Genomic DNA, 72089 nt, shown 5'->3' on the forward strand with positions numbered 1-72089 from the left:
CTTTGTGCTGATATTCTCTTATCAAGGAGATAATAAAAACACTTATCCTCCAACAAACTCCTCCAGCAAACTTCCCTTTACATCTTATTGCCTCTCAATTTGTCCCATGACAGTTCCTAGACCAGCAGCTGAAGCTACCTTTCCTGAGAACTAAAATCCTTGCCTGATTTCTGAACAAATGGGGGCTCCACTTGAAAGAGTGGATAGGGGAATGGTTTTTGTGACGGCAAGGAATAGAGCCAGTCACAGCGGGCTAACAACCACACTCATGAGATTTCATGGAGGAGATCATGCTTATGTTGAATTCAACAGAAGCTGACAGGTAATAAAGTTGAGAAAGGTTGAAAAGGCAGAGAGAGAGAGCTGCTTCTGCAAGTGTATTGAACAATCAAAGGCAAATAATTTGTTACAGCTGGGCATTCTGTACATGTAGATTAGTGAGAGATGACTGCAGAGGTCAGCAGACCGCATGCCATAAAGACAACGTGGAAGCAGGGAGTCAAGTTCTCATAACTTTGGGCATTCATTCTGAAATTGCTAAAGGAACAAATAAATATCTGTCTGGGCTTTCCCGCCATACATGACTGAGAATATCCAGACATTTCTATATATTAAAGAAAAAGGAGAGAGCAGTCATTACTTAGAATGTCTTTTTGTGCTTGCGCGCACATGCTCTCTCTCTCTCTCCCCCTAGCTAAACCTTGGCTGGGGAGTTTTCTGCATTTTGCTAAGCTAGATTGTACTCAATGGGTTATAGAGCCCCATAAGATTTTTCAGCTACACTTCGCCCACTAAAACCTTTGGAGAAAAGAGGGTGAATGCTTGCAATGAAACTAGTCCTGCTACCCTAATCATTGTTGATCAGGCCAAGAAACCAGTACCTGAACCCAAATTTGTCCCAGTAAGAACTCACCATATTGGGTAATGACATACCAACACAATTAGATCTCCTCACCTTGAGAAGGGAAACTGAATGAGAGATGGATTCTAGAAATGTCAGTAGCAGAAGCAAGGTGCAGAGGAGGGAGGAGAGAGGGCAGAGGGAAAGAGCTAGAGAGAAAAAGAAAAACGGGAAAGTGAACAACAGCTGGGCTCTGGAAATTAACATAATAAGTCTCTGGCTATTGGAAACTGAGGAGGAAAAAACACAGAAAGTGTCAATCAACTCTCAGACAATTCTTTAGTGACATGGACCACATTATCATGATTATCATCAGCTCATAGGAATCATTAAATCTATTCCCAAAATGCAATCTAATATTCCCCCAAGGAATATAATATATTCAAATAAAATTATTGACAAAGGTTACAATCGTAAATTATTTATCAGGTTGAATTACTCCCCACCTTCCAGGGAAGTCTCAGGTTGAGGTCTTTGGAAATAGTCATGCCACTGTTTCCTCTTTGAGTTTATGGTTAATGGCTCAGAGAGAAGTCTTTTCTTCCCTGGGTAGTTCTGAATAAGAAAACAATAGTCAAACTTGAATGTAATCACTGAGGAAACAAGAGAAAAAGTAATGTTTAGTTAACAGAACTGCAGACCGGAAGAGACAGGATTCATGGATCTGACAAGGTGAGGAATACAGCCTGAAATGCAAACAGAAGCAGATTGGAGAACAGGAAAGAAACTTCTGGAGAAAGCAGGCAAAGGGACCTGTTCCAGTGGAAGCACACTTTATGTCTCCCAGAATAGTAGTTCCCCATCCTGGCTTCCTGTCAGAATTACCTGCAGTTCGTTTCAAAAAACACATTTCCAGAACTTGCTCAATTCCTGCTGAATCAAAATATGACTTTTTATGCAGCTGGCCTGGCACCTACACATGATGAACTTTTTCCTGGCCAGAGGAAAATATCCATGATGATGGCAAAAGTCCTTTCTTGAGAGCCGTCTTTTATTCTTGGACTAAGGTCATCTTAGTTTTTTATTATAATATTCTTCCTTTTATGAAATTGTTATAACAAAACATGATGAGGTTTTTTTTTAATGTTCTTACTTAGCAAAATAAAAATTAGCAAAACTGTTGCTAGGTCTATGACCTTGGATGGTTCACCAACATCACCGTCACTAGTTCCTGATTTTAAAATAAGAGTAGTAAAACCTGGCTGGGCACAGTGGCTTACACCTGTAATCCAAGCACTTTGGGAAGCCAAGGCAGGTGGATCGCCTAAGGTCAGGAGTTGGAGACTAGCCTGGCCTAACATGGTGAAACACTGTCTCTACTAAAAATATAAAAAGTAGCCTGGCGTGGTGGCGAGCACCTGTAATCCCAGCTACTCTGGAGGCTGAGGCAGGAGAATCACTTGAACCCGGGAGGCAGAGGTTGCAGTGAGCCGAGATCGCGCCATTGCACTCCAGCCTGGGTAACAAGACCGAAACTCCGTCTCAACAAAAAAAAAAAAAAAAAAAAAGGAGTAGTAAAACCTAACAGCATTGTTTTGTGTAGATTATAGGAAATAACATGTATAATATGGCTGGTACATAAGAAACACCCAATATGTTCTCTGTTATCAGGTAAAATACTTTGGTTTGACTCTTGTTACTCAAATGACAGGATGATTTATTGTTTCAGGTAAGTGAAACGTCTTGACATTGTGATTGGCGTCCAGTCTCGTTCAAACAGGACTCTGCTTTTTCTATGATTCTTTCTGTTGTACCCTCCACTATGTTTTGTATTTGCCTCTGGTCTAGCTTCTCAAGGTAGCCTCCAGGATGCACAGGGTGAGAGAGGATGCTTTTCCCTAAACCAAGAACAGAATTCCAGCCCTAAGGAGATTGGACCACTCCCGACCAATGAGTTTGGCCAGGGAGGTCATGCACTGATTGGCTCAGCCCTGGATCAGTCTACTTCTCAACCAATCAAGGTGCTAAAGGAAATAGGATTACCCTGAACAATTTAACATACCGGGACTCATTCCTGAACCTGGAGATGCTGTAAACACCATCAAAACTGTAAGGCTTAAAAGAATTAAAGTTGTAGGAATTGCCGCAATTCCCTTCCTAGACTTAATCCCAAATATACTTACTATGGACTACCTGCATACAGCAGCCCCTTCACATATTTTTACTGCCTGTCATAAAGTAGTTTGGGTTCCATTTAAAGAAGCTGCCAGCACTTAATGCATAGAAGTACTAAAAATTTGTTACTGATGTTTGAAAAATATAGAAAATTAGAAGCGGAATGGCTGAGTGTAGTGGCTTACACCTGCAGTCCCTACACGTTAGGAGGCCAAGGCAGGAAGACTGCTTGAGGCCAGGAGTTTGAGACTTGGGCAAAATAGCAAGGCTTTGTCTCTACGAAAAACTGAATAAATGGATAAATAATAAAAGAAAAGGAAAGAATAAAGAAAATTAGAAGGGGAAGAAGCCTCTTATCCCACCAGAGAGGGTAAATGATTATTGAAATTTAATGTATTCTTGTCTTCTTTGCATTGTGTGCATGTATATTATGTTACATATAAAATTGCATATGTTTATATTTTATTTTATTTATTTCTTTATTTATTATACTTTAAGTTTTAGGGTACATGTGCACAACGTGCAGGTTTGTTACATATGTATACATGTGCCATGTTGGTGTGGTGCACTCATTAACTCGTCGTTTACATTAGGCGTTTCTCCTAATGCTATCCCTCCTCCCTCCCCCAACCCCATGACAGGCCCTGGAGTGTGATGTTCCCCACCCTGTGTCCCAGTGTTCTCATTGTTCAATTTCCACCAATGAGTGAGAACATGTGGTGTTTGGTTTTCTGTCCTTGCGATAGTTTACTCAGAATGATGGTTTCCAGCTTCATCCATGTCTTTACAAAGGACATGAACTCATCCTTTTTTTATGGCTGCATAGTATTCTATGGTGTATATGTGCCACATTGTTTTAATCCACTCTAACATTGATGGACATTAGGGTTGGTTCCAAGTCTTTGCTATTGTGAATAGTGCCACAATAAACATACGTGTGCATGTGTCTTTATAGCAGCATGATTTATAGTCCTTTGGGTATATACCAGTAATGGGATGGCTGGGTCAAATGGTATTTCTAGTTCTAGATCCCTGAGGAATCGCCACACTGACTTCCACAATGGTTGAACTAGTTTACAGTCCCACCAACAGTGTAAAAGTGTTCCTATTTCTCCACATCCTCTCCAGCACCTGTTGTTTCCTGACTTCTTAATGATTGCCATTCTAACTGGTGTGAGATGGTATCTCATTGTGGTTTTGATTTGCATTTCTCTGATGGCCAGTGATGATGAGCATTTTTTCATGTGTCTTTTGGCTGCATAAATGTCTTCTTTTGAGAAGTGTCTGTTCATATCCTTCACCCACTTTTTGATGGGGTTGTTTGATTTTTTCTTGTAAATTTGTTTAAGTTCTTTGTAGATTCTGGATATTAGCCCTTTGTCAGATGCGTAAATTGTAAAAATTTTCTCCCATTTTGTAGGTTGCCTGTTCACTCTGATAGTAGTTTCCTTTTGCTGTGCAGAAGCTCTTCTGTTTAATTAGATCCCATTTGTCAATTTTGGCTTTTGTTGCCATTGCTTTTGGTGTTTTAGTCATGAAGTCCTTGCCCGTGCCTATGTCCTCAATGATATTGCCTAGGTTTTCTTCTAGGGTTTTTATGGTTTTAGGTCTAACATTTAAGTCTTTAATCCATCTTGAATTAATTTTTGTATAAGATGTAAGGAAGGGATCCAGTTTCAGCTTTCTACATATGGCTAGCCAGTTTTCCCAGCACCATTTATTAAATAGGGAATTGTTTCCCCATTTCTTGTTTTTGTCAGGTTTGTCAAAGATCAGATGGTTGTAGATGTGTGGTATTATTTCTGAGGGCTCTGTTCTGTTCCATTGGTCTATGTCTCTGTTTTGATACCAGTACCATGCTGTTTTGGTTACTGTAGTCTTGTAGTATAGTTTGAGGTCAGGTAACGTGATGCCTCCAGCTTTGTTCTTTTGGCGTAGGATTGTCTTGGCAATGCGGGCTCTTTTTTGGTTCTGTATGAACTTTAAAGTAGTTTTTTCCAATTCTGCAAAGAAAGTCATTGGTAGCTTGACGGGGATGACATTGAATCTACAAATTACCTTGGGCAGTATGGCCATTTTCACGATGTTGGTTCTTCCTATCCATGAGTATGGAATATTCTTTCATTAGTTTGTGTTCTCTTTTATTTCGTTGAGCAGTGGTTTGTAGTTCTCCTTGAAGAGGTCCTTCACATCCTTTGTAAGTTGGATTCCTAGGTATTTTATTCTCTTTGAAGCAATTGTGAATGGGAGTTCACTCCTGATTTGGCTCTCTGTTTGTCTGTTCTTGGTGTGTAGGAATGCTTGTGTTTTTTGCACATTGATTTTGTATCCTGAGACATTGCTGAAGTTGCTTATCAGCTTAAGGAGATTTTGGGCTGAGATGCTGGGGTTTTCTAAATATACAATCATGTCATCTGCAAACAGGGACAATTTGACTTCCTCTTTTCCTAATTGAATACCCTTTATTTCTTTCTCTTGCCTGATTGCCCTGGCCAGAACTTCCAACACTATGTTGAATAGGAGTGGTGAGAGGGCATCCCTGTCTTGTGCCAGTTTTCAAAGAGAATGCTTCCAATTTTTGCTCATTCAGTATGATATTGGCTGTGGGTTTGTCATAAATAGCTCTTATTATTTTGAGGTACGTCCCATCAATACCTAGTTTATTGAGAGTTTTTAGCAAAAAGGGCTGTTGAATTTTCTTGAAGGCCTTTTTGGCATCTTTTGAGATAATCATGTGGCTTTTGTCTTTGGTTCTGTTTATATGTTGGATTACGTTTATTGATTTGCATATGTTGAACCAGCCTTGCATCCCAGGGATTAAGCCAAGTTGATCATGGTGGATAAGCTTTTTGATGTGGATGTGCTGCTGGATTCGGTTTGCTAGTATTTTATTGAGGATTTTTGCATCAATGTTCATCAGGGATATTGGTCTAAAATTCTCCTTTTTTTTTTTTTTGTCTCTGCCATGCTTTGGTATCAGGATGATGCTGGCCTCATAAAATGAGTTAGGGAGGATTCCCTCTTTTTCTGTTGATTGGAATAGTTTCAGAAGGAATGGTACCAGCTCCTCTTTGTACCTCTGGTAGAATTTGGCTGTGAATCTGTCTGATCCTGGATTTTTATTGCCTCAGTTTCAGAGCCTGTTATTGGTCTATTCAGGGATTCAACTTCTTCCTGGTTTAGTGTTAGGAAGGTGTATGTGTCCAGGAATTTATCCGTTTCTTCTAGATTTTCTGGTTTATTTACATAGAAGTGTCCATAGTATTCTCTGATGGTAGTTTGTATTTCTGTAGGATCGGTGGTGATATCCCCTTTATCATTTTTTATTGCATCTATATGATTCTTCTCTCTTTTCTTCTTATTAGTCTTGCTAGCAGTCTATCAATTTTGTTGATCTTTTCAAAAAACCAGCTCCTGGATGCATTGATTTTTTGAAGGGTTTTTTTGTGTCTCTGTCTCCTTCAGTTCTGCTGGGATCTTAGTTATTTCTTGCCTTCTGCTAGTTTTTGAATGTGTCTGCTCTTGCTTCTCTAGTTCTTTTAATTGTGTTGTTAGGGTGTCAATTTTAGATCTTTCCTGCTTTCTCTTGTGGGCACTTAGTGCTATAAATTTCCCTCTACATACTGCTTTAAATGTGTCCCAGAGATTCTGGTATGTTGTGTCTTTGTTCTCATTGGTTTCAAAGAACATCTTTATTTCTGCCTTCGTTTCATTATGTACCCAGTAGTCGTTCAGGAGCAGGTTGTTCAGTTTCCATGTAATTGACCGGTTTTGAGTGAGTTTCTTAATTCTGAATTCTAGTTTGATTGCACTGTGGTCTGAGAGACAGTTTGTTATAATTTCTGTTCTTTTACATTTGGTGAGGTGTGCTTTACTTCCAACTATGTGGTCAATTTTGGAATAAGTGTGATGTGGTGCTGAGAAGAATGTATATTCTGTTGATTTGGGGTGGAAAGTTCTGTAGGTGTCTATTAGGTCCACGTGGTGCAGAGCTGAGTTCAATCTCTGGATATCCTTGTTAACTTTCTGTCTCGTTGATATGTGTAATGTTGACAGTGGGGTGTTAATGTTTCCCATTATTATTGTGTAGTAGTCTAAGTCTCTTTGTATGTCTCTAAGGACTTGCTTTATGAATCTGGGTGCTTCTGTATTGGGTGTATAGATATTTAGGATAATTAGCTCTTCTTGTTGAATTGATCCCTTTACCATTATGTAATGGCCTTCTTTGTCTCTTCTGATCTTTGTTGGTTTAAAGTTTGTTTTAGCAGAGACTAGGATTGCAACCCCTACTTTTTTTTTGTTTTCCATTTGCTTCGTAGATCTTCTTCCATCCCTTTATTTTGAGCCTGTGTGTGTCTCTGCACGTGAGATGGGTCTCCCGAATACAGCACACTGACGGTTCTTGACTCTTTATCCAATTTGCCAGTCTGTGTCTTTTAATTGGAGCATTTAGCCCATTTACATTTAAGGTTAATATTGTTATGTGCGAGTTTGATTCCGTCATTATGATCTTAGCTGGTTATTTTGCTCGTTAGTTGATGCAGCTTCTTCCTAGTATCAATGGTCTTTACAATTTGGCATGTTTTTGCAGTGGCTGGTACCGGTTGTTCCTTTCCATGTTTAGTGCTTCCTTCAGGAGCTCTTGTAAGGTAGGCCTGGTGGTGAGAAAATCTCTCAGCATTTGCTTGTCTGTAAAGGATTTTATTTCTCCTTCACTTATGACGCCTAGTTTGGCTGGATATGAAATTCTGGGTTGAAAATTCTTTTCTTTAAGAATGTTGAATATTGGCCCCCACTCTCTTCTGGCTTGTAGAGTTTCTGCCGAGTGATCTGCTGTTAGTCTGATGGGCTTCCCTTTTTGGGTAACCCACCTTTCTCTCTGGCTGCCCTTAACATTTTTTCTTTCATTTCACCTTTGGTGAATCTGACAATTATGTGTCTTGGAGTTGCTCTTCTTGTGGAGTATTTTTGTGGTGTTCTCTGTATTTCCTGAATTTGAATGTTGGCTTGCCTTGCTAAGTTGGGGAAGTTCTCCTGGATAATATCCTGCAGAGTGTTTTCCAACTTGGTTCCATTCTCCCCATTACTTTCAGATACACCAATCAGACGTAGATTTGGTCTTTTCACATGGTCCCATATTTCTTGGAGGCTTTGTTCGTTTCTTTTTATTCTTTTTTCTCTAAACTTCTATTCTCGCTTCATTTCATTCATTTGATCTTCAATCACTGATACCCTTTCTTCCACTTGATCGAATCGGCTACTGAAGCTTGTGCATGCATCACATAGTTCTCGTGCCATGGTTTTCAGCTCCATCAGGTCATTTAAGGTCTTCTCTACGCTGTTTATTCTAGTTAGCCATTCGTCTAATCTTTTTTCAAGGTTTTTAGCTTCTTTGCGATGGGTTTGAACATCCTCCTTTAGCTTGGAGAAGTTTGTTGTTACCGATCGTCTGAAGCCTTCTTCTCTCAACTCATCAAAGTCATTCTCCATCCAGCTTTGTTCCATTGCTGGCAAGGAGCTGCATTCCTTTGGAGGAGAAGAGGCAGTCTGATTTTTAGAATTTTCAGCTTTTCTGCTCTGGTTTCTCCCCATCTTTGTGATTTTATCTACCTTTGGTCTTTGATGATGGTGACGTACAGATGGGGTTTTGGTGTGGATGTCCTTTCTGTTTGTTAGTTTTCCTTCTAACAGTCAGGACCGTCTGCTGCATGTCTGTTGGAGTTTGCTGAAGGTCCACTCCAGACCCTGTTTGCCTGGGCTATCACCAGCAGAGGCTACAGAATAGCAAATATTGCAGAACGGCAAATGTTGCTGCCTGATCCTTCCTCTGGAAGCTTCGTCTCAGAGGGGCACCTGGCTGTATGAGGTGTCAGTTGTCCCCTACTGGGAGATGTCTACCAGTTAGGCTACTTGGGGGTCAGGGATCCACTTGAGGAGCAGTCTGTCCATTCTCAGATCTCAAACTCCGTGCTGGGAGAACCACTACTCTCTTCAAAGCCGTCAGACAGGAACATTTAAGTCTGCAGAAGTTTCTGCTGCCTTTTGTTCAGCTATGCCCTGCCCCCAGAGGTGGAGTCTACAGAGGCAGGTAGGCCTCCTTGAGGTGCATTGGACTCCACCCAGTTCGAGCTTCCCGGCGGCTTTGTTTACCTACTCAAGCCTCAGCAATGGCAGATGCCCCTCCCCCAGCCTCGCTGCTGCCTTGCAGTTCGATCTCAGACTGCTGTGCTAGCAGTGAGTGAGGTTCCGTGGGCGTGGGACCCTCTGAGCTAGGCATGGGATATAATCTTTTGGTGTGCCGTTTGCTAAAACCATTGGAAAAGCTCAGTATTAGGGTAGGAGTGTCCCAATTTTCCAGGTACTGTCTGTCACAGCTTCCCTTGGCTAGGAAAGGGAATTCCCTGACCCCTTGTGCTTCTTGGGTGAGGCAATGCCCCGCCATGCTTCGGCTCACACTCCATGGGCTGCACCCACTGTCCAACAAGCCCCAGTGAGATGAACCCGGTACCTCAGTTGGAAATGCAGAAATCACCCATCTTCTGCATCGCTCATGCTGGGAGCTGTAGACTGGAGCTGCTCCTATTTGGCCGTCTTGGAACCACTCCCTCCTATATTTTATTTTAAATTGAGTTTTAAACTAATAGATGTTTCTTTATTATAAGGGAAATATCCATTCAAGTTTTAAAAATAGGAAAATTTAGACATGTGAAACAAAAATAAAGGAAGTGAGAAAGGGAAAGAGGGAGGGAGGAAGAAAAGAAGAGGGAGGGAGGGAAGGAAAACAGAAATCTTACTGAGATATCATCTCTGTTTTTCAGTATGCATCAAATATTTGTTTTATGTAGTTGGGGTAAAGTTATTTATACTTGTGTTTTAAGCATAATTAACAAACATTCATTTGTCTTAGATGACAGATAATATCTACCACTGGATGGTTTATTAGTCTTTCCCAATTAAAAAAATGACTAAGTTAATCAATATGAACTTTAAAGATGTGGGAACTTATAATTCAAGTTTCTTAGCAATAAAAGTGATCACTATATTGCTGTATGTAGATCTATTTTCTAGAATGGAAGAAAGAGACTATAATAATTCTTTGAGTGTGGCTCACAAATTTGTAAATAGTTTAGCCTTTATTTTAGAATTTTATCAAAGTAGTACATGCATATGTTATGCCCTAAATGTTTGTGTCCTCTAAATTTATATGGTGAAATCCTACCCCACAAGGTGATAATATTAGGGAGTGGAGGCTTTGGAAGGGATTGGGTCATGAGAGTGGAGGTCTCATGGATGATATTAGTCTCCTTATAAAAGAGGCCCTTGGGAGCTCATTGCCCCTTCCACCTGTGAGGATACAACTGGTGGTGCTGGTCTGTGAACCAGGAAGCAGGCCCTCGCCAGACACTGAATCTGCTGCGGCCTTGATCTTGGACTTCTCAGCCTCCAGAACTATGAGAAATACATTTCTGTCATTTATAAGCCATCCAGTTTATGGTACTCTGTTATAGCAGCCCAAGTATACTAAGAGATGATACAATTTTAAAAAACAAATCCAAACACAGAAGTCCTCCATTCTACCTCTCCTAGTAGTTCTTAGTTCATTTCCCCAGAGATAAACACTTTCCATTCTTTTAGCTATCTCTTTTAGACTCTACTGTCTTAGGTGGGTGTGATGGCCCATGCCTGTAGTCTCAACTACTCAGGAGGCTGAGGTGGAAGGATCACTTGTGCCTGGGAGGTGGAGGCTGCAGTGAGCTGTGAATCATGCCACTGTACTTTAGCCTGGGCAAAAGAGTGAGACCCTCTCTCAAAAAAGAAAAAAGACTACTGTCATAGCTCTTGACCATTTTAATGCCATTTATAGAGGTACTGATTTGAGACTTTACCTTTCGCATCCTAAATCTAAAAGATAAAGATCTAGCATTCTTCTACCCCAAATTTTTGGTTAAATGAATACAAATTTGTTTATATTGCTACAACTTACCACATAAATATTATTTATAAATGAGTATGTAATTTATTATGATTTACATTTCTTCTATGACTTTGATTTCCTGAGCTAATTATTGTGTATTCTTGTTATTATAGTTATGCTTGCTTTACTTTCTTTATATCTAATATTATTCACCCTCCAAAAATCTTTTTTCAAAATAATTTCAACTTTTAGTTTAGATTCACGGGGTACATGTGCAAGTTTGCTATCTGGGTATATTGTGTGACATTGAGGTTTGGGGTGTGAATGATCCCATCACCCAGGTACTGAGCATAGTACCCAATAGTTTTTCAACTCTTGCCCCCTTGCCTCCCTCCCTGCTCCAATAGTCCCCCCGTAGCCATTTTTATGTTCATGAGTATCCAGTGTTTAGCTCCCACTTACAGGTGACAACATGCAGTATTTGGTTTTCTGTTCCTGCGTTAATTCACCTATGATAATCACCTCCAGGGGCATCTATGTTGCTGCAAAGGACATGAATTCATTCTTGTTTATGGCTGTGTAGTATTCCATGGTATATATGTACCCACTTTTTTTTATTCAATCCACTGTCAATGAGCACCTAGGTTGATTCCATGTCTTTGCTTTTGTGAATAGTGCTTCCATGACCATACAAGTGCATATGTCTTTTTGGTAGAACAATTTATTTTCTTTTGGATATATACACAGTAATGGGATTGCTAAGTCAAATGGTAGTTCTCAGTTCTTTGGGAAATCTCCAAACTGCTTTCCACAGTGGCTGAACTAATTCACATTCCCACCAACAGTGTATAAGCATTCCCTTTTATTCACAACCTCAACAGCATCTGCTGTTTCTTTGACATTTTAATAACAGCCATTCTGACTGGTGTGAGATGATATCTTACTGTGGGTTTGATTTGCGTTTCTCTAATGATTAGGCATGTTGAGCGTTTTTTCAAATGTGTGTTGGCCATTTGTATGTCTTCTTTTGATAAGTGTCTGTTCATATTCTTTGCCCATTATTTAGTGGGGTTATTTGTTTTTTGTTTGTTCAGTTAAGTTGCCTATAGATTCTGGATATTAGACCTTTACTGGATGCATAGTTTCTGAATAGTTTCTTCCATTCTGTAGATTGTCTGTTTACTCTGTTGATAGTTTTTTCCTTTTTTTCTTGCTGTGCAGAAGCTCTTTAATTTAGTTAGGTCCCACTTGTCAATTTTTGTTTCATTGCAATTGCTTTTGAGGACTTAGTCATAAATTAGTTCCCAAGGCTGATGTTCAGAATTCCTCCAAAAATCTTTACATTGATAGTTTAAAATCAACTACCCCACTGACAAGAGAAATGTATCAATAGAGACAAATATATCAAGTTCCTATTTCTTTTTGATTTGGTTGATTTTTTTTTTTTTTTTTTTTTTTTTTTTAGTGATATCTCTTCAACCGCATCATTGCAGTATCAAAGACCAACTACTTTCTAGACCTTCTGTATAGCTGTTGTCTTGGGAATTCCCCTTGCAACACTCTATGTTGACTATTTTCTAGACCTAAGACTTCTCCTTTTTTGGTGTACTCCTTCACTTTTGTAAAACAAATCATACATTGGAGGGCTTTTTTTTTCTTGAGAAGTTCCTTGTCTGATCAATTTTTCAATTTTTACTTACACTCAATTGATAGTGTGGGTGGGTAAATAATTCAAGGCTAAACATTATTTTCTCTTGGATCATTAAAAACATTTTTTCACTCTTCTGGCATCCTGAGTTTGGATATATTCTTTGAATATGATGTCTGCTTCCGCTTACCTTTATCACAGGTGTTCTAAAATGTTATCATGTGCTTTGATGTCGGTCTCTTTTTATCCATTGTACCAAGAACTCGTGAGAATGTGTTCTTTGGTAACAATGTTTTCTTATATTATTTCTTGCATCATTTTTCCTATCCATTTTTTCTTCCTCTACTCTAGAAGTCTTATTGATCTGATTTTTAACCTCTTTTGTTAGCATAATTGATTATCTTATTTTTCCTCTCCTGTGGCTGGCCTTTTTGCCTTTGCTAGTATTTTTTCTGGGTGATTTCCCCAGCTTCATATTCCAAACATTCTATTAATTTTTAAAATTTCTGCTGACATATTTTTTAATTTCTAGAAACTTATTTTTTTTCCCTTTTCCTCTCCACTTCTTTTTCTTTAATAGCATATTGTTCTTGATTTACAGATATCTCTCTTAGATTTCTGATTATATTAATTATAGGTTTTCTAAAACAAAATTTTCTTTTAAACTAAATTTAACTTAAATTTAACTCCCCCTACCCTGCCATTTTTGTTTCTTCTGCATTCAATCTTATCTCTTTTTAAATCTTTTTTTTCTAGTTTCTATTTTGGAGGTTTCACTCACATTCCTGGGCTATTTGGCAGTCTGTTCACATTCAAGATAGAAGCTCTGGATGCTGATTAGAGGCTATGTGTGCATGAGCACACTCATGGAAAGGGGAGGCGGGGGAGGGAGTTTGAAGTGAGAGGGAGGTTTGCTGACTTGAGGCTTTACTACTGTAGGGTGAAAGGAAAGGCACCTGGTTGTGCAGTCTCAGTATTTACTGGCCTTTTATTTCAGTCAGTCTTTTTGTACTAGTTTTCTATAACAAATTACCACAAAGTTAGTGGTTTAAACCAACACAAATGCATCTAACAGTTGCATAGTTCAAGTCCAACAATGGGTCTCACTGGGCTAAAATGAAAGTGTGGGCATGACTCTGTTTCCTTTGTAGAGAGTCTACAGGAGAATCTGTTTTCTTGCTTTTCTAGTGGTCAGAGGCTGACCACATTCTTTCACTCATGGATCCCTCCAGTTTCAAAGCCAGCAATGGCTGTGGAGTCTTTCTCACATCTCATTCCTCTGACACTAACATTTCTGCCTCCTTCTTCCACATTTAAGAGTCTCTATGACTACATTGAGTCACTTAGATAATCCAGGATAATCATCTTATTTTTACATCAGCTGATTAGCAAACTTAATTTCTTCTACAACCCTGACTCCCCCTTGCCATGTAACATAACGCATTCACAGGTTTGGGGGATTAGGATGTGGACGTCTTTAAGGGGTTACCCTTCTGCCTAACACACAGTAAAATCTCCTGTCTGATGTTCTCTTCTAGGAGCAGAGCAGGGTATAGAGCTGAGATGTTTCAATATTTTGTGGGAATTTCACACATTCCCTGTTTTCTGTGGGGGCTCAATTCCATTTCTCTGATGTGTGTTGTTTCCCCAAGTGTGGATTCTCTATGGTTTAATTTATCTAGAAAATGAATTTGGCTCTTTCCAGAGATAAAAAGAAATCCAACCAGAAGCTTGAAATCTGCTTTAGAAGGTGATTTGATAGTTCCCAAGGGTTGGCATGAGGGGTACTCATGCTGTATGGGTAGCTGCTGGGCTGGGTAGTGTGGGATAAGAGGATGCTGGAGGCTAACAGCTCCCTTTTCAGACATTTAGACATTTGGATAATCCTTCCATTTTCAATTCCAGGCAACACTCCCACCTTTTTAGATTCCTGGTGAGCCTGAACCTTCTAGGATTCATCCATCTGTTTTCCATCTTTCCACAAATTAGACTCCTCCTATAATTTATTCTCACATTATTTTTCCCCTTAGTGGTTTTATACTTTATTTCATTCCTTTATTTTTATTTTACTGGTATTTCTGGATCAGAGATAAACTAATGTGATCATTAACCAGAAGTTGTTTATCATTTTTTAACAGTGATAAAACCAGAGAACAACAGATATTATTTTCGGTTGTCACTAAACCCAGAGAGAGCTTCCATATAAATTGAGAGGTACAGATTTGCAAACAAACATATATGTTTAGCTAATTGCAAAAGTAAACAAGTAAAGTAAAAAATAAAAAAGAAGAGGCTAGGCGCAGTGGCTCATGCCTGTAATCCCAGCGTTTTGGGAGGTCGAGGCAGGTGGATCACAAGGTCAAGAGATCAAGACCATCGACTGTCCTGGCCAACATGGTGAAACCCCGTCTGTACTAAAAATACAAAAAATTAGCTGGGCGTGGTGGCACACGCCTGTAGTCCCAGTTACTCGGGAGGCTGAGGCAGGAGAATTGCTTGAACCCGGGAGGTGGAGGTTGCAGTGAGCCGAGATCGTGCCACTGCACTCCAGCCTGGTGACAGAGCAAGACTCCATCTCAAAAAAAAAGAAGAAGAAGAAGAAAGAACAGATTAGGGAAGCATTGCAGATTAAGAATTTTTCAAAGCTGCAGAATTCATCTATCACGTTTTCAACTTGATTAACAAGGGGGTTCAGACTAAATGAGAAATGCTATGCAAGTTCATTCATATCACTACTTCTGCATTTTTGAATTCTAATTTTTAATCACCTCTGAGTTATCCAGATTATAACTCCAGGATGTACTATTTTCTCAGACAATGCTTATCTAAGAGTGTTTTCTTTTTGCCCTTCTACCTGAAAGAAAGACTGTTTGTCCAACTATACATTTTTTAAAGTTTTTTTCTCGAGGTCTTTAGATGTTTCTCCATTGTCTTGGGAAGGTATTGTGTAGAACTGTGAGGCCAGTTTGATTTTTGTTCCTAACAGCCTGTTTTGTATGTTTCTGAGACCTTTTTTCTTTTATCTTGTAGGTCTTGAAATCATAAATGTAGACAAGTTGAGCTCGATGCTATTAATAGTCTAAAAATAACAGCAAAATTGCTCTAACAGATATATGTATTGACACATTTCTGAGATTAGGGTAACGTAAGGAATAATGTTACAATCAAGAGCTCTTGGAATCAAATATAGTCCTGCTTAATTATCTGTCCTAATTAAAAGCTGTCTTAAGTTTTAAATCAGATTTTCTGTGGATCCACAACTGGGATTATAAATTAAAAGTCTGTAATAAGCAGGAAAACTTAACTGTCTGGAAATTTCTTACTTTAAAATCTATGTAAATCTATATAACTACTTTCACCTTCCTATTTCAGAATATCAAAGCCATAAAGGCTAGTGTTTACCCTCTTTGTAGGAGCTGACATATATGTAGAGCCTTAGCTTTTATTACAGAGTGTACATTGTTATAGTCTGACTTGGTCATTTTGGAGGCAAAAAAAAAAAAAAACTTTCGTAGATTTAATTACCATTTTAATTTTTCACTTTACTTTTTCACTTTAGAGAAATTCTCTATTCAAATTACAAGCATCGTTTTGTGTATTTCTAACCCCATTGTCTCAGGGTGTCATTTTTGTAGGGCCAGATATTATTCATTTCTATATTTGAAAAGCCAAGCCCAACAATAAACTTGCAAGGAGCTGAGTGGGGGCAAAATGTGGGTGGTGTGTATTTATAACAAACCTGTATTTAAGAAAGGAGTCACAGCAATCCAACCCCCATCACTCTATGCTCCTCTGGGCCTCCTGTATCAGGCAGTTTAACCTCTGGCTCTAATTATGAACTTCCCAGCTGGAGGCAATGAGTTGGAATTGAACATACACAGGATATTTGCCTTTGGGAGACCTGTTGGCCACAGCACCCATGCAAATTAATTGAGGAATGGTACTGTCAACAGCATTATTTGATAAAATCTTGAGAGTTTGAGGTCAGGGAGAGGATCCCTGTTGTGAAGCTGTAGTGCAGTTGAATCAACAGTGAACACAGTGAAAATGTTGCAGGAGATGAGAAAGGAATGCAAGTCCTGAAACCTGCCCAGGAAGAGATTCACCTAGATGGCAGGACTAGAGAATAACATAACACAGCAAACAATTCATTGCTAAATTTTTGCACAGGACATAAGGAATTTGGTCTCATATATAGCCCAAGGGAGTCTCAGTACTGACTGAAATAGGCTCTGAAATTTTTAGGGACATCACTATTATCTCCATAGCCTCAGATATATATATACATACATATATCTGTATAGTAAATTGCACTATAGTTTACTCCCATTTAAATTAAATCTCTTTAATCTTCATTCTTCAATGGAGAAATTTTAAATTATGCTCCTGACCATTCCTTTAATGAGCAGGTGAAGTCCTGTCAGTAAGTTAAATATTTCAACAACTGTCAAGTGCAATCATAAGCAGAAGCTTCTCTTGTTATTATTGCTGGGTCATGGCCAGTAGAATGGAACTTCTTTACCTCATCACAACAAGGTAAATCAAGAATTCATTGTCTTGAGTTTCACTCTGGATGTATGTTTCAGCTTCTGGCCCTGCTACTTGTCTGTGACAGATTTGGTTAGAGTTGATGAATGGTCTTAATGGTGACTAGAAGCAATACTCTTGCTCTCTCTCACATTGTTCACTGGCAAACTATTCCAGTATTTTCTGGTAGATTTTTCTGATAGAATTCCCGGATCATGATGGCTCAGATTAGTCAAAATCATTCAGAAAAGTTTTCATTCAAATCCCAAAACCATCATGACATGGATATCAAAACTATATATCATCACAAATATCAGCCACAGAAGAACCTTTAAATACCTCCTACTGTAGAATTATTTCTTTATGATGCAAATTGAAATTCAAGGCAAGAAGTAAAATTCTTCAAGCCAACAAATAAAATAAATAAAACAATAAAATATAGTAAAAATTCAAGGCAATAAGTAAAAAAAAATAAGGCACTTATCTCAAATTTCTTCAAAATTATCCTACCTATATATCCTGGGGATCTCATGTATGTAAGCTTCTAAGCTCTATGATATCTATATATTCCTGGTAACTGATCTATATAGTCTGTTTAATGCAGTTTAGAAATAGCTAATATTTATTATTTCTATGTATCAGGCACTATTATTCTAAGTGATTTGTATATATTTACTACTCAATCTCCATTTACCTTTTGTTATTTCTATTTAAAAACTGAAGCACAAAGAAAAAAATAACTTTCTCAAGGTTGCACAGGTAGGAAGTAGCATAACCAAGATCCAATCCCAGGCAGTCTGATTCCAGCATCGAAGTGCTTAATTACATACAGTAATGTAGCAAATTAAGAATTTTAATTTGCTACACACATTTATCAAATCCTATGATTTTAAATAGAGTTTCCTGACTGGGAGGGGGAAGCAAAGGAGAACTGCTAAAAAAATGCAAGAATCAAATGTTATACTGCTGTGTTCATTTTTAAAAAAATCTTTTACTGTCCTCATGAGTACAAAGAAATGTGTCACCACCCAGATACACACTAAATCGGATGTTCCAGAAATGGATTTGAATTCAAAATCTTTGATAATTATAGATAAGAGACATGGGAGAACCTAATCTAAACAAAATCATTTGAGCTAAACACAAAGCTCAAATTAATTGTACAACCTAGAAATGCTCTCTGAAAGGCTAAATCTTTGGATTTTCATACTATTTGGAAAAGGAGTAGGTTCTGTTAATAGGACAGACTTCGTGCAACATATGTTAAGAAAAAAAATTGGAAGCACTTAAAAAATACAAGCTTGGAAGCTCAATCTTGCAAAAATGGAAAAAAATTCCTTAAAATATTTTGGAGCTTTTAGGAGAAAGTCAATATTAAAATTAGTACGGAACATAGAGAAAGGGCTTTATGAGTCGAGTGACTGTTGTTTTTCTAAATGTCAGCATGGAAACCCAAACAGAAAGAGGTGAGTTGGGTCCCTGGAAAGACTGACTGGGAAAGCTGAGTGTTAAGTTTGTGACGTGGTTGATGGCAACCAAAAATTGTCAAGTGCTTGATGACAAAGTATTTCCTGGAACTAGGGGCTGCTTCAAGACATATAAACAAGGGTAATGTTGTGGGGGCATGTGCTTTAAACCAACATAGGATCTATATGTGGTGATATTACCAGCAGTTTGAACAATGTCAGACAGAGCTCTCTGGAATTTGGAAACCATTAACAGATAGTTTGAGCTGTATACTGAATTGACAATCTTTTTATACAGCAGGGAAAAATAACCAACTTTAAAACATAACTTATACTGTACTTTTATTTTTGCATCATGGAAAAGAACCAGTTTTAAAATATAAGTTGCACTCTGCTTTCATTTAATGTTATGGTCTTGAAAATATAATCCCTATCTATTAACAAAGGAGTAACTTTGTTGTAGCTTTAGTGTCTCTCCCTGAAAATCATATTTAATTCAGTACTTAATTTTAATCAAAGGTAACTTTGTCTAAAGGTGTGACCACGTACTCTAAGTCAGGCAGGAAAGTGTGTTCTATTTTAAGGTTACCAAACCTCTCTGGGCCTTAGTTTTCTCTTCTGTAGAAAGGAAGGATTGGTCTAAACTGTCTATAAGAGTTTATGGAGCTTTTTTTTAACCCTCCCTTGTAATCAAACTCAGATGGTGATATTTTCTAGATTGGCTATTAGTTCCAGTAGAAGAGGAGCCTAGAGGTGTGTGTGTGTGTGTGTGTGTGTGTATCAGACACAACCACAATACTAATATATATACTTATAGAAATTATACTCACAAATGAATACAGTGCTTGAGAAATTTACCACACTGTAAACAAAATAAGAAACCCTCTCTTTGAAAACTAGAAAAGGGCTGTGTATAGTGGCTCACTCCTGTAATCCCACCACTTTGAGAGGAGCACTTGAGCCCAGGAGTACAAGACCAGCCTGGGCAGCATGGTGAAACCTCGTCACTATAAAATAAAAAACTAGAAAAGAAACTTGTCTGGTTTTCCCAACATGCTCTCTCTAAAACATTTTTCTCCCCATGAAAGTAAGAAAAGCACTTTGTAAAATATCTAAAACATCAACCTAAATAGTTGTGACTCTTTCTAAAGCTTTGGCTGTTTCTGGCTCACATCTTACCATTTATGGGGAAAAAAGTAAGTGTTTTTGTTTAAAAGTGTTCCCCCTCTAATTAAACAGAGGTGGAACTTGAGTCAACAATGGATTTCCGGAAGCTGACAAACTAAAATGTCAATAAGCTGTCAAAAGACATGCTCTGTCCAAAGCTATTATGAAATTGCATTGATCCTGAATTCTTAAGAAGAAAAAAAGACCTTTAGATTAAAAAATAGGCCTTAGAAGGAGCAAAGGAACATTAGCCTAATCCTGATTCTTTCCTTTTACAAACTCTTTCTGATCCATCGGCTGGCAAGAGAAGGGTAAGGCTTGCCAGATTTTTAGGGAGGAAGAAAATCTCACACTCTTCTGGCCATGTGGCACTTATATTCTCTCTACAGTACTTCCTAACCCTTTTGTAAAATGAAGAAAATTTGTTTAGAAAAAGGCCACCAGTGCTTAGGAAACAGACGAGCTGCATGGCTTGCAAGATTTTGTCTTCTATCTACATTTATACTTGGGGTTGAGGTAGGAAATTCTTTATGCAGTGATCAGAGAGCAACCTCAGCCTCCATAAAACTTTTACTAAACCAGTAGGTTTCAAATGTTATGGTGATGGTTGCACAACTTTGTGGGTATACTAAAAACCACTGAATTTTATACTTTAAATGGGTGAATTGCATAGTATGTGAATTCTATCTCAACAACGTTGTTATAAAAATTTTTTAGTGTGTGTAGTCAACTAGGATGCTTGTTTAAAATACAGGTTCTTGAGTCTCAGGTCAAAGGACAGAATCTCTAGTCACTGGGTACAGGCAACTATATTTTAAACAAATATCTCTGGTGATTCTAATGAGATTATCCACACTTTTAAGGAAATAAAAAAGAGATGATTTATTTTGGTATGTCCCCTAAAGCAACTAAAGAAACTCCACAAAAGTGTAGAATAATCAATTTTTTAAAAATCGTTCAGAAATCATAATTTGCTCTAATTCTCATTTTTTTCCATTATGAATGTGAATATTACCAGGATAATAGGAACCATGATGAAAAAAATTTTCACTAGCGCCAGGTCAGGAGTCTCCTCAGATAATAATTAATATGAGCACTTAACAGACTGCAAATAAATTTTGTGAACATTTTCTTACTGAATCTTCACAAAGACCTTGTAGAGTTGTAAGAGCTGTAAAAACCACCCATCTTCTACAGATGGGAAGATGGATTCACCAAGGTTAACTGTTTTGCCTCAAAACACCCAAGTGATAATTGAACAATTGTTTTGGAAACCAGTTCTTCTGACACATAGTTCAGCACTCTTCACTATAAAAATCTGCCTTTAAAAATGCTTTTTCAGCATGTACCAGCATGGCCTGCCCCTAACCTTTAGAAGCTATTGTTTGAGCACATTTGTAAAGTTCTATTGTTAATGGTGCTAACAAATTGCACATCTTTTTTTTTTTCTATCTGCAACACAAAAAGAAAAGGCACAATTTGACACATTTACCCCAAATTCTCTGTGACATGCTTGTGTAAAAAACTGGATTCTTGTATGTCAGTAGGGAAGAGCATATGTGAGTATATGTGTGTGTATATATTGAAAAACAGAGAGAGACATATTGTATCTCTATGTGTATGTGAACTGTTAAATAAAACTAACATTTACTGGATAACTACTGTGCTGTAAATCTAGTTTCCTCCTGTCACCAACCTCTTCCCCAATTTCTTGAAGATATAGGCATCTGGCTCACTGCCTGCTGCACTCAGATCTCTCCATTCTCGTGAGGTGAATTAAATGTCTTTCTCAATGTCGCAGGCCTCTCAATTCCTTGATCTCATCTTTATTAACCTTCACCTCCATTCCACTTTAGGTATCCACTCTGGACCACGTCATTGCCCTGAGCTTCCCCATCTTTGAAATATTTATTCTAAATATCCCACTGGCCACAGCTCTCTAATATGACTTCAAAGAATTCTCCAAGCATCTGGCCAACCCATTTTTCAAGAAACTCTTAGATTCTATGTTCTTCGCTTAGTTAATACTCTTGTCAGTTCCCAAACTTCCTGGCACCATTGTCCTTTTTCCACAAACACCTAAAAGAATCTCTGCCCAGGCAACCTGGTGATCTCCTTCCTCTGTGCCTACTTCCAGGGCTGGTGGTTCTCCACAGTCCTCCCTCGAGCCTCATGGAGTCTCAATGCTGCCTGGAAACCCTTACAGTCTTTAGAGTTTTTCCACTTTCTTGAGGTCTTTCAACACAATAAGCTGACCTTAAGGCCAGTAAGCATTTTTTTTTTTTTTGAAATGGAGTCTCGCTCTGTTGCCCAGGCTGGAGTGCAGTGGCACAATCTCAGCTCCCAGCAACATCCGCCTCCTGGGTTTAAGCAATTCTCCTGCCTCAGCCTCCCAAGTAGCTGAGACTACAGACATGCACCACCACACTTGAGTAACTTTTGTATTTTTAGTAGGGACAGGGTTTCACAATGTTGGCCAGGCTGGTCTCAAACTCCTGACCTCAGGTGATCCACCCGCCTCAGCCTCCCAAAGTGTTGGGATTAAAGGCGTGAGCTACTGTGCTCAGCCAGAAGCCTTTTTTGGGGGGGAAAGTTTCAATTTACTATTTATAAATCTGTAAAATTAACTGTATACCAGAACCTATCTGCTCCTGCTTTTCTTCTTCTACATTGAGATAGGTGTGTCTCCCTCCTGCTTAAGGGAGACAAAGTACTTTTCACATATCTTTATTGTCTTCCTCTCTCTGATTCCTTCATATTTTCTTTTAAACATACTGAATCCTCTTCTGGCTTAAAATAAAAAGAAAACAGTAAAAAAACCTTTCTTTCTTCAAGCTTTCCAGAATCTATTATCCTTTTATTTAGTTGCTCAAGTTAGCAGCTTAGGAATCATTATTTATTCTTCCCTCTTTTTTATCCTTTATATGCAACTGATAAACAAGTTCTATCAAATCCATCGCCTCAGTATCTCTTTATTCATGCATTTTTCTCTATTTTCTAATGCAAAGGCTCTAAATCTGTGCTGTCCAATAAAAATATAATGTGAGGGCCAGGCACAGTGGCTCATGCCTGTAATCCCAGCACTTTGGGAAGCCGAGGTGGGTGGATCACTTGAGGTCAGGAGTTCGAGACCAGCCTGGCCAATGTGGTGAAACTCCATCTGTACTAAAAATACAAAAATTATCTGGGCATGGTGGCGTGTGCCTGTAATCCTAGCTACTTAGGAGGCTGAGTCAGAAGAATCACTCGAACCCAGACGGCAGAGGTTCCAGTGAGCTGAGATCACGTCACTGCACTCCAGCCTGGATGATGGAGCAAGACTCTGTCTCAAAAAAATAAAAATTATATATATATAGTGAATCACATATGTAAATTGTTTTCTTTTTTAATGGAAAATACCAGAAATACATTTATGTAAAATCTTTTAATTTTTTAGGAGCCACAAAAAGTAAAAAGAAACACTAAGATTAATTTTAACAATATATTTTATTTAATCCAATATGTCAAACATATTGTCATTTTACATGCTACAATATGGATGAAATTTGAGGGCATTATGCTAAACGAAATACGCTAGTCATGAAAAGACAAATACTGTTGATTCCACTTATATGAGGTACCTAGAGTAATCAAATGCATAGACACAGAAAGTAGAATGGTAGTCGTCAGGGGCTGAAGGAAGGGGAAAATTGGGAATTATTGTTTAATGGGTATAGATTTTCAGTTTTACAAGATGAGAAGAGTTCTGAGTTCTGGAGATGGATGGTGGTGATGGTTGCACAACAATATGAATATACTTAATATCACTGAACTGCACACTTAAAAATATTTAAGATGATAAATTTTACATTATGTATATTTTACCACAATAAAAATATTTTTAAAATATTGTCATTTTAGGCCAGGCACGGTGGCACATACCTGTAATCCCAGCACTGCAAGAGGCTGAGGTGGGCGGATCACCTGAGGTCAGGAGTTTGAGACTAGCCTGGCCAACATGTTGAAACCCCGTCTCTACTAAAAATAGAAAAATGAGCTGGATATGATGGTGCATGCCCGTAATCCCAATTACTCGGGAGGCTGAGGCAGGAGAATCGCTTGAACCCAGGAAACAGAGGTTGCAGTGAGCCAAGACAGAGCCGTTGTACTCCAGACTGGGCGACAGAACAAGACTCTGTCTCAAAAAATATATATATGTATGTATATATATATATATATAAAAATTATTGTATGTATATATGTATGTATATATAATAACATATACATGTTAAAATGACTATAAAATGACTGTAGTCATTTTAACATGTCATAAAATATATGTATATTTTAACATGTATATATAAATATATAAACTATATGTATATTTATATTTTAACATGTATATAATTTTATATAACATAAAATATATTTTTAACATATATGGTCATTTTAACATGTCTAAAAAATATTAGTGAGATATTTTACATCTTCAATTTGAATTAGTCACATTTTAATAGATATTTGTTGCTAGTGGACACCATATTGGACATCATCATCTCTTACCCATATCCATCATAACTTTATGGGATGCCAGGAGGAAGCTTCCAGTGGTCTCCTTGCTTCTTGTTGGGGTCCCCCCTTAGATGTTCTACAACATAGACCCTTATAAGGATGCCCCTTATATATTTTACATACTACAGCCAGAATGATTTTGCTAAAAATAAAATTTCATGTTGTTTTCTTCCATAGAACTCAGCATGTTTCTCACAGTTCTGTGAGCTCTTATGATATTTACAAGGATCTGCATAAACTGAACCTTGTCTACCTTCCAGCTTCATCTCTTCCTTTTCATAGTCCACAACATAGCACATGCACACACACAATTTATTTTTGCTTTTTAAAGCCATTATGATCTTCTTGTATTCTGGGTCACTGCATATTCTGTTGCTTCTATTTAGAGTGCTCCTCTTCATCCCTCTTATCCCTGTTCATCCTCAATAGGCTAACTGCTGCTCATACTTCAACTCTCCTCAGAAACCTTCTCTGATCCCCTAGGTCTGGATTAAGTGTAATTTCTGTGTGCTCCCATGGAACTCTTAACTCCTTCTACCATATCCTTTATCAGCACTTTTTTTTTTAGAGATGGGATCTCACTATGTTGGTCAGGCTGGTCTCTAACTCCTGGCCTCAGCCAATCTTCCTGTTCAGCCTCCCAAAATGTTGGGACTACAGGCATGAGCTACCATGTTAGGCCTTGTCACACCATTGATACTTTCTTTATATTTGGTTGCCTCCCCACTTGACCCTAAGTATGGTGAGGGTAGAGACAGCTCTAACTTTGTAACTTTTTTATCCCCAGTCCCAAGCATAATGCCTAGCACACAGTAGGTTTTCAATAGATGTTCACTGAGTAAATGAATAAATGTCTTATTTTTCAGGACCAGAAAAGAAGAAAGGGAACTTTTCTGATTTGCAAATTTTCTTTGATTTAAAAGTATTTGTGTCTCTTGTTATTTCTTGATTTCTTGGATCTCATAAATTTCCAAATAAATTTCCTTTAAAAAAATAGCTTAAGGTAGGTTTGAAATGGTAAAGAGCATGAAATAGACAAGATAAACAAAGACAAGAAACCTTGCCAAAGAGAATGACTGAATTGCACAGCATACATTAGAAGAATTAACATTCAATTTTGTAGCAAAATAACTTATTAAAGGTAACTGATGAGCTCCATGTCACTCAGTCTAATAGGAATTTTAAATCTTGGGTATCTAACCTGACTTCTCAGGTGCCAGACTTTTCCCGTTGGGATCCCTGAAACTGTTCTTCTGCTTCTTCTTTTTTCTCATTGGCTGTACCTGTTCACTCTTCTTTCTCAGCCTTTAAAGGTGAGAGTTACTCAAAGCGAGAGAGCCCTCAACTAATGTGATAACTCTGACAACACTGCTTCTCATCAAAGTATGTCTGTTTGGGTCACAACGGCAACATATGTCTATATGCTTATTTTTGTCCCAGAGAGAATTATTCTTTTTAATAATTAGAATTTAGGTTCTGTTATGGGAAATTGAGATCCCAAATCAAGTGACTTAAACATGAAGAAAGTTTATTTCTCTCTCATAAAAGTCCAGATGCAGACAGCTCAGTGCTGGCATGGTGGCTCCACAGCTGTTTACCACCCAAGTTGCCACCACCTGCCCAGATGTGGCCTTCCTTTTTAAGTTTCATCCCTCACTTTGCAGCTAGATTGAATCACTTGACTACATTTTCGCTAATGGGATCTGAGGGGAAATAAGGCTCACAACTTCCGGGATGTGTCCCTAAGGAAGGAGATGTGGGCTAGGCTCAATGGTTCACGCCTGGGTTGTAATCTCAGCACGTTGGGAGGCAAAGACGGGTGGATCACTTGAGCCCAGAAGTTCAAGACCAGCCTGGGCAACATGGCAAAACCCCGTCTCTACAAAGAATACAAAAATGTGGCCGGCGTGGTGGCTCACGCCTGTAATCCCAGCACTTTGGGAGGCTGAGGCAGGCGGATCACTTGAGGTCAGTAGTTGGAGACGCGCCTGGACAACATGGTGAAACCCCGTCTCTACCGAAAAAATACAAAAATTAGCTGGGCGTGGTGGCGCATGCTTGTAATCCCAGCTATTCGGGAGGCTGAGGCAGGAGAATCGCTTGAACCTGGGAGGCAGAGGTTTCAGTGAGCCGAGATAGGGCCACTGCACTTAAGCCTGGGTGACAGAGCAAGATCGTGTCTCAAAAAAAAAAAAATTAGCCAGGCTTGGTGGCCCGTGCTTGCAGTTCCAGCTACTCGGGTGGCTGAGGTGGGAAGATCACTTGAGCCCGGAAGGTGGAGGTTGCAATGAGCGGAGATCACACCACTGTACTCCAGCCTGGGTGACAAAGCGAGACTCCACCTCAAAACAAAAACAAACAAAAAATGTCTTTTTTTTTTTTTTTTAATTATTTGGAGCAAATATGTTACTACAATAAAAGGTAGAACAGATATTGGAGACAAGGAGCAGTCTTTAACACAGCCTTAGCATTTCTTCAGACTTAACGCTAATGATACAGCCCTGGGGTACAAATTTAAGGGTGAGATAACCTTGCTTTGATTTCTGCTTTGAACGTCTCTACCTGTGTGAACTTGGGCAAGTCACAATGTTTTCGAGTGTTTGTTTCTTCCTTTAATACTCTATGCAAAGCTCCACACTATAGAGTTCGTCATGTTGTACTGCAGTTTATCTTTGTGTTCGCCTCTGCTTGGTTCATCACCCTACACACAGCACTCCCTGTTAACAGTACGGGCTTTTACTTAGTAATTGTTCCCCCACCTCTATAACAGCTTTCTCCTTTACGTATACATTCACAAGAAACCATTGTCTTTCATCCTTTTTCCTTTTCACATCAGTTACACCAGGGGTCCCAAACCTTTCAGCCCCAGGGATTGGTTTCGTGGAAGACAATGTTTCCACCGGCGGGGGCGGGAAGGGGGTGGGGGCGCGAAGGGGGTGGGGACGCGGGCAGGGGCAGGGGCTGGTATGGTTTCGGGATGAAACTGTTCCACCTCAGACTATCAGGCATTAGATTCTCATAAGGAGCCGGCAACCTAGATCCTAGATCTTTAGCGTGGGCAGTTGACAATACGATATCTATTAGAGAACCTATTAGAGAATCTAGTGCTACCGCTGAACTGACAGGGGGCGGGGCTCAGGCAGTAATGCTGGCTTGCCCGCCGCTCACCTCCTGTTGTGCAGCCGGGTTCCTGCGGCCTGGGGATCAGAGACCCCTGAATTACACAATCTGGATAAGTAACCTCTCAGTCACATGAATCCCATCCCATTGTTAACACATTCCATTCCATATCCCCCCTTTTTTACTTGTTATAATTTACATATTATAAAATGTCCCCCCGACCCCCCGCTTTTTTTTTTTTTTTTTTTTTGAGACCGAGTCTCGCACTGTCGCCCAGGCTGGAGTGCAATGGCGCGATCTCGGCTAACTGCAAGCACTGCCTCCTGGGTTCAGGCGATTCTCCAGCCTCAGCCTCTTGAGTAGCTGGAATTACAGGCGTGCGCCACCACGCTAATTTTTGTATTTTTAGTAGAGACGGGGTAATGTACCCATTTTAACTGTACAATTAAGTGATACTAAGTTTACTGAATTGTACAAACATCACCATAATCCAGTTTTAGAATATCATCGTTACCACAGTAGAATTCCTTTTGCCCATTTACCCTTAAACACCCTTTTAACCAATCTCCCACATGGAATTGTGAGCCAGCATGATTATTGAGAACCCAGTGAATACTTAGTGCTATGAGGAATTCAAAGAATAAAATACAATAGCTAATCTCAGCGGAGTATAGCTAGTTGATAAAACGAGACCTCAGTCAGCGATCACCATAAGAAAATACATATCCTATTCTTGGCTTTTGTGAATAGGCTAGTACCATTAGACTCCAGAAACTCCTATAGTTGAGCAGATGACCTAAATCTGGAAAAATCTTTCCTACCTCATAAAGGTAGCTATTTTTTTCTCTTTCCAGTTTTAAAACACTTCTTTTTTTTTTTTTTTTTTTTTTTGAGACAAGGTCTCATTCTTCACTGAGGTTGAAGTGCAGTGGTGCGATCTTGGCTCACTGCAGCCTTGACCTCCCAGGTTTAGTGAATCCTCCTACCTCTACCTCCCAAGCATCTGGGACTACAGGTGCATGCCATCACTCCTGTGTAATTTTTGTATTTTTCGTAGAGATGGGGCTTTGCCTCTTAATCCTGTTACAATGGCAACTAAGTTCCCAACATATGAACTTTTGGGGGACATACTCAAACTATAGCAAATATGTACCTCCTTCTGTTTCCATCTTTTTGTAAACAGCATCTAAATTATAGAATTTGCATCTTTCCAAGTAGACTCTAACTTACTACTCAATAAATACTTCTAATTCTAAATGCAAATTATGATCACTATAATTTTTCGCGTTGGGGTACTTTCTGAAAAGAGTAATGTTTAACTTTCTCTGAATTAAATGTAACTAGTAGCTTTTTGGTCCTCGGGTTGGTATTAATGATTATTAGCTGTGATTATGAAGAATTATTAATAGTTATGGCCCTGAGGAGCAAAATAATGTATTTCAAAAAGCTACTTGCTCCTATAGGTAATGAGTAAAGCAATCCAGTCCTTTTTCATCCAGCAAGCCACAAGTACTGGAATTCCCTGAGACCAGGTGTAGATGACTCTCCTCCCCACCCATCTCCTTGTTTCTTCTTGATCCCTGCTCCCCACCTTTTTTTAAAATTTTTTTATTTTTGAGATAGAGTCTCACTCTGTCACCCAGGCTGGAGTGCAGTGGTACGATCTTGGCTCACTGAAACCTCTGCTTCCTGGGTTCAAGTGATTCTCCTGCCTCAGCCTCCCAAGTAGCTGGAACTACAAGCACCCAGCACCATACCAGGGTTTTGTTTTGTTTTTCAGTAGAGACGGGGTTTCATTATATTGGCCAGGTTGGTCTTGAACTCCTGACCTCAGGTGATCAGCCCATGTTGGCCTCTCAGAGTGCTGGGATTACAGGCATGAGCCACCATGCCTGGCCTCTTCTTGAGCATTTTTAATGGCCAGTGAATCATCAGGGACAGCCTACTTGAGGAACTCATTCATGTAGTATGATTATGGGGTGGGGGGGGGGGACAGAATGCATGAGGTTAAGAAATACTTATTTTTAGCACTTGAACACCTGCCTCCACCAGGTTCATTTTATGTGAAAAAAAAAAAATAGGAGAAGTTGGAGTGAGTAAGCTTCTTTCACCTTCTAGCAATGCAAATTCCTGCATGCAAAGTTATCTGGGCAGAAGTCTTCCACTTTCAGAATTATGGCAGCCTCGAGTGCTCATGCATTCAATGAAGAATTTGAGAAAGTATGTGCTCAAATGCAGTGGTTCTGTACCTTGTCTGCGTATTAGAATCACCTGGGTAGCCTTTCGAAACAGCTGCCAATTAAGTAAGTATATTTGCAGGTGGGATCTAGGCATCAGTATTTTTTTAAAGCTTGCCAGGTACCTCCAATGTGCAGCCAAGGCTGAGAAGCACTGGCTTAATAATAAGTTTCTTATGTGGACATGCTAACAGCTCTCAAGCAGTGGCTCTCAGCCTTAGCTGCACATTGGAATCACCTGAGAGTTTAAAAACTATTGATGTGGGGGAAATCGGGAAATGTTGGTCAAAGGGTACAAACTTTCAGTTATAAGATGAGCAAGTTCTGGGACTTAATGTATAGCATAGGTGGTGACGGATGTGTTAACTTGATTGTGGTAATCATTACATGGTGAACACATATATCAAATCATCATGTTGAACACCTGAATGTATTAAATATTTGTCAGTTATATATACATATATATATATATATATATTTAAAAAGATGCTGATGCCTGGACTCACCCCTAGAGATCCTGATCTAATTGGTCTTGGTTTAGGCTCAAGCAAGCATCGGCATTTTTCAAAGCCTTCCTCAATAAGTCTAATGTACAGTCAGAGTAAAAACCACTACCTGGACTGGGAAAAAACATTTTGGCTTGTACCCAGCTCTGAGGGAAGGATGCTCAACACCTTCTGGACAAAAAGTGTCAGGAACTGAAGCAAGAAATGTGAAAAGAGTGCCAGAGGTAGATGTCACCTGCTTCAAAAGGGGGTTTAAGGTCAATCCTTGTGTATTAGTCAGGGTTTTCCAGAGGGACAGAACAAATAGGATATATATATATAGGAGTGTATTAAGGAGTATTGACTCATACCAATCACAAAGCAAAGTCCCACAATAGGCTGTGTGCAAGCTGAGGAAGAAAGAAGCCAGCAGTGGCTCAGTCTAAGTCCAAAAGCCTCAAAAGCAGGGAAGCCGACAGTGCAGACTTCAGTCTGTGACTGAAGACGCAGTAGCCACCAGCAAACCACTGATGTAAGTCCAAGAGTCCAAAGGCCGAAGAACCTGGAGTCTGAAGTCCAATCCAGCATGGGGGAAAGATGAAAGCCAGAAGACTCAGCAAGCCAGCTTATCCCACCTTCTTCCACCTGCTTTGTTCTAGTTGCACTGGCAACCAATTGGAAGGTGCCCACCCACATTGAGAGTGGGTCTCCCTCTCTCACTTCACTGACTCAAATGTTAATCTCCTCTGGCAACACTCTCACAGACACACCCAGAAACAATACTTTACTGGCTATCTAGGCATCCTTCAATCCAATCAAGTTGACACCTAATATTAATCATCACACCTTGTGAATGATATGTGTGTGACACAGACTGAGAATAGGGGACTGTCTCTAACCAAGAGAGATGTGGGGAGCATAGATGATAGAACTGGATTTTAAATAGTCCATAATTTTCGACATTTGGTGTATTAGGCCATTCTTGCATTGCTATAAAGAAATACCTGACAGATAGTATTTTTTTTGTTGTTGTTTTATTTTTATTTTTATTTTTTTGAGATGGAGTCTTGCTCTGTCGCCCAGGCTGGAGTGCAGTGGCACCATCCTCGCTCACTGCAACCTCCGCCTCCGGGGCTCAAGTGATTCTCTTGCCTCAGCCTCCTGAGTAGCTGGGATTACGGGTGCGCACCAACACACACCGCTAATTTTTGTATTTTTAGTAGAGATGGGGCTTCACCATGTTGGCCAGGCTGGTCTCGAACTCCTGATTTCAGGTGATCCACCCTCCTCAGCCTCCCAAAATGCTGGGATTACAGGCATGAGCCACCTTCCCTGGCCAGAGATGGTAATTTTTAAAGAAAAGAGGTTTGATGGGCTCATGGTTATGCAGGCTGTACAGGAAGTATGATGCTGGCATCTGTTCAGCTTCTGGGGATGGGCCTCAGGAAACCAACTTTCATGGTGAAAGGCAAAGCAGGAGCAGGTACTTCACATGGTCAGAGCAGCAACAAGAGAGTGGGGGGCAAGGTGCCACACACTTTTAAACAGATCTCACGAGAACTCATTCACTATCACTAAAGACAGTACCAAGAGGATGGTACTAAACCATTCATGAGAAAGCACCCTGTGACCCAATCACCTCCCACAAGGCCCCATTCCAACACTGGGGATTACAACTGGACATGAGGTTTGGGTGAGGACACAGATCCAAACCATATCATCTGGTCATCCTCTTTATATATTTGAGCAGAACTGGATCCAACAAGCTTTCCTGAAAAGGCCCCCAATCCAAAAGTGCACCTGCAGCTTCACCTCTCCCATCAGCCATAGTGGCTGAAAAAAACCCACTAAGTGAGAGCCTTTTTGATTAAGGTAGGCCAGTAAAGCAATTTCACATCCCCTGTTGGCTTTAGAGCTCTAAATCAACCTTACGTCCTCTGTTGGTTTTAGAGATCAGCCTCATTTGCTTTATCAGATGCACCTACATAGCCTGAACTCTTGAAATGGGAGTGAACACTTAAAAGGGATCTTCTCTGGGCTCTGAAATTTCCGAATTGCCTGAGAAAAAAAAAGCCCCCAAAATGGAAGGCCTCAGGTGGTGGAGAAATAACCATAACATGAGGAAGAAGATCCCCAAAAAGATTACAAAGTTGAAGACGCCAGAGGCCATATTTCCCTCATAGTGAACTGAATAGTATAGTTTAAATTTGCATTGGGTGGAGAAATGGCTGTGTCCCCATTTCTGATTCAGAATCAATTGAAGATGCTCATGTTCTAGTGCCTGAGGGTGGAATGCAGAGAGTGATTTGGAAATGTTCAGGCTTAGTAGAACAGAACTCTTCAATGACTGTCCTCTTGGACATTCTGTATTATATTTGAATTAGATCAGCCTGTGTCCTGTTCTAGTTTAAACCAAAATTCAATTATGAGCCATTATTTGTTTAAATTACTGTAAGGAAACACAATGGTTTATTTATTTTTGATTCAGAAGTTGATTGTGAAACTTGTGGTTTGCTCAGAGTGATTTTGAAATCTCTGTTTTCTGCTCTGGCTCTCGGCTTGCTGACCAAATGGTCATTTATCGGGAGTGCTCTGCAACTGAAGGAAGTGGAAATTCTAGGCCCTCACGGTGCTACCTGTTGGGGCCAGCCTTACAGGTCAGCTGGAAGTGACGGTGACCCAGCTACCTCGACACCAGATCTCTACCCTGGTCCCATCGGAGTGTCTGAGGCTTCCACCACTTAGCTTTCACCAGGCTGGGGTGGTATCAGCTTAAACTGCACCTGAAAAAGTCAAACACACCTCATCTCACTATACTGCAAGTCCGCACATCGATTTACCTAGCACTCAGCCAACTGGAGAGGCAATTTCAAAGGGAACAGGACTCAGGGTAGGTCTTTTAATTTGGAGCTTGGGTACCATTAGTGGTTAGAGAGGGTTCAGAGGACATTAAAGGAGATGTTCAATGACTTACACTACAATCACCACTTACCAATCCGTTAAGATTGGCCCAGGGTGTGAATATCAAAAGGAGAAAAAAAAAAAAATCTACCTGGAGCAAGTCCCCTGCCCCGATCTTAATAGTTTATATATGATTAAGCTACAGGGAGGGTGGTGGTGTCATATTCCTTCTTTCAGTTTGAGCGTCATGAAAATAAAGAGCTAGCTGCAAATCATTTTTATCTGCAAGGGGTCATCTGGCTGTAACCCCTACATAAGCAAGGTATGGGGATTTGGCGTGAACACGTGTTTTTCCTGAGATGTGCGTTTATTTTCGGGGGTGAAGAGTGTTCAGGTAAATCCATAACGTTTTCGTGTGCGAAGAGAAGGTCTCCACCTTTCTGCTCCATGAACCAGTCTCCATGAGCACCAGAGGCGACGCTCGCGGCGCGGCCCCAGCGCTGGGCCCGGGCTCGAGGTTTGGACCGGGGTTCTACCCGGCAGCAAAGCCACAGGCCGGACACACCACGGCCTCCTGGATCTGCGGCGCCTGCGCAATAAGCCTGGTGAGGTGCCAGCTCCGGCAGGCATTGGGCACGGGGGAGTCCCGCCGCTGTGGCCGCGCAGGGTACCGGATCCCTCCCGGATCCCAGGCTCCCGACGTCCAGCAGAAGTGCTCTGGAGTGAGGCCTCATTGGTCCCAGCTGAGCGTTTCGTTGCCAGCTCGTTGCGCGAGGTCTGAATGCACAGTGGAAACAACTTAGGGTGGGTATGGGAAAAGAAGAAACATATTTCAGAAGCACTCACCAATATAAATTCTTAAAAATAAAGATCTGAAAACAATAATTTGACTAGAGCTAACAGACTGAATGAGTATGGACACCAGAAACAAGCTCTCGGCTGGGGGATGTAGCTCAGTGGTAGAGCGCGCGCTTCGCATGTGTGAGGTCCCGGGTTCAATCCCCGGCATCTCCAAAACAGCCAATGTTTGCTTTGTTTTTTTCTTTTTCCTCCTTTCCTGTTGATATCTTAGAACACTTACCCTATTACTGGTACATACCTTTTGCTCACATCTAGGCCGCCCAAAAACATAAAAGGAGGGCTGAAAAAAATCAGCGAAGCTCAGGGAAACCACCTTTTTGACTGCTCGAAGTAAAAGTGAAATAGGGAATTAGCTTTCATTAATATTTGTTTATTTGCATGAGTCCAGTGTTTAAAGGCCCTGTTATTGAACTTTGAGGCTCCTGTGTATGATACCCACAGAAAAAACTAAGTCAAAAATTTGCATTGGCCGGGAATCGAACCCGGGCCTCCCGCGTGGCAGGCGAGAATTCTACCACTGAACCACCAATGCTTACGCTGTGAGAGTTTTTCTACTGCGTACTAGAAGACATTTACACCCTGGTAATTCTACTCTAAATCGTGTATTTGTGTATTCAAAAATAGCAATCAAATTTTTAATCACATAACTATCATAAAATATTAGAAAAACATTAACATTTACAAAAATTTTCATTATACTAACTTCTTTAGAACTTTATGAGATTCTTCTGAAACTCTCTTTGGTGAAGGAGGCAAATGAAGATTTTGTTATGTATGCACAGGATTACACAATCACCTAGCCCATCTTCAGACACTTAGATAATTTATAACAACTCTCCCTCCAACCCCCTGCCATTTTTTTCTTTTATTATTTTACCTATTCAGACAAATACATAATGGAGATTTGTTAGAAATTGGGAACAGAGGCAAAGAAACAGGGAACAGAAATTTGAACACTGACCCAAATTTATAATTTGGAAATTGGTAAATTGGAACTATGTGATTTGCATAGGGAACTTGAAATATTGATGATTCAAGCCAAGTGACCTGAATTCTCTAAGCTGCCCCTTCCTTCATTTAAGACCCCTTTTAACTCTAATAGTATGAGTCTGATCCTTCACCCTTAGTTTCCAAGTAAAGTGAAATTGTGAATGATACAACAAAAGATATAGGAGGGGAAAAAAATAAAGTGAAGGAAATGAATTTATGGAAATGATTCTAAATATGAGAAAAAAGGCTGTGGATATAGGCAACATTGGCTTTTTATCTCTGGGAGGGAAATACCTAACAATTTCCAGAATCTTTGGTCAAGAAGAATTTGGGGAAAAGTTATGAGAAAATAAAGCTAACACATAGCAGTAACTGTGTACCAGGCTATGTAAGTACACTACACATGGACTTCAACCCCGTGAGGTAGGAAGCTGAGGCTCGTAGAGGCAATATTGGAACACACAGTATTATGTTCAGTGTTGGAGTGCTTAGCACTGCCCTTTCAGCCTACAACAGGATAGGTCACTGTGTATTGAAACTCAAATGCTGCATGTTTAGGACATTATATATTAAGAATAATCGAATGGTGTTAGAGAAAGATCATAAAAGGCTACTGAAATAAGGTAATGACTTCTCCATTAAGATTCATCTTTAAGGACTTCTTAGTGTGTGGGTAAAGAGCGAAATCTGAAGACAAATACAGAATTATAAAGACATAAAAGATATGAAGGGATTAGGGAATTAGAGAATCAGACTATAATCCTAAATAACCTGTGGAAGAACGAGGTCAACTCATTTTACTTCTTCTAACTTTAGTTTATTCTTCAAAATGAAAGAAATGGGGGAGAAATGGGGTTTTAAAATCCCATTCTGAAGTGATGTACCTTTCCAGAGGTACTTCAGGGCCATTGGCTGGTAAGGCCTCACTTTCATGGCAGGGACTACAGGTGTGCACCACCATGCATGGCTAATTTTATTTATTTATTTATTTATTTATTTATTTATTTATTTATTTATTATTTTTTATTTTTTTTGGAGAGAAGGGAGAGGTGTCTCGCTATGTTAGCCAGGCTGGCTTCAAACTCTTGAGCTCAAGCAATCCTCCCTGCTCTGTCTCCCAAAGTGTTGGGATTACAGGGGTGAGCCACTGTGCCTGGCCCCCGAGATTCTTAAATATTGTTTTTAATTTTGAATCCTAACTTCAGAAATCTAAAGAATCTTAGATTATTTAGTTCAGGGCTTCTCAAAGTTTTTATTTTGAACGTGTAACCTAACAAACAAAGGCAAATAAATAGGGAGTTTAAAAATGAGCTGGTGGAACTGAGGGAGCAGGGCAATAAAAATGAGGCCTCACCAGCCAATGGTGAAGCTCAAGTGGAAGGCCTGAGGTCGAAGCTGCAGAGAGCCAAGATCGTGCCACTGCACTCCAGCCTGGGCGACAAAGTGAGCCCGTCTCAAAAAAAAAAAAAAAATCTCGGAACACAAGGAAAAAAGTCTTATGTAAAACATTACTAGTGGCCTACCTAAAGGCCTTTTTATTTATTTATTTTTTCTTGCTGAAAGTCCATTCTAGTTTACCTAGCCCAAGGGACAAATGTGGTGCCCTAAGCCAATTATCTCATTTTTCTTTCCAAATTGATCTGAGGTGTGCTTTTCACTGAATCCCTGCCAATGACGGCAAGAATAGTCAGCTAGGAGTTTCTGGGAAAGATGGTATGGAAGATCTCTCTTACCCTTTCTCCTTGTATGAGGGTGTAATGCTTGGAGCTGCCCCAACCATCCTATGACTTGAAGGGAGACAGAGGGTGATCCAGCAGGAAAATAGAAAAAGGCTCTACACCATCCTGACATTTTTTTCATGCAGACTTTTGGTTAGGTAAATTAAAGACCTCTATTGTTTAAGTACGTTTGAGTTGAGGATTTTGTTACATGTAGCCAAAAGCATTCAAGGGGTGTGTGTGTGTGTGTGTGTGTGTGTGCCAGCAGTGTGTGTGTGTGTGTGCCAGCAGTGTGTGTGTGTGTGCGCCAGCAGTGTGTGTGTGTGTGTGTGTGTGTGTGTGTGTGTGTGCCAGCAGTCCACCCAACTCCTTCTGGTACAATAAACCTTCTGTTGTATAGATAATCAATACTTTGAGATTTGTGTTAGGTTAACTTGCCTCTTTTTCTGTATTTCTCTGTCACAATAGCAGGTGTGTAAAACAGGTCTCGTCAAATATTTTCCTTTGGCACTGTACTTTTTTAGAGATGGGTATGTGACTAAATCTGGGACAATGAAAAGTCCTTGCTGAAACTCTCTTGCAGAAGTTTTAAGTAAAAACTGTCTTTTTGCTGGGTTGTTCAAACAGGTTGAGCGTATAGTTTGGGTTGTCCAGAAGAAAGAGACAAACATATTCCTAATATGACATTGAGCCACTAGAAGCAGCCATGCCTGACTAGAAAAAAATCTGGATTTTGTGTTTATATGAGTCAGTAAATTGCCCTTAAACAATAAGTGGTGGGCTAAGTGTAGTAACTCACACCAGTAATCCTAGTACTTTCAGAGGCCGAGACAGAAGGATAAAGTGAGGCCAGGAGTTTGACACCAGCCTGGGCAACATAATGAGACCTTGTCTCTACAAAAAATAAAAATAAAAAATAAAAAAAATAAATTATCCAGGTGTGGTGGTACACACCTGTAGTTCCAGCTACTTGGGAGACTAAGGTTGGAGGGTTGCTTGAGCCTGGGAGTTTGAGGCTGGCTGCAGTGAGCTATAACTGTGCCACTGCACTTCAGCCTTTGCAACAGAGCAAGACCCTGTCTCTAAAAAAACATACAACAACAACAAAATTAGCCTTTAAAGTTAGTTTGAGCAGTATTTTGCTAGAATCTTAACACAAATTGAGAAACACTTTTACCCCAAACATGCTAAATTTAGAGAACTCATTACCCAGGATGTGATACAGACTAATAATATTAAAGTTTAAGAAAAGTTTAGGCCAAGCGTGGTGCCTCATCCCTGTAATCCCAGCACTTTGGGAGGCCGAGGTGAGTGGATCACCTGGAGTCAGAAGTTCAAGACCATCCTGGCCAATGTGTGAAACCCCGTCTCTATTAAAAATACAAAAAAAAAAAAAAAAAAGCTGGGCATGGTGGTGCGGTTATAATCCCACTATTCAGGAGGCTGAGGCAGGAGAATCCCTTGAACCCAGGAGGCAGAGATTGCGATGAGCCAAGATTGTGCCATTGCACTCCAGCCTAGGGAACAGAGTTAGACTCTTGTCTCCAAAAAAAAGAAACATTTACATTTAGAGAAATTCGTCGACGGTAACACTGCAAGGAGACAACAAAAACCATGAGAAAATTTTTAGGACCCATTCCCAGCTTGTTGGAATAAGGTAAATTCTGTTGCAAAGAAGGTTCAGAGCATTTGAAGGAATATTCAGGCAACAGTGTGACAGAGAAGCAGAAAGAGGAGAACCTAAAAATAGAGAAATCCATTCAGGAGGTAGTTAGAATAGGAGTGGAGAGGTGACGAGGTCCTGAACCAAGGCCACAGCTCTAGCATGAGGTTCATGGCAAGACAGAAGGAGGAAGAAAAATTACTCTAGGAATCTACCTTACGTGATTGATAGACTTGTGGTGTAGTGTAGAAAAGTAAGGAAGAGAAAATACTGGAAGGAAAGGGGTGGTGTAAAGTGCTCATTTTTGGAAATTCTGACTTTGAAGTAAGTAGGAAGAGGTGCCTGCTAGGTGGTTAGATCAACGCCTGGAGAAATCAAGGCTACAGAAGTGGATTTGGAAGTCAATCACCTGATGGGTGAAATGCAAAAATGTGGAAATGGAGAATATCACACAGAGAAAAGAGTGCTGAGGATGCAGACTTAGGGAATGACAAGAATTGAGGAGCCAAAGTTGGAGAAGCAGGACAGTGGCATCTGTGGAGGCAGGCAGAGCCCCACTTCTTTTGCTAATTCTGAATAATAAAACATGACAAACACATATGTCACAGTGTTTCATAGATATACTGTGTAGTAATCCTGTTTCACATCGGGAATGCTGTAGTAGGCAGTGATTTCATTATCCGCATGGTCAAGCTTGAAGAGATCAGAGGACGGCCAGCAGTGCCTTCTGGGTGGTACACACTAACACTTCCCCTGGTCTGCTCTGTTCCCATGCTCAGATAAGAGGCTCCCATTGAAGCTAGTAGAGAGAAGGAAAGCACTTGAGCACTGTGAAGTGTTATACAATCTTCTCTTTTAGGCAACCCTGGCCATTGTGACACCCAGTGCGACAGGCAGGGGCTTGTAAGTTGCATCATAGCACCTTGGAGCAATTGCTCAAGGTACCAAGTTCCTAGGTGGTGTTAGCTCATCATAGAAAAGTGGCCAGGCTTATATCATCTGAAGAAAGTAAACAGTTCAGAAACAGAAATAGTTCATATAATACAAAGTCACCAAAGCAATGCCTTTCTTTTTTTTTCACCTGTGAGTGATTGTATTGATTTAATACACACAGCTTATTTCTGTCCCAGGTTACAAACTAGCCCTAGGGAAATGGTGGAGCCAGTCATTTGGATTGCCCTTTACTGGCTGGGAATTAAATCATTACTTATTCCATTTTAGAATCACAAGTAGTACCCTAAGGCCTACTTTCCTAAGGATTAAAATTAAGGCATGGAAATGAAGAATCCAGGTGTAATTCTCAGATGCATGCAGATGTTGAGAATGCAGCAGTTTTTCCTGGAAAGCTGTCACTGCAAAATCATCCTGCTCACGATATGCTCATTCCTAGTCCTCAAGCATGTCCAATTAGTCAACAAGTCTGATTTCTCCTTTTAAAATGGCATTGACTCTTGTTCTCCCTCCTCATGCCAATCTCTCCTACACAGTGCAGACAATTATCAGCTCACTCCCTGGGCTACCCAGGAAACCTCAGATTTCCTCTGCCATCCTGCATGCTGCTACCAATTGCATTTTTTCCTTTCCCTCCCCTACTTCTTCTTTCTCTCCCTCCTTTTCTTTCTTTCTTCCTTAATTTTGGAAAATTCAGTCGTTTCTTTATTCCAAAATTGAATTAATTTTAAATCCATACAGAGTCCTCATGGTGGAGGAAATGTGAGTGGGAATTCTTTACCTTTCTCTTGACTCTCATCTCTGGGTGAAGCATTTATTCAACTACTTCAGAGCTGTGCCGCTTGGCAGAAATAGCTTTCACTTCCCTTCCTAAAGCTCTCTCTTCTTCTTCTTCCCAAGTTATTTAGGTCTTTTAAAATATATGTTTTTTCATAAGAAACCCATATGTATGGTGCAAAATTCAAAAGGTATGAGAGAGTATTCATTGAAAAGTATGCCTGGCCTGGCACAGTGGCTCAGCCTGTAATCCCAGCACTTTGGGAGGCCAAGACAGGCGGATCACCTGAGGTCACGAGTTTGAGACCAGCCTTGCTAACATGGTGAAACCCCATCTCTACTATAGCCGGGCATGGTGTCTCGTGCCTGTAATCCCAGCTACTCGGAAGGCTGAGGCAGGAGAATCTCTTGAACCCGGGAGGCGGAGGTTGCAGTGAGCTGAGATCGCACCACTGAACTCCAGCCTTGGCAACAGATCCCAGGTTTCCTTTCCTAGAGGAAACCATTGTTATCAGTGTCCTGTGTTTCCCTTCACAAATATTTCTATGTGTATATAAACATTGCAACTTTTATTTTAAAAAGTTATTGTTTTAATCTTTTTTTCTGAGAGACATGCAATTTATTTTTAAGCACAAATGGTACATACTATACATACTGTTATGCTCATATCCTTTTCTCCCCACAGGAATATATATCTTGGAAAATTATCCCTCTTAAAACGCATAGAGCTAACTTTATCTTTTTAGTGGCTCTATGTTCATTTTTTAAACTGTCTTTTATGGACTAGGAATTAAAACATTATTTTTTCTATCTCACAATAACAAGCAGTACCCCAAGGCCAAGTTTCCTAAGGATTAGAATCAAAGCATGGAAATAAAGAACCTAGCTGTAATTGTAAGATGCATGAAGACAGTGAGTAAGTCCATGGCATGGAGGTACCATAATTACCAGAGCCAGTTCTTTAGCAGAGGACATTTAGACTGTTTCTAATCTTTTGCTAGTAGGAACAATGCTACAGTGAATGCCTTGAATGAATGCCATTTTGTTCATGTATGAGAACACCTGCAGGATAAATTCCTGGGAGAAAAATTGCTAAATCAAAGGGTGAGTACATTTTAAATATTGCAAAATTACTCTCCAAAAATGTCTATTTTTCTTAATCATTGCATTTATTATATTACTCTTTTGCTCCCAAACGTTAGTGGATCCTTGCACTTATTTAATCCTCTGCTGTCTCCATGCTGTAATTTTTTTTTTTTTTTTTTGAGACAGGGTCTTGCTCTGTCACCCAGGCTAGAGTGTAATGGCGCAATCACGGCTCACTGTTGCCTTGAGGTCCCCAGGCTCAGATGATCCTCCCACCTCAGCCTCCCGAGGAGCTGAGACTACAGACATGCGCCACCACACCGGCTAATTTTTGTATTTTTTGTAGACGTGGGGTTTTGCTATGTTGCCCAGGCGGGTCTTGAACTCCTGGGCTCCAGTAATCTGCCCACCTTGGCCTCCCAAACTGCTAAGATTACAGGCGTTAGACACTGAGCCTGGCCAAAGGTAGTGTTCTAAATTACCAAGATTCTTCTCAGCATTAATAGTCTGAGAACTTTTTATGTTGTTTTGAAATATGAAAAGTTTGCAGTTTAGGAGAAGATAAACAAGTTTGATTAAGCTGAAAACATGTAGTGCTAAAAGAGGTCTTGAAAGCATTGCCTGGGAACTGGTTAGAAATGCTGACTACAGGCTGGGTGCAGTGGCTCTGGCCTGTGATCCCAGCACTTTGGGAGGCTGAGCTGGGTGCATGGCTTGAGCCCAGGAGTTTGAGACCAGTCTGGGCAACATAGGGAGACCACCCCCTACCCATCATCTCTACAAAAAATAAAAAAACTAGCCAGGTATGGTGGCATGCACCTCTGTAGTCCCAGCTACAAGGGAGGCTGAGGTGGGAGAATCTCTTGAGCCTGGAAGGTTGAGGCTGCAGTGAGCTGTGATTGTCCCACTGCACCTGGTAAAAAAAAAAGAAAAAAAGACAAGAAAGGCAAATGCAGCCAGTTCCTGAAGGATCTTGGCTGCTGGGTGAAGTTTGGGTGAGGCCAGGTAGGCTATTGTGTTATGAGTTAAATTTTGTTGCCCAAAAATTTGCATGTTGAAGTCCTAACCCCTCGAAATGTGACCTTATTTGGAAACAAGGCCTTTGCAGGTGATCTAGTAAAGATGAGATCATTATGGTGGACCCTAATCCAATAGGACTGGTGTCCTTATGAAAGGGAAAGTTTGGACAGAGAAACACGCACACCATCTGAAGATGAAGGCCATGGTTCAGGTGATGCTTCTATAAACTAAGAAAAAAACCACCATAAGCCGGAAAGAGATATGCAACAGATTTTCCCTCTCTGCCCACAGAAAAATCATTTCTGCCAACACCTTGATCTTGGATCTGTGGTGTCCAAAACTGAGACAATAAATTTCTAAGCCACACAATTGGTGATACTTGTTATTGGCAGCTCTAGCAAACTAATGCATTAGGTTATCAAGAAGTAACTCAGCAGTTAGGATACTATAGTCTTACATTTTTGACTTGGCAGAGACCAGTATATTTGTGCATTAATACTGTTAACCTCGTTCTTAATATTAGTTCTTGACAATTTAAGCAACACAAAGCTAAATACAACAATAATAGTAGAAAGTCTGCTGAGTGTGGTGGCTGACATCATAATCCCAGTTCTTTGGGAAGCTGAGGTGGGAGGATCTTTCAGGGCCAGGTGTTCAAGACCAGCCTGGCCAACACAGGCAGACCCCCAACTCCACAAAAAATAAAAAAAATTAGCTAGGCATGGTGGTGCATGCCTATAGTCCTCGCTACTCAGGAGGCTGAGGTGGGAGGATCACTTGAGCCTGGGAGTTTGAGGTTGCTGCGAGCTATGATTTCACCACTGTACTCCAAACTGAATGACAGAGGGAGATTCCATCTTTAAAAAACAAAAACAAAAAAAACTAGAAAGTCAAGGAACAATTCAGCATAGTTAGGAGAGAGGACTTATATTCCATAAATAAACTATTCTCCAAAGTTAACATCCTGGACCAGGTATGGTGGTTCATGCCTGTAATCCCAACATTTTGGGAGGCTGAGGCAGGAGGATCCCTTGAGGCCAGGAGTTTGACACCAGCCTGGGTCAACACAGTGAGACATCAGCTAATAAAAAAATTAGCCAGGGGTGTTGAGGCAGAGGATCCCTTGAACCCAGGAATTTGAGGCTACAGTGAGCTATGATTGTGCCACTGCACCCCAGCCTAGGCAACAGAGCAATATCCCACCTCAAAAAGAAGAAAAAAGGAAGGCTTATAGATGATAAAAGTAACTGACAGCCACTTTTTAAAAATTAGCTTTTTGCTTTTATTTATTTATTCTTCTTCCATTTCAGACGGGCAGTGTGTGACACCATAACAAAGTTTAAGGGCAGCACATCTCCCACATGCGGGTGAATACTCAGTCATCATGCTTATAAACTACAGAAGGATCTGAATGAGTTTCTAGAATAATTCCTAGTCTAAAGGTTTGTAGTTCTATTTTCATGACTATTTCAGGAGCTAGAAGCATTAAATGTAATTAATGGTTGTGAAGAGTTGCAGACACAGGCATAACACAAAGCAAGGAGGACACAAAACCTCAGAGAGGCAATAACATACTTTTATTTTCACATTCAATCCTATAAATATCATTGCAAAATCTATATATGTGTTTTGGCACATAATATATTTACTAGTCATCTTAGCTTTGTGAAATTTCTGATTTGCTCTATTTAAAAAAGATTACCATATTTTTTCTAGAGATGGGGTCTTGCTGTGTTGCCTAGGTTTGATCTTGAACTCCTAGACTCAAGCAACCCTCCCGTCTCACCTAAATAAGATACCCTGATAGGAGCTTCCAGGTTTAACTTTGGTTGAACCATTAACACATTTGTCTTTATTTTTTAGTTTTACTTATGTATGGCAAAGTGCTGCATTACAAAGTCATATACCATTTGACTCTGTTTTGCTCCTTAGGATTAATGACCACCTTATCTAGATTTTATGCTTAAAAGGTAAATACTGCTATTAGTTACTTGGAGACCTCTTCACTTTTCCCCTTTCCTCAATTATATATATATACAGCATTTGCCACAAAAGGATATTGCACTGGTAAAAGGAACACTCCATTTGGTCAATTAACAGAATGTCTAACATAGACAAATTACTTCCACTTTAACGTGATTATTTTCCCCACTTCTAAGACAAATTCTATGTTGTGGGAGAAAAATAATAGGGTTGGTGAAAATAAATAATACTACATATAGTGTTTATAAGAAACTAGATGTTGTCTAACTTGAACAGCAAAATAATTACCATAAACTAGAACACTTCTAGTTAACAGATGAAAAAACAAGGGAGTAAGTAGCTTATTTAAAAATCCTTCAAAAAGTAAGTAGAGGGCTGGAATTCTGACTCTAGAGCTTATGCTCTTAAGAACTTGTCTAGGCTCCATAACAAATTGTCTGCGTACTTCATTTGTATAACTTTCCAGTCACATAAGTTCTCTCTCTCTCTTTTTTTATTTTTAAATTTTTTTGAGATGGAGTTTCACTCTTCTCACCCAGGCTGGAGTGCAATGGTGTGATCTTGGCTCACTGCAACCTCCACCTCCTGAATTCAAGCAATTCTCCTCCCTCAGCCTCCCAAGTAGCTGGGATTACAGGCACCCGCCACCCTGCCCAGCTAATTTTTGTATTTTTAGTAGAGACAGGGTTTTACAATATTGGCCAGGCTTGTCTTAAACTCCTGACCTCATGTGATCCACCCGCCTCAGCCTCCCAAAGTGCTGGGATTGTAATCTGTATATACAGAATCTAATATACAGAATATAAATTCTGTATATTAAACAAAGGAGCAATGAGAATTTCTAGCAGTTTTTACGTTAGCACCAAGTAGCTGAAAGACATTGAACTAATAAAATGTTTTCTGCTATGACCTTAAGGGTCATTAAACCTAAAGTTGTTCTTCAGAAGGGTAAGGAATTCCAAAAAATAATGGTCATTATCTGAATTTAAGATCCTGTATTACAGAATCAATACAAATTATAAAAATAGCATTTAAAATGTTGGAATCATTGATAAGAATTCTTCCTACATAATCTTTCATGGGCTTTAGGAATATATGCCTAGCCAGGAAAACCAACCTCACTCAGATACAAAGTCGCTTCTTTGTTTCAGTTTACCATCCGGAGCAAAAGTGCTTGGCCACGTCACTTGAAAACAATGGAACCGTGCAAAGCTTCTCTTAGTAGTATTGAGTCACAAAGATGTAGGATTTATTAGTCAGCCTTTAAAAATACCTGCAGACAACTGTATGAAAAACTTGCCGCATTGTACAATCCTTAGGAGTATAGGATTTGGCCAGGAGTGGTGTCTTATGCCTGTAATTACAGCACTTTGGGAGGCTAAGGTGGGTGGATCATTTAAGGTCAGGAGTTCGAGACTAGCCTGGCCAACATGGTGAAACCCTGTCACTACTAAAAACACAAAAAAATTAGCCTGGCATGGTGGTGCATGCCTGTAGTCCCAGCTACTTGGAAGGTTGAGGCAGGAGAATTGCTTGAACCCGGAAGGTGGAGGTTGCAGTGAGCCGAGATGGTGCCACTGCCCTACAGCCTGGCACAGAGTGAGACTTCATCTGAAAAAAAAAAAAGTACAGGATTTGGTCAGACTGCCAAGGTTTCAATTCCATCTCCATCTTTTACTAGTTCTGTAATTTTGATGGGGGCATTTAGCCCCTCTGTCTCAGTTTTCTTCTTGGTAAAAAGGGCATACAATTGTATGTATCTCATAGGGTTGCTGTGATAATTAAATGGGCTAATGCACATAAAGCTTTTCCACAGTGTCTGGCACATAACAAAATTAGCTCAGTAAATATTAGCTATACGTAACAAATGAGAACCAATATTGTAAAACCTGCTTCTAACTAGTATAAAGATGAGCAACATTTGGCTTTGGATTATCCTAAAGAAAAAACAGTAAGCAGAAAATTATACCTTTTAAAACTATGACGCCAGGAGCAGTGAGTGGCTCATACTTGTAATCTCAGCACTCTGAGAGGCTTAGACAGGTGGATCAATTAAACTCGGGAGTTTGAGACCAGCCTGGGCAACATAGCAAAACTCCGTCTCTACAAAAAATACAAAAATTAGTCTGGCATGATGCTGTGTGCCTGCAGTCCCAGCTACTTGGGAGGCTGAGGCAGAAGGATCACATGAGCCCTGGAGGTTGAGGCTGCAGTAAGCTGTAATCATGCCACTACACTCCAGCATGGGTGACAGAGCAAGACACTCTCTGAGGGTGGGTGGGATTGGGGGAAAAGATGAGCAACGTGTTAAGAGGACAAGTAATTATAAAACTGAGAGAAGAACTGCATAGAGCCAAAATACCTTTTCTCTGAGCTTATAAAAATGGCAACTCTTTATTTCATCAATATTCCATAACCTTTGCTTATTCTTTTTAGAGCTATCTTGGTGGGGGTGATATTGAAAGTAATAATCAGCCAGGCAAGGTGGCTCATGCCTGCAATTCCAGCACTTTGGGAGGCCGAGGCAGGTGGATCACCTGAGGTCAGGAGTTTGAGACCAGCCTGGCAAACATGGCGAAATCCCGTCTCTACTAAAAATACAAAAAAATTAGCCAGGCGTGGTGGTTCGTGCCTGTAGTCCCAGCTACTTGGGAGGCTGAGGCAAGAAAATCACTTGAACCCAGGAGGCAGAGGTTGCAGTGATCCGAGATCGTGCCACTGGACTCCAGCCTGGGTGTGACAGAGTGAGACTCCATCACAAAAAATAAATTAAAAAAAAAATAATAATAAGGCCTGGCCCAGTGGCCCACACCTGTAATCCCAGCACTTTGGGAGGCAGAGGTGGGCAGATCACCTGAGGTCAGGAGTCCAAGACTAGCCTGGCCAACAAGGTGATGTGTCCGGAATTGGTGGGTTCTTGGTCTCACTGACTTCAAGAATGAAGCCGCGGACCCTCTCGGTGAGTGTTACAGCTCTTAAGGTGGCGCGTCTGCAGTTTGTTCCTTCTGATGTTCGGATGTGTTCGGCGTTTCTTCCTTCTGGTGAGTTCGTAGTCTCGCTGGCTCAGGAGTGAAGCTGCAGACCTTTGCGGTGAGTGTTACAGCTCTGAAGGCAGCTCGTCTGGAGTTGTTCGTTCCTCCTGGTGGACTCGTGGTCTCGCTGGGCTCAGGAGTGAAGCTGCAGATCTTCACCGTGAGTGTTACAGCTCATAAAAGCAGCGTGGACCCAAAGAGTGAGGAGTAGCAAGATTTATTGCAAAGAGTGAAAGAACAAACCTTCCACAGTGTGGAAGGGGACCCGAGTGGGTTGCCACTTCTGGCTAAGGCAGCCTGCTTTTATTCTCTTATCTGGCCCCACCCACATCCTGCTGATTGGTAGAGCCCAGTGGCCTGTTTTGACAGGGTGCTGATTGGTGTGTTTACAATCCCTGAGCTAGATACAAAGGTTCTCTACATCCCCATCAGATTAGTTAGATACTGAGTTTGGACACACAGGTTCTCCAAGGCCCCACCAGAGCAGCTAGATACAGAGTGTCGATTGGTGCATTCACAAACCCTGAGCTAAACACAGGGTGCTGATTGGTGTGTTTACAAACCTTGAGCTAGATACAGAATGCCGATTGGTGTGTTTACAATCCCTGAGCTAGACATAAAGGTTCTCCAAGGCCCCACCCAGAGCAACTAGATACAGAGTGTCGATTGGTGCACTCACAAACCTTGAGCTAAATACAGAGTGCCGATTGGTGCGTTTACAATCCCTGGGCTAGATATAAAGACTCTCCACGTCCTCACCAGACTCAGGAGCCCAGCTGGCTTCCACTAGTGGATCCCGCACCAGGGCTGCAGGTGAAGCTGGCCGCTAGTCCCGCGCCGTGCGCTCGCACTCCTCAGCCCTTGGGTGGTGGATGGGATTGGGCCCCCTGCAGCAGGGGGCGGCGCTCGTCGGGGAGGCTCCGGCTGCACAGGAACCCACGGAGGTGGGGGAAGGCTCAGGCATGGTGGGCTGCAGTCCCGGGGCCTGCCCGGCGGGAAGGCAGCTAAGGCCCGGCGAGAAATCGAGCGCAGCGCCGGTGGGCTGGCACTGCTGGGGGACCTAGTACACCCTCCGCAGCCGCTGGCCCGGGTGCTAAGTCCCTCATTGACCGAGGCGGCAGGGCCAGCGGGCTGCTCCGAGTGCGGGACCCACCAAGCTCATGCCCACCTGGAACTCCAGCTGGCCCGCAAGCGCCACAGGCAACCCCAGTTCCTACTCGCGCCTCTCCCTCCACACCTCCCTGCAAGCTGAGGGAGTGGGCTCTGGCCTTGGCCAGCCCAGCAAGGGGCTCCCACAGTGCAGCAGTGGGCTGAAGGGCTCCTCAAGTGCCGCCAAAATGGTAGCCCAGGCAGAGGAGGCGCCGAGAGCGAGCGAGGGCTGTGAGGACTGCCAGCACGCTGTCACCTCTCAGTGAGACCCTGTCCCTTCTACAAATACAAAATTAGCTGGGCATGGTGGCACATGCCTGTAATCCCAGCTAGTTGGGAGGCTGAGGCAGGAGAATCGCTTGAACCCAGGAGGTGGAGGTTGTGGTGAGCCAAGATCGTGCCATTGACCTCCAGCCTGGGCAACAAGAGTGAAACTCCGTCTCAAATAAATAAATAAATAATTCCTGAATCTTTTTCCATGGGAGTGTGGAAAATACGGATAAAGTGATTTATATGCTCAATATAATTAATGAATAAGCAGAAATATTCAATTGAATTTAGTTTGCTTCAAAAGTTCAGTCACTTCTGCTTAAATAACTTTAAGGTTAAATTAAGAAGAGTTGATGCAAATGCACATATCACTTGGGGACAAAGTTTGATTTTCCTTATTATTAAAGAATAGGGTCTTGATGTTATTCTCACTCTTCCATTTAAAAATTGGAATATAAATAAAGAACAAATGTCATCAATGTATTCGTATTTCAATATTCTAAGTGAAATTAGAATATTGCTTTCAGAATTGATGTTTTAAAGCAGAGTATTGTTGTTGAACATAAATAACGTATAAGTGACTATCAACTTATGTTTCTCCATTCTTTAAATTGTATATAAACTGTAGGTTAAACCCAACAGTTCTGTGATAATTGATGTGAAGCACAAGGGGAGAGAATCAATGTGAGGTCAAACGTTCACATTAAAATTTAAAGAATAGGTCTGTTATCTGAAAGGATTCGTAATGCTTCTTGTAGATATATCTGAATGTGTTTTTGTACTAAGAAATATTTGAATCCTGAGTAGCTTAGATATTTACATGCTTTATGGAAAAGATGTGAACCAAATGATCTAAGTTACTTTCTAGCTCTGTAACTCTGTGACACTTCAATGGCTTTTGCAGCATATTATTAATATTAGTGAATGTTATTAAAAAAGAAACTTTTTACATTCAAAGTGGATGAGTTCTAAATATATTTTCAAATGTTATTGGGACTAGCATTACTTTAACAAAAACTTGCTTTTTCAATGATTATTATATCATTCCCATTTACATTTTCAAATGGAGATGTCATCAATTATTGCATAAATATTCTAAATAACAATAACAGCTCTAAAAGGGATAAATAGACCTTTAATATATATTGTTAAATAAGGATATAAAATGTCATATAATATCTAACTAGATTCAGAAATTATATGATGAGTTAATGGGCTCCTATTTCCTCTTTCAGACAATATAATGACAACATTTTTTTTTTCCATAGGTTATTGGGGTTACGTAAGTTCTTTAGTGGTGATTTCTGAGATTCTGGTGCACCCATCACCCGAGCAGTATACATTGCACCATATTTGTAGGCTTTTATCCCTCACTCCCTCCCACCCTTTTCCCCCAAATCCAAATCCCCAAAGTCCATTGTATCATTCTTTTTTTTTTTTTTTTTTTTGAGACAGAGTCTTGCTCAGTGGCCCAGGCTGGAGTGCAGTGGCACGATCTCTGCTCACTGCAAGCTCCGACTCCCGAGTTCACGCCATTCTCCTGCCTCAGCCACCCGAGTAGCTGGGATTACATGCGCCCGCCACCACGCCCGGCTATTTTTTCGTATTTTTAGTAGAGACGGGGTTTCACCATGTTGGCCAGGATGGTCTCGATCTCTTGACCTCATGATCCACCCGCCTCAGCCTTCCAAAGTGCTGGGATTACAGGCATGAGCCACCGCACCCAGCCGTTGTATCATTCTTATGCCTTTGTGTCCTCATAGCTTAGCTCCCACATATCAGTGAGAACATACAATGTTTGGTTTTCCATTCCTCAGTTACTTCACTTTGAATAATAGCCTCCAGGGCCAGGCACTGTGGCTCATGCCTATAATCCCAGCACTTTGGGAGGCCGCAACAGGTGGATTACCTGAGGTCGGGAGTTTGAGACCAGCCTGACCAACGTGGAAAAACCCCGTCTCTACTAAAAATACAAAATTAGCCGAGTGTGGTGGCACATGCCTGTAATCCCAGCTACTCAGGAGGCTGAGGCAGGAGAATCACTTGAACTCAGGAGATGGAAGTTGTGGTGAGCCAAGATTGTGCCATTGCATTCCAGCCTGGGCAACAATAGCGAAACTCTGTCTCCAAAAAAATAAATAAAATAAAATAAAATAAAAAATAGCCTCCAGTCTCATCCAGGTCTCTGCAAATACAGTTAATTCATTCATTTTTATCTTGAGTAATATTCTATCATATATGTATATACCACAGTTCTTTGGTTGTATATACATATATATGTATATACCACAGTCTCGTTGGTTGACAGGCATTTGGGTTGGTTCCACGATTTTGCAGTTGCAGACAGCATGTGTTGTTATTAAACTGTGGAAGAGTAGAAGAGGGGAAGTCTAATCCAAACTCTTTACTTTTTGTTAACTATTTAGGTCATTTTTAAATATTTCTTTTCTTTTTTTGAGACCACATCTCACCTTGTCACTCAGGCCAGAGTGCAGTGGTGGGATCACAGATCATTGTAACCTTGACTTCTCAGGCTCCAGGTATCCCCTTGCCTCAGCCTCCTGAGAAGCTAGGACTACAGGCATGAGTCATCATGCCCAGCTAGTTTTTTTTTTTTTTTCTTTTTTTTTTTATGGAGACAGGGTTTCACTATGTTGCCCAGGCTGGCCTCAAACTCCTGGGCTCCAGCAATGCTCCCACCTTGGCCTCCCAAATTGCTAGGATTATAGGTGTGAGCTTTGTCCACCTTTTAAATATTTCATTTAGAACTTTTATGTGTCACTCTTTCAGACACTGATGATACATCAGTGAACAAAACAGACAAATATCCCTGCCCTTATGACACTCGCATTCTAATATGGGGTGATTGGCAATAGACACAATAAATAAGACAAAATATATAGTATGCTAAATCATGATAAGTGCTGTGGATAAAAAACAAAACAAATAAAAGGTTAGAAAATGTTGGTGAGGAAGAATAGTGAGGTTTCAGCAGAGTCAAGTAGCAGCTAACATCCAGGTCCTGTAACCTTAATAGCACTCAAGAATCATTTAAATTTAAATTTAAATTTAAAAACCTCACCTTGGCTTTACTCAGGCACTTTTGGTCACTTACTCCTTTGTAATCCTGTAGCACTGAAACATACCTGTCATACTTACCACTCTGCATTGCATTTATTTGTTTAACTGTCTGGTTTCCTCATTAAATTAAACTAAACTGAACTATAGCAGTTTAGTTCAGGATTAAGGATTATTTATCTTTGCATTTTCAGAAGCTAGCACAGTGTCTCTCATATTGTAGGTGTTTGTTGAAGAGTGATTTGATCAATTTTATTCAGAAGAATCTGTTTGGGATCACTTTCTGCTTTTTCTTTGATCTCATTCTTTTCAAGGTGAGTGATCAATAAAAAAGGATCACTGAAAAGTTACCAAATTTTATTTGATTAATACCAGTCATTAGGTAAACCCTAAGACTTTGATTATTACAATTAAACATATGCCAGGAGAGGCAAAGTCTTAATAGGCAATGATTTCTTATTTGTATCTTGTGTATTCCAGTTCCTGAATGAGCTACTAAAAATAAGTCAATTTATTCCTTAATTTACCACATATTTATTGAGCACCTATTATGTTTGGATTTTCCAAACACTGTTAGTTCATGAGATGCTTTTGGTGGCATATGGGCATTTTACAATTTTTCTTTATTTTACATATATTCAAGGGTAATTCATGGAAACTTTTTCCTAGGAAAAAGTTATATTTTATCAAAAGTAAGTTGATTTCCTAGTCAGGCATGTTGGCACATGCCCGTAGTCTCAGCTACTTGGGAGGCTGAGGTAGGAGGATTACTTGAGCCCAGGAGTTCCAGGTTGCAGTGAGCTATGATTGTATTACTACTCTTCAGCCTGGGCAACAGAGACCCCCATCTCTAAAAATAAAAATAAAGAATAACAAGTAAATTGATTTGAAGAAAAATGTTACATTAGGCTGGGTGCCATGGCTCACGCCTCTAATCTTAACACTTTGGGAGGCCGAGGTGGGCGGATCACGAGCTCAGGAGTTCGAGACCAGCCTGGTCAATATGGTGAAACCCCATCTCTACTAAAAATACAAAAATTAGCTGGGCATGGTGGCACGTGCCTGTATTCCCAGCTACTCGGGAGGCTGAGGCAGGAGAATTGCTTGAACTCGGGAGGAAGAGGTTGCAGTGCGCCGAGATCGAGCCACTGCACTCTAGCCTAAGTGACAGAGCAAGACTCCGTCTCAAAAGGAAGAAAAAAAAACCCACAAAAATTAGCCGGACGTGGTGGTGGGCGCCTGTAATTCCAGCTACTTGGCTGAGGCAGGAGAATTGCTTGAACCTGGGAGGCAGAGGGTTGCAGTGAGCCAAGATCACGCCACTACACTCCAGCCTGGGCGACAGAAATAGACAACATCTCAAAAAAAAAAAAAAGAGAGAGAGAAAGAAAAATGTTACATTAATAATAAAAAAGGACCAAAAATAGTGAGTGGTATGTATAAATGTTACAAGTTTGAGAAATAATATACCATGAATTATGCGATAGCAACCAAGGGACTTCTACCCATTCTCCCTGACCAGCCAAATGGACTGTGTAGGGGCCAAGGTGAAAGTTTCCCCTGGGCCCTCTGAAGGTTCACTGAAAATCACTGACATAAGGCAGATTAATAGGATAAAAGGCATTCAGATTTATTTAACATGTATACAAGGGGAGAATCACAGTGATTACCCAAGCACTGTGATTCCGAAGCTTTCATACCATCCTGGTGTATGTTATGGGAGGGGGAAGGAGGGGAATTCTGTTGAGGGCATTACTAGGGAGAATGAGTGGATCAGAGAACAGATTAATTTGTACATTGTCTTGTGAAAGGTTCGGTTCAGGTGTGGGTTCATTCTTGGCCTTACAGGGAGGGAAAGAAAAAACAATTATTCCTTTAGATGGATCTGGATTGTAGGCAGATAAAGGCTTAGGGAGAGACTGTGGAGTGTGAAGTAGGAGGAGGTCAGGGAGGCCCGGTGGCTTCTTCAGTTCAGCATGTCAACATGCCATATTTCGGGGTACTGTTTTCTTTCCTTCTTCTTTTTTTTTTTTTTTTTTTTGAGACTTAGTTTCACTCTTGTTGCCCAGGCTGGAGTGCAATGGTGCAATCTTGGCTTATCGTGACCTCTGCCTCCCGGGTTCAAGAGATTCTCCTGCCTCAGCCTCCCGAGTAGCTGAGATTACAAGCACACGCCACCACACCCAGCTAATTTTGTATTTTTAGTAGAGACGAGGGTTCTCCATGTTGGTCAGGCTGGTCTCGAACTCCCAAGCTCAGGTGATCTGCCCACCTGGGCCTCCCAAAGTGCTGAGATTACAGGCGTGAGCCACCGCGCCCAGCCCAGGGTACTGTTTTCTAAGCTCCAACAACTGTGAAGTAAGATCAGTAATAATGAAGCTTAGTTTTATAAAGAAATGGCATTTATTTTTAGTTTTAAGGAGAAAAGCTTCAACATCCCAGTTCTTCTTTTGTTGTTGATGTTGTTTCTGGTGGCTTTACATTTATTTGTCTGAATGGCATAAAGCCTCCTTACTGATAGGTCTCATTGGGATCTCTTCCACTCCCCATATTTTCTCTTCTGGTTTTCTTCTTTTCTTAGCCTCTTTTGTTTTCTTTCATAATCATCATCCTCCTTATCATCAACAAGAACAAGATTGAAGAGACAGAATGTGGTTGAGTTTGCATTTACAAGTAGAGGAGATTGGTCTTCTACCATCTCCTTAAATTTTCACCTAAGTGTTTTTATAGTGAAATGGTTATCAAAACATATAATTTTAGGTACCAATCAAAAACTTGTAAGTGCTCTATGGCTAATCCTGTTTTTCTTAACCAAAACCATTGTCTTATTTAACATGAAAGGTGATGCTGACTAAAGTTACACAGCATTTTTAAGGTCTAACAAACTTTGAAACTTAGCTCTCTAAGTATATTTGGAATACAGAAAATTGTAGAATACACAAATGTCACTTGGTCCAAAATGTATTTTTCCCTTTGAGTTTATTCCAAATCCTACTATACCTATCTGAAAAAATTACTTAACTGCTTAATGAAATATTTGGCATCCTAACAATTGCTCAGATTTTATTGCAAGGTGGTTATCTCTAGTCAGATTCTTTTAAGAGACTAATACAATGAAATACACATCTCTATTAGATTTATTTCTTTCCTTTTTTTTTCTTTTTGAGGCAGAGTCTCACTCTGTGGAGTGCAGTGGCATGATCTCGACTCACTGCAACCTCTGCCTCCCGAGTTCAAGCAATTCTCCTGCCTCAGCCTTCCTAGTAGCTGGGACTACAGGTGTGTGCCACCAGGCCTGGCTAATTTTTTGTATTTTTAGTAGAGACAGGGTTTCACTGTGATAGCCAGGATGGTCTCAATCTCCTGACCTCATGATCAGCTCGCCTTGACCTCCCAAAGTGCCGGGATTACAGGCATAAGCCACCGCTCCTGGCCCATCAGATGTATTTCTACCTATTTTGCATCTCTTAAAATATCAACTAGATAATGTTAAATAAAGTGCCATAATTTCTCCTATTTTAGTTTCAGCTGCATAATTTTACAATTTAAAAGGTTGGTCAATAGAAACTAACATGATATAAAAACAAAACTAATTTCATTTCATTTAGCATCTATTGATCATACTTTGAGCTGTTTAAATCTTTTTTGCTGCAACCTCCTATAAAGTCATTTACACATTGAAAATAGAAATTGATATATAAGAAGGAGATACCTAGAGAACTTCTAAGACATCATTTAGATCTCATTTTTTTCTCATTACATCTCCTGGAATGTTAGTGAATGAGTTTTTGATGCCACAGGATGCTAGAAAGAATTTGAGATACAAGGCTCCTTGCTGCATATTCACTATAAAAGCAGTGAAGCCCAAATAATGCTCCAAAAAACAAATGGATGGGACCTGTATTTTTCATGGAATGTTTTTACCTTGTTGAATCTACTCACAGATTCTTTATTGACAGCCTACAGAATAGAGTTTATTCACAATTAATGTGCATGCAAATCACCAGGAAACTTCTTAAACTGCAGATTCTATGTAGTAGGTCTGTGGTAAGGTCTGAGATTCTACATTTCAAATAAGTTCCCAGGTGAAGCTTTTGTCACTCATACAGGAACCACCCTTTGAGTAGCAAAGAGCTAGAATAGGTTGTTCAATATGGTGTAGTCTGAGGACTACCTACATCTGAATTAGCTGAGGTGCTCATTAGAATGCAGATCCTGTGTCCCCAAACTGTTTTTACAGAGTTGAAATCTGTGTACGTACCCATTACTCCTAGGAATAAGTATTTTATATAATCATTGCAGGTTATTTTTCCATACACTAAATTAAAAACAATGACAACTTTGCATTAAGTAGCCTGCAGTTCTGTACTTTTCCTGGGGGCAGAAAGAGGTTGAGTAGATATTAGAAGAATAGGATAAAAGGTAATAGTTGTTTGGCTTACTTGAAAATTCTGTCTGGTATTTGGATCACGAAAATGTGCATGTTAACATTTTAGGTGCTCCAACTCTTTACAGTCTGCTAAAGAGTTGAATGAAAAAAAAAAATCCCCAACTCTTATCCTTCAATCTTTTATCTTAGATTATCCCCAAAGTTCTCTTTTGAAACTACTCATCTTTATAATCTACTAACCCAAAATATGTCTTGCCTTAGAGTATAATGTAAGATCAACTTGAAGGCAATGAACTTCTTCCTGTTGATGTTTTTCCCTCACTTTTCTTTCTGCTTCTCTTCTGCGTATCCTTCAATACCCAGCTCTGGTATCCCCTTCTCCTGATTTTCCTTAAGAATGCTAAAAAGTGTTAAAAAGTATTTAAGTCAGATGCAAGGGCTCATGCCTGTAATCCCAGCACTTTGGTAGGCTGAAGAGGGAGGAAGGCTTAAGCCCAGGAGTTCAAGACCAGCCTGGGCAACATAGTGAGAACCCATCTCTACAATAAAAAATTAGCTAGGCATGGTGGTGCATGCCTGTGGTCCCAGCTACTTGAGAGGCGGAGGTGGGAGGATTGCTTGAGTACAGGAGTTTGAGTTTATAGTTAGCTATGATTGGGCCACTGCACTCTAGCCAGGATGACAGAGTGAGAAAAATATTTAAAATGTTCATCAACTTTGACTTAATTTCACTTAAAGGATATATCCTTAAGAATCAATTTGACAAGTTATCTTTTTGTAGTTCATAAGTGTGATGATTGGGTTTTTATGCTCTTGTGTGTGATGCCCCTCCCTCAAACCTTGTCATGATGTTGGCACATTACCCATCTGATGTTAAAAAAGAATCAACTGGACAAGGAAACAAAGATATTCAAAGTAATGTTATCTATAATACAGATTGGAAACTGTCTTTGTAGGTTGTTGAATAGGCAGTAAGCAGAATAAATCAGCATATACCTTTCCATTAAAATACTATGCAGGCAGGCTGGGCACGGTGGCTCACGCCTGTAATCCCAGCACTTTTGGAGGCTGAGGTGGGCGGATCATGAGGTCAGGAGATCGAGACCATCCTGGCTAACACGGTAAAACCCCATCTCTACTAAAAATACAAAAAATTATTGGGGCATGGTGGCAGGCACCTGTAGTCCCAGCTACTCGGGAGGCTGAGGCAGGAGAATCCCACTTGAACCCAGGAGGCGGACCTTGCAGTGAGCAGAGATTGTGGCACTGCACTCCAGCCTGTGTGACAGAGTGAGACTCAGAAAAAAAAAAAAAAACAACAACAACCAAACAAAAAAAAACTATGCAGGCAGTAAAAACAAAGATATAGATTCACATTTTTTGTCACTGAATGGTGTTCTCAATATTTTGTTGAAAGAGGATTTATAGGACATTATATTGATAATAATTCTAATATTAAAAATAAATAAATACCATATTTAGTTCACTGATGTGGTCTAAGTGCTTAGAATAGAGAGCTCAATAAATATTTGTTAGGTGAATGAATAAATATTTGTTAGGTGAATATTGATTGCTTTATATGCCCCAGGGATTGTTCTAAGAACTGTACTTTTATCTTCTAATTTATCTTTACAGTACTCCATGGAGGTAGGTCCCATTACCCGTATATTATAGATGAGGAGACTGATGCTCAGAGAGATTAGGCAGATTGCCTAAGGTCATAAAGGTAGTAAGTGACAAGATTTGGTTTTGAATGATCTGATTCAAAGCCCATGTTTTCACATGTTTTTGTTTTCTATTATTTTTATAAGTTGTGCATAAAATGTCTATACCAAGTTATTAGGTTGGTGCAAAAGTAATTGCAGTTTTTCCCATTAAAAGTAATAACACTGGTTAATTGTGACACAAGTGGTCAGATTTTAGGGGCTGGGTGTCTTTTTTCCTCTTTTGTATATATATTTTCATGTTTCCAAAATGAGCATGAGTTCTTTCTGTAAAAAATAGCTACATTAAAAAGAGCATTTTTGGTTAGTTTCACCACCACCGACAAAAAGGCATTTATGGGATTTTTCTTTCTGGAAAGAATGAATCATTTCCTTGCCATGCTATCTCAAAACACTGTTCCACATCTGTTTTCTGCTCTTTTTACTCTCTTATGGTAATTATTGTTTCAATGCTGTTCTCTCCAACTTGGCTAAGTTGGAGAATATATTTTATTTATCTTTGTATTTTTAGGGCTAATACAATGCCTGGAGCATCAGATATATATCCAAAAAGATTTATTTAATTGAAAAAGAATCTTAAAACAGTAAAATCAGTGTTTGTCATTCCATTTTTCTTTGCCCCGTTCCTTGTGCAGTAAAATATTTTGTGTTTGTTCCCAGGTTCCGCCAAGGCAGAGCCGATCTCCACTGCCCTTTGTCTCCTACCACTAAGAGCAGTAGCCAGTAAGTGTAAAAAATCAAAACAAAGCACTTTCCTATCTCCCCAATGGAGTAAAAGCAGTGAAGCCCAAATAATGCTTAGTTACCAAAAGCCACGCCAGGTGGCTAATCGAAAGGGTATTGATTTTAGCCAGTAAATAGCCCTTAATATAGTTGGAACCTGGGTTGAATATGCAGTTTGGTAATTAGCTAATAAAGCAAACAAGGGCCAGAGAGAACGTGGTGCAGTTGGATAAGCAGCAGCCCATCATCCAGGAAGCTCGCCTATGTCTAATACCTTCTCATACGAAGGACTCAGGTTACCTTCAGGACTTTCCAGCCATTAAATAAGGAAAAAAAAAAAAACGCTATAAACCTATCATAGAATATGAGATATAACTAAAAGCAGTTGTAAATGTTTTGCAAATATTACATGCAATAGTAATGCTTCCTGAAGACAGATGTTGCAATTTAATAATCTTAAGTGAGGAGGTTTAATAACTATTTTAGATCATCAGGATAATGTTTAGTGTTCTAGGATAATTATTAAACAATTCTCAGTTTGTTAAATCATCTGATACTCCAGACAAATCCATAGCTTGGTTACTTCTCATATTATCCTGCAACTGCTCAAGGACACAGTAAAGTGGTAGAGGCCAGTCAGGAAAAGAGAGAAAGGAAGAAGAAAATCAAGGATAAAGGGTCAGAGAGCTAAGGAAACAGATTAAAATGAAAGGTCTTATATCAGAGATGGTAAATTTGAAGACTAGATGTGAGCTCTAGCATCCAAATGCATTATATCAAACCTGCACTGTTTTTTGTTCTTGTTTTGTTGTCTTTTTAAGATTTGACTGCTAATAATTTCTTAAAGTTAAAAAAGTATCTTACACAAAAATCCCAGATTTCCAGTTTATTTTGAAAATTCAGAATATTTAGTAACACTGGGCTTAATTCCCCCATGACAACAATAGACAAAAGTTTTGTAGAAGCTACTACTTTTATTTATGCTAAAAATTTTGATTATGAACATCTTAAAGCTTATTGTAAATTAGAAAGAAAAATATCTATTCATCTACCTCTAATTTCAGTAACTTAATACATTGCCATATTTATTAAGAACAGTTTCCTACATAACGCCAATATACTGAAAAAAAACTGTAATTTCCTAATGCCATGTTTCCTCAGTTCATATTCAAATTTCCCCATTCTTCCTAAAATGTCATTTATATTCATTTTATTTTTTTTTGTTTTTGTTTTTCTGAAGATAGGCTCTTGCCTGTCACTCAGTCCGGAGTGCAGTGGTGTAATCCTGCCTCACTGTAACCTCAAACTCCTGGGCTCAAGTGATCCTCCAGCCTCAGCCTCCTGTGGAGCTGGGATTACAGGTGCATACCACCAGAACTGGCTAATTTTTTTATTTTACTTTTTGTAGAGACAGAATTTCACTATGTTGCTCAGGATCTTCTTGCTTTGATCTCCCAAAGTGCTGGGGTTACAGGAATGAGCCACCATGCCTGACCTGCATTTATCTTCTTTTCAAGCCATTATTCAATTAAAACACATGCTTTGTATTTGATTATGTCACTTAAGTCAGTTTTACCCCAGATCAGACCCTCTCTCCCTTTTCTTTTCTTCTGTGACAGTGTTGTTGAAGAGGAATCAGTTGTCTTGTTGACTAGAATTTATACCTAATGGGTTAATTAACTCAGGTTAAGTATTTGGGGCAAAAATCATCTAGAAGTGATGGTGCAGACTTTATATTACATCGCATAAAGAGGTGGGTAATTTCTGGTTTTCCTAGCTGGTCACAAAAAGTTTGATACAAGGTTAAGGTCGAGAGCCAACCCCTGTGGATGTGGCATGCTTTCTCCAATTTGCCACAGACCCCACCACTCTTTATTTGTTTTACAATAGCCTAATGAACACTTTACCTTGCCTGGGAGGCATATGTGAAATCTGACCGAACATATATCACATACTACAGTCTGGGTGTGTGATAAAAGCATGTACTCCTTGTATCAGTTCGTTTTCATACTAGTGTAAAGAACTGCCCGAGTCTGGGTACTTTTTTTTTTTTTTTTTTTTTGAGACAGAGTCTCGCTCTGTTGCCCAGGCTGGGGTGCAGTGGCACGATCTCAGCTCACTGCAAGCTCCGCCTCCCGGGTTCACGCCATTCTCCTGCCTTAGCCTCCTGAGTAGCTGGGACTACAGGCGCCCACCACCACGCCAGGCTAATTTTTTGTATTTTTAGTAGAGACGGGGTTTCACCATGTTAGCCAGGATGTTCTCCATCTCCTGACCTCGTGATCTGCCCGCCTCGGCCTCCCAAAGTGCTGAGATTACAGGCGTGAGCCACCACGCCCAGCCAAGTCTGGGTACTTTATAAAGGAAAGAGGTTTAATTGACTCACTGTTCAGCATGGCCAGGGAGGCCTCAGGAAACTTACAATCACGGCAGAAGGTGAAGGGGAAGCAAGACACCTTCTTCACAAGGCAGTAGGAAGAAGTGCCCAGCAAAGGGGTAAGAGTCCTTTATAAAACCATCAGATTTCATGAGAGCTCACTCACTGTCGTGAGAACAGCATGGGGGAAACTGCCTGCATGATTCAATTACCTTCGCCTGGTTTCTCCCTTAACACATGGGAATTATAATTCAAAATGAGATTTGGGTAGGGACACAAAGCCTAACCATCACTTCTGTATCCCTAGAACAATAGAATAGTGCCTGGTACACAAGTGGTGCTCAACAAATACCTATTGAAAGACTGATGTTAGAAACATCTAAATTAGAAACACCTGGAAGGAAATAGGATGTGTGGAAGATTTTGCAACCCATGTTCCTGAACCACATGTAGCTCAGAGAAGCCTTTTGTCCTTATGTAGAGAGAGCAAACTGAAGAGGCTGCCAGCTCTAGGGAATGGTTTTTTTCTTTGAACTGGAAAGAAAGGTACAATCCCAGTGGAGAAATTTTTTAAAAAAAGAGGAAGAATAAATTTAAGATTCTGTGGCAGTCAAAGGTTTTTGTTATGAAGGGCCCGATGCAGATTGGGCTTTCCAGAGCAGATATTGAGATGGAATATGACATGCAGGTGATTTATTAGGATTAATACTTCTGAAAGGAAGAGGACAGAAGCAGAATTGGGCAGAGGGAGAAATTGGATTGTGATGCAATCTCAATCAACCCCTGAGGGAGTTCTAGAGCATATATGGCCCATCAGAGTTATTTTCCAATTATCTGGCTGAGTCTCTATACCCCCGCCTCATTCAGTCACAGGATAACAACTAACTCAGCAAAGGAATGACCTTGACTGAGGCAGCTTTCAGCAGTCCAGACAAATTCTGAAGGAGCTGGCTGCTGAAAGCCACTTACTGAAGATGCTTCCAGGAGCTGGAGAAATAAGTTCTGCTTGAAAGAGGAACTGAGTGGTATAGCCATCTGTCTGCCTCGGACCCCACATTTAAAATTCTGCTCTTATCTCTAAATGAGGCTATGGAAATAGTTACTGAAGTATTCTTTTGCTAAGAATTAGTTGACTAATTGTGAACACTCAAATTATACTGTAATTTTTTTCAACCTTGTTTTAGTATTTATTTGTTAGGAATCTCAAAAAGTACAAAATAAAATGGTCCAGGCATTTCTCAAATTTTACAAGGCTCTGGTATTGCTTGAATGTCCCACAGGATACAAAATTGAGCCCATTTACATGGTTGTAAATTGCTTTGGCATTCTGAATTAAAAACATCCTACAAATGTCAATGATGTACTGAAGATCTAGCTCTAGAAAGATAGATTGGCATTAGTGCCAAAGGAAAATAAATGGAGAAAGCTGTATTAGTTTCCTATTGCTGTTTTAACAAATTGCCACAATCTTGGTTGTTACAGCAACGGAAATTTATTGGTTGACAGTTCTGGAGGCCAGAAGTTGAAAATCAACATCACTAGGCTGAAATCAAGGGGTCAGCAGGGCTACACTCCTTCTGGAGACTCTAGGGAGAATCCATTCTGTGTTTCTTTCAGTTTCTGGTGGCTGCAGGCCTTTCTTGGCTTGTATCTGCATTACTCCAATCTCTGTATTCATGGTCACTCTGTCTTCTATTCTGCTGTGTGCATACAATCTTCCTATTACTTTTCTCTTTTAAGGATAAGTATGATTGCATTTAGGGCCCACACCCGTAATTCAGGGTAATCTCTCCATTTCAAGATATTTAATCACATCTGCAACTCCCCCACTTCTCCCCACTGCTGGGCCCAATAAGGTAAAATTGACAGGTTCCAGGGATCAGAATGTGAATAACTTTGGGGAGGCCATTATTCAGTCTACCACAGTGTAGCTTCTCAGTCTTTGCTTTAGCTCTCATTAGGCTGCAGACTATTTGCTTTCTACCTACTGCAACAGCAGGAACCAAAAGGACACCCTATGTAAAGTGAAAGGATACCCTATGTCCAGGGTGGGCCTCATGGTGAAAAAACTAGAATTTCAACCTCCAGTATTCTGACACCCACTTTAGGAAGGCCACCTTTGTGAGGGCAGGACTTTTGCTGTATTTCAATACTATAAGAGGACCAGGTTGACAGTGAAGAACACAATAAAAATTGGCTTGTACCACATTTGACTATTGAAAGATATTTTTTAGAATACACATTACTCTAGATTTACTAGAATAAAAAAGTTTCTAGATGCCCTGACACCAGTTTCTAGCTATTTCTCATATGTGAAGTTGTCTCATTCTCAGAAGCTTGGCTAGGAGTTAGGCAGGAAGGGAACAGGATTATTTATTTACAGCATGGCCTAGAGAATTTTTAAATAATACACTTCCCATTAAATTGTAAAATTTCTCCTTGATGGATGTTACATTTAACCATTCTTTCCTTCTACTTTATGCCTCCCTAAAGAGCTCTTTCAAAAATGAACTTTAATTTGTAACTGAAGAATAACAGAACAAAGATTCTCTGCTTTCCTGTCTTCCATTTTCAGGCTTTATATGATGATTTTGCTGATAGAGGAGGAACGAAGGAGATTTGCTTTTCAAGCCAAGGAACAGCACCTGTTACCCTCTGGCCTATGCTCTGTGTGTGTAAAAAACTTTCCTCTTGGCTTAGCAGAAATTAGGTCAATGCCTACATGTTTCAAGGCTAAGATACAACATCCTCACTTTAAAGCTAATCATGTACAGACATAAATCCTGTCTGTTGCTATTGTTATGCTGTTTTTGCTATTCAAATTCATTCATTGTCTTTTTTTAAAATCATGTTATAACATTATAAACAGTGGTCAAGTATATTTTAAGCATTTACTGCTGAGATTTAAACCATTTCCAGGTTATATAAAATGTATTCAGATATGGGACTGAACAAATCTCCAGTTTCTTGGGTTATTTACCATTGGTTCAGTTACCTCTTTCACTAGGATGATAACTAAGCTATACTCTGAAAAGCTCAATTCTCTATTTTGTTTCAGCTCCCACATCAGAACTTAATACTTATTCATGTTCTCTGCAAGAGTTTCTTGGGACATTTCTGCTTACCCACACTTTCCTGCTGTTATTAAATAGGCGGCTATGTTCCAGAGACAACATTATTGAGTTTACATCATCAAAATTTATAAAAGCTAGTTTTCAGTGCTGCCCTGTCCCAGGGACAAAGTGGATTCCTGTTTAGGGAAGGAATACACATTTCCTTTACCCTCAGGACCTTTAAATCTAAGTAAGTTTCTTGGTGCCACTTTATATTGATGCTTTAGACATTTATTTTAAGAATACATTCCCAGTTCTTATATAGCAGAAATAAAACTTAGAGTACCCATTTAAAAATATATTTAGTATTTTTATTTCATCTTCTCAAGGATCATATATTTTCACTTCATTCTTGATTCTAACTCTTTCAGAATCACTGACATGGAAAGATTTTCTGTTGGATGTTTTCAGATGTCTATAACTCTGCTGTTAAGAATTCGTGTATCAAGTAGGTGGAGATCTACCAAATGAGCTCTTCTTATCTTAAGATCCCAAAGTGATTGGTCTGATCCTGCTCAAGGATTTAAGATTTTCTTGGACAACACTGTTAATCTTTTAGATACTCTATATTAGTTTTGTTTATTGGTAAGTAGTAAACTTGTAGTCTTTAATTTTTGGTTAACTTCCTAGTGTTTGCAACTATTGTTAACAATGGATACGATTATGTTAGATGCATATATAACATAACTTTCTAATTCATGTAAACTACTTAAACTGTACCCAAATTAAAGAATATAATGAAAAAAATATGTGAACATACAAAGCTCAGAACAAACTGTTTTGGCAGGATATGCTGGTGATTTAGGGAGGAAAACTCACATTGCTAATAGTTCTATTGACAACTTATATACCAGGCATTTTACAAATATTATCCCACTCAATCCCATTTTGGCCATCTGCTAGGTGTGGTGTCTTCAGCATATTACTTAATAGTTTTGTACCTTAATTTCCCCATTTGGCGGAATGAAACAAAAGAAAAAAAAACCAGAAAAACAAAATACTTACATAGTTATGCTGAGGATTAAGGATTACATCACCTTGTTAAGACTAGTGCCTGAGATAAAGTAAACACCATATGAATGTTTGATATTAACATCCTTCACTGATAAGGATACCGAGGTTCTGGAAAGCTAGAGAACCAGACCAAGGTTGAAGAACTTATAAGAGATGACTTGAGCTCACACAGTGTTCTCTATACCAAGCAGTTTCTCATTTTAGTCTTGGCTCCATGTTTAGCTAATGTTGTAATACTGCTGAGCGTTGGTTTCATTTTTTAGAAATGAAAGTGTGGGGTTAACATTTATAGCCCAGTTCAATTCTAGTATTCCATACATTTTACTTTGAGCTTTGGTAACCAATGAACACTTACCTGGCTATGGGAAAAATTTGTTTTTCTCTAGAAATGGGCAAGGACTAAAATAGTTGGCTCTAGACACGTGGTGGTCATTAAAAGTACATGGTAGACTCATCACTGGAAGGTGCCCACACGGTGGGAAAAGGTCAATCCCAGAAGCTGCATTTAAGATGTCTTAGTAGCAGGTAACCTACTCTCCAAGTTTGGGAAGGAAAAAACTTCTTGCTCATTTTGTTACACCAGGATATAGGTGACAACCTAAATTCGTCTGACAACACAACAAAAACAAGATAAATGAATGGTGGACCAACTTAGGCTTCTGTAAGACAGGAATGGGTGAAAAAGGGAAAGCTTTTCAGATTTTTGTGGCCATATGAGGATGAAAACCCATGACTGTCCTTGAGTTTTCTTAGGCACAGGAGAAAGGAGTTAGGTGGCACCAAAGTTATTTGACACCAGAAATCTGAAAGACAGTAAACATAGTTTCATTCCAAATGCTGAGTCATTCTTATGGGGAAGAAGAGAAACACTTAAGACTCTCACTTCCCTGAGGTCTTGGTCTTCACTAGATTGCCTTCTGCTGAAATAATTACTTCATGTTTTAAAATTTGGTTATGGTCATTGTTTCCTTTCTCATAACCCCACTTAGTCTTCCTACACTTTTAGTTTTAAACCTCTTTATTTGTTTGACTTGGTTTTAATACTATAAGCAAAAAAGAAGCAGTAGCAAGTGTTTGTTGAGAAGGGAAGGTTTTTGTTTTTTGCTTTTGTTTTTTTTAATATTGTCTGTGGAGCTAGCATAGTAATTATTGAGAGCAATTCCTAAATTAATGATTATCTCCCACTTCCCCATGAAAGTATCTTAATAATGAAAAGAAAATACTTAGGCATATAGGAAATTGTGTTCCTGTTACATACTCTCATCAGCAACCAAACCCTTTCAGTGGAATTCTTGTTATATTAGGAGCAAGACACAGGGCTAGAGATAGGGAGGCAGAAAGCTACTTAGATATTCATAAAAAGAATTGTCAAAAAAGGCTTTAAAGTGTTATGTATTAGGCTAGAAAGAAAAACTTATTATATTTTATTCTCTTTAGAAAAGATTCATGGAATAAATAGGGCATAGTGTTTTATTTTATAAGTGTCTGTGAAATCTTTTTTTTTTTTTTTTTTCGAGATAGAGTCTCGCCCTGTTGCCCAGGCTGGAGTGCAATGGCGCAATCTCAGCTCACTGCAACCTCTGCCTCCCGGGTTCAAGCAATTCTCCCACCTCAGCCTCCCGAGTAGCTGGGACTACAGGCGTGTGCCACCAGACCCGGCTAATTTTTGTATTTTTTAGTAGAGATGAGGTTTCACCATGTTGGCCAGGCTGGTCTTGAACTCCTGACCCCAGGTGATCCTCCTGCCTTGGCCTCCCAAAGTGCTGGGATTACAGGCGTGAGCCAACGTGCCCAGCCAGTATCAGTAAAATCTTAAAAGTATGATCATAAACCTCTACATTTTGAAATTAATATTCATTAAAAATTTTTTAATTTCCATTTTTATTTTAGATTCAGGGGCTACATGTGTAGGTTTGTTTCAAGGGTAGATTGTGTGGTGCTGAGCTTTGGACTTCTATTGATTCCATCACCCACATACTGAACGTAGTACCCAATTGGAAGTTTTTCAGCCCCTGTCCCCCTCCCTCCTTTTGGATTCCCCAGTGCCTATTCCCATCTTTATGTCTGAGTGAAACCATGATTTAGCTCACACTTACAAGTGAGAACATGTGATACTTGGTTTTCTGTTCCTACATTAGTTTGCTTAGGATAACGGCCTGCAGCTGCATCCATATGCTGCAGCTGCATCCATGTTGCTACAAAGTGATTTTGTTCTTTTTTAGGGCTGTGCGTTTTTAAGAATTAACAACTTTGAAAATATGCTCTAAATAACTTATGCTCTAATTGCAAGTCAGCAATGTTTTATTGGAGAAAATTATCTACTATACAACAGTTTCCTATTTATTTTATTCAAGTCAATAGTTGAGATTAGATGTGTGTATGAAGAGTGGGAGAGTGGGAACTATAGAGCAGAGGAGCATGGTCTTGAAAAAGAAGATTCAGAGTAAATTGTATGCTGATCAGGTGAAGCTTCCTTCCTTGTCTGTGCCCATTGACCCCACTCCCATGCACACCTTTTTCCTTCTGTGTCCTTCCTGAATCCCACCAGATGCCAACATCCTTCTGCTGTCCTTTGGTTGTCTGGGCCCCAAATTTGGCAAGAGGAATCATGTCCAGTGCTCCTGACTTTTCTCTATCTCCAACTATGTCCTACCTCCTATTCTCTACCTCCTCCTGTATCCAAATCAGACCTAGGGGGCTGATGGTCATGGGTTATTGATGTAAGAACTGAATCTTATATCAGTTCTTGGCTTGTTAGTGAAACCGCCTTTGCAAAATTATGACCTAGACAGTGAAAAAGATCTAACTTAACCGACTCCAACTTGTTTCTAACCTACAAGCTGTCCTTGTTCATTCCTGGGCGTAGGCTGAACTAACTTTGGGAAGAACTTAGTTTACAGTTTATAGTTTTAACAAAGATGGTAACAGCCCTTGCCCAAAGCAGACATCCCTCTTGCCTGGGGACTAGATTGCCTTTGTAGGACTAACAGCCACAAAAGATTAGAAACTATGGTTAAGGAGTCATTCTGACCCTCCCTAAACTGCTCCTGAGTTCAGTGCTTGAGATATTTTGCAGACCCTGCACTTGACAGATCAGCTGGTACCACCTAGATCAATAAACTGACTCCTCTGACCTTGTGGCCCTCCGCCCAGGAACTGACTTAGTGCAAGAAGACAGCTCCAACTCCCTATGATTTCATCCCTGACCAATCAGCACACCTGGCTCACTGGCTTCCCCCAGCCCACCAAGTTGTCCTTAAAAAATCCGCTCCACGAATGCTCGGGAGTCTGATTTGAGTAATAATAAAACTCTGGTCTCCCACACGGCTGGCTTTGCGTGAATTACTCTTGCAATTCCCTTGTCTTGATGAATCGACTCTGCCTAGGCAGCTGGCAAGGTGAACCCCTTGGGCGGTTACATTAGCTAGCAGTGTGACTAGGACTAGTGGGGAAAATAATCAGCTGACATAGTATGATTGGACCAGATCGCTCACCTAAGCATTCATTTCAAATCAAGAAACACTTAAACATCGGTTATATTCAGGCACTATGCTAGGCACTAGAGTACAAAAGTGAGTAACTGATGGTCCCATTTCCCAAGCACTGAACTGATCTGGGATAATCAGTGAGAAGGAAATCCAGGACTGGCACCCAATTCAACCAGATTATTCCTTTTCTGGGTAACATGTTGCATTTCTAGATAAATGATTAGGGTTTGAAAAAAATAATAAAAATATTGGTTTGATTTGTCAAACTAAAGAAAAAAGAACTGAGGCATACTTAATATAACCAGTCTCATGATGTTGCCCAGTCACAAGTAAGTTTTTATTTATTTATTTAATTTTTTTTTTTTTTTTGAGATGGAGTCTCACTCTGTTGCCCAGGCTGGAGTTCAGTGGTGCCATCTCAGCTCACTGTAACCTCTGCCTCCCGGGTTCAAATGATTCTCCTGCCTCAGCTTCCTGAGTAGCTGGGATTACAGGCGTTTGCCACCATGCCTGGCTAATTTTTGTATTTTTAGTAGAGATAGGGTTTCACCATGTTGGTTAGGCTGGTCTCAAACTCTTGACCTCATGATCTGCCCACCTCAGCCTCCCAAAGTGTTGAGATTACAGGCGTGAGCCACTGCGCCCGCCCGGCCACAAGGAAGTTTTTAAAGGAAAAGAAGAGGCTGTTTCTAAGTTGTTTACCAATAATTTACATAAAAACAACAAACTATTGATTGCCTATAGATTGTTCTTCGTATCACAAATTCCAGGAACATGAAGATATGGTTGGGTAGTCAGTCATGAACAAAATGCCTTTAAACAATCGCCCCTGAGCATGAGTGTGGGGGTGCAACTTATGTCCCATATTCAAGGTCTCTCTGGGCCTGATAAATTTTGCATACCTCACATTGCTCAAATGCTCTGAACTATTTTTCTTTTCTCAATTACAATTTCTTTTTTCTGGTTGCTCATTAGATTCAACTGGGGGGAGCTTTTAAACCGTGGTTCTCAAACTTTAATGTGCATCAGAACTACCCGAAGGGCTTGTTAAATCTAGGTAGCTCAGCCCCAGCCCCAGAGTCTATGAATCAGGTCACTGGAGTACAGTTTCTATCAAGTTCTCAGGTGATGCTGATGCTGCGGGCTCCAGTGACTACACTTTTAGAGCCAGTTTTAAAATACAAGGACTTGCAGATCCCACGTCCAGACTGATTCATTGGACTTGGGGATGGAAATCTGGCATTCCACCCCTCCCCGCCCCCTCCCCCCAATTTTAATGTGTCCAAGGGTGAGAATCATTGCTCCTCTGTGGACTAGGGATGGTTCCCTGAAGTTACTGAGTTTGGGATTTAATAAATATATGCATTCCTCTAGGTCAACTACAGGAATTCTGCGGTATTTAAGGACATTAAATGAGTGACTTACTACTTTATTTAAAAAAAACCACTGCGTTTTTGGTTCACACTAATTTTCTTCCTTCTTTTGGAAAGGCATTTCCGTCCATCTCCTGGATATTTTCCAGTACCACGATAGAAAGGTTATTAGTACAGCACCCAGAGGTCTTCGGAGCAAAGCTGTTAAAGAAGTGGGGTCCATTTGAGCCCCAACTCGGCCTTCCTTAGGTCCCCTTGGGCTTGTCTAGCCCTAGTAGTTCCAACAAGTAAGCTGGGCATGCTCAGTGGGCAGGGTCTTTTTTTTTTTTTGGGTGGCGGGGGGTTGCAAGTGGGAAGCCTGCTGTTCAGCTGCCGGGTCTCACCGCCTCCCCCCACCTGTATGAGGCTGGGTCTGGGGAACCTGTGCTTAGCATTCCACCCCCTGGAGCTTGGGCTTGGTCTTCCCTGCGGGTCCCTGCGCTGACATTCAGGCGGGGAGCCAGGAGGCCTGGCGCGCCTCCAGATCCCGCCAGGGGAGCCCGGCGAGGGTTCTGGGCTCTGACGGCGGGGTCGCAGGGGCGCCCGCCTCCAGGACACGTCTGTAGGCCTAGGGAAGCCTGCCGGCCGGGAGGTACACAGTAGGAGAAGCCAGATCCCGGGGCGGACAACGAGAAGTCGTCAGGTAAGCCAGCCCGCCAGCGTGCCGGCGGACGAGTGTCTCCTCTCCCGCAGGCAGATGGCCAGGGCGGCCCGCATGGGCGAGGGCACAGGAAATCGGACACCGCCACCGTCTTCCCCAGCCTGGCCTAGCTCAGGCTTTCCAGTCCGCCAGCCCGCTGGCAAGACGGGGCGGAGGTCTGGAGTCCGGCACCGCTGAGGCACAAAGCAGGAACTGCAGCCAGGGGCGAGGGCCCTTGCGTGGGGCGCTGCGCGACCCCACCCGGCGGCAGGACCCGCGTCTCCGTCTAGTCACGTTCATTGGGCCGCGGAGACCACCTCGCTCGCCGCCCGCTGTTCGCAGCGCTTTTCCCTCCCACACCCTCGCCAACCCCGGCCCCGGTTCCCGCCCCCACTTCCGCGTTCCCCGCTGGGCCGGAGGAGCCTGGGCCCGAGGTATCCGGGCAGGAGGTTGCGGCCTCGCCGCCCTGGTCAGCCCTCCGGGAGGGAGCAGGCGCGGTAGCGGGAGGAGGAAGTCGGGAAGAGGGAAGGCGGGGGCGCGGCCCGCCCGGCGCTCGAGTTACACCCGCCCAGCCCGCCTCGAGTGACAGCCCCGCGCGCCTCGCTGCGAGCACCCGGGCCGAGGCTCTGATTCTGGGGGGAGGCCGACTCCACCCTGGCTGGAGGAACTGGGTGCTCCTGCCCGCTGGCCCCTCGCGCGTGAGGATCTATCTCAGGTGTGTGCTTCCTGGGAGACCCCTTCCCCCGCCCCTGGGATTCTAGCGGGGAGTGGTCCCTTTCTGACCCGGGCGAGTGTTCTGGGACTCCAGTCTTGCGGTAGGTGGTGGCGGGAAACGGGAAAGATTTAGAATTTCTTCCCACCAGCAGAAGATGGATTCGCTCTTCTCTAGGGTTTCGTTGTTTATATTTTGGAGGCGGCATTTGTAAAATAGTAAAGTGGCAGGACTTTTGGGGCGAGGGTTGGTACCCCATTGAAAGTTCATGCAAACTTTTAGCTTGTAGATGCGGCTAGTCTGATAAGGATTGTTGCTCCCTTCTGAAGCAAGAGTGCGAACGAGTTTGGAGGAGGGCTGAGGCTTCTTTGAGAAACTCAGCTGCTGGCGTGTGACCGTCCTAGGAGGAAATGGAAGGTGCACACTGATAACTTAAAACAGCCTCCATTCCCTATGTAGTAACTTCTACCAGCAAAAATAGATTTGCAAAGAGTGCTTTGGCAGGAAGGTGTAGCTGGGTGAATGAAGTGCTGCTCTTAGCAGATGGTCTGTAGTCTGGCTTCCACCTTGTGCAGTGGAATATTCACTCCCAGAAGAGTTCCAGAGTAATTTACAAACACAAATTCTTGCAAAGTGTTAGTGACATGGGCAACCCAAATCACACACAACACATTATAAATATCATAGAAGGCAGCTATAGAAATAGCAGCTAGTCAACTTATACTTGTATAAATAGGTGAGGGAAGGAAGTTAGTAAGTGACAGGGAGTCTTTATTGCTAAAACAAAACTGTTAGTATTTTGCATGTGTTCCAAGTTTAAAGAGATGTGAAGTTTCTTTTTGGCGTGTGGAGGGTGCTGGCAGCTGTCACACTGGGCCCAGGCAC

The 72089-nt window shown here is 40.6% G+C and overlaps 1 protein-coding gene and 4 non-coding genes across 7 annotated transcripts in view; 3 read left to right on the forward strand and 2 right to left on the reverse strand.

Annotated features, from left to right (window-relative positions):
• The first annotated feature begins 33975 nt into the window (after positions 1-33975).
• On the forward strand, positions 33976-34047 carry TRNAA-CGC (transfer RNA alanine (anticodon CGC)). Its single transcript has one exon. It is a non-coding gene; the product is annotated as a tRNA-Ala (tRNA).
• A 308-nt stretch (positions 34048-34355) lies between these two features.
• Positions 34356-34426, reverse strand: TRNAG-GCC (transfer RNA glycine (anticodon GCC)). Its single transcript has one exon. It is a non-coding gene; the product is annotated as a tRNA-Gly (tRNA).
• Positions 34427-43403: 8977 nt separating this feature from the next.
• Positions 43404-43506, reverse strand: LOC129032294 (small nucleolar RNA U13). The gene has a single exon (XR_008501304.1). It is a non-coding gene; the product is annotated as a small nucleolar RNA U13 (small nucleolar RNA).
• A 13264-nt stretch (positions 43507-56770) lies between these two features.
• Positions 56771-56874, forward strand: LOC129032282 (small nucleolar RNA U13). Its single transcript, XR_008501295.1, has one exon. It is a non-coding gene; the product is annotated as a small nucleolar RNA U13 (small nucleolar RNA).
• Positions 56875-70129: 13255 nt separating this feature from the next.
• Positions 70130-72089, forward strand: part of GPD2 (glycerol-3-phosphate dehydrogenase 2) — a 146345-nt gene continuing 144385 nt past the window's right edge. Inside the window, exon 1 of one of the 3 annotated variants that reach the window (XM_054477820.2) lies at positions 70130-70495. The gene's annotated coding sequence lies outside the window, so the exon portion shown is untranslated. Of the gene's footprint in view, positions 71308-72089 lie in introns of all 3 variants that reach the window. The other 2 variants (XM_054477819.2, XM_054477821.2) reach the window with 2 other exon arrangements.

The sequence above is a fragment of the Pongo pygmaeus genome, chromosome 11 (assembly GCF_028885625.2).
Source record: "Pongo pygmaeus isolate AG05252 chromosome 11, NHGRI_mPonPyg2-v2.0_pri, whole genome shotgun sequence".
NCBI classification, from domain to species: Eukaryota; Metazoa; Chordata; class Mammalia; order Primates; family Hominidae; genus Pongo; species Pongo pygmaeus.